Below are 67856 nucleotides of genomic sequence, written 5' to 3' on the forward strand. Positions count from 1 at the left end.
CTAACTACATTTCTTAGTCGGACCACACCTTTCACTGGTTTCTTCTCCACTGCTGTCTGTTGTGTCTCCTGATATCTTGCCTCGCTGACTTTATATGTTTTTCTAGCTGAGGCCTTTCTCTGAGTCATTTTCATCCCAGGAGGTTGTGGGTACTGAACGTGGGTCCCTGAGCATCTGAGACTACCCTTCTTTTCTCTCCTTCCCCAGTGATAGTTCTGTGTGGTTTAGAATCTTCAGCATTTCTGGAATTCCATTCCTTCATTTGGCCAAAGCCCTTTGTGGAGGAGGAGCCTGGGAAGGAGCTGTTGGTGACCAAATAGCAGGGTGGTTTGGGAAGGGCAGGAGAGGCCGGCCAGAGAGGCTGCCACGTGGCTGGGCACTGAGCGTGGGGAGCACAGAGCAGAGACCTCTGGGAGCTGCTGCTGGGGCAGGGCTGGCCACACCCTGACCTTAGTCACACCCAAGGTCCTGGGCTCAGGCCAGACTGGTGGGGAGGGAGGGGTGGCAGAAGGCGAGGCCGGAAAGCTCAGCCTAGGGGAGCCAGCAGAGGGTGCGGGCCCTGAGGGCCAAGTGCAAGGTGAGTCCTTGCCTGGGAGGGCGGGGGCAGGAAGTATGGGTCAGGGCCACTTGGAGGTGAGTGTAGTGGAGGGTTAGGGCTGGCTTGACCCAGAGGAGGGTGCTGAGGTGACGGAGTGTTGCAGCTGTAGGAGCGTGGCTGGTGCTGTGACGCCCCAGGTTGGGTCAGCCCAATGTCTGCCTGTGGACACTGCCCTCACGGCCACCCGCATCCCAGGGGGCACCAGGTTCTGAGTTTGTTTTCTTTCATCAAATGATAAGAAAGTTATTTGAGGAGGGGCAGGATCGGGAGGAGGGTGTCAATGGGGGAAAAGGAGAAACAGCTGTAACAAAAATAAATTAATTTAAAAAAAAGGATAAAAAAGTTAAATCTGGCCCTGGCCAGTTTGGCTCAGCGGTTAGAGTGTCAGCCTGCAGGCCAGAGAGTCCTGGGTTCGGTTTCCGCTAAGGGCACGTACCTTGGTTGCAGTTTTTCCCCGGCCCCGGTTGGGGTCCTGTGGGTGGCAACCAGTCGAGGTGCCCCTTTCACATCGATGTTTTTTTCTCTCTCTCTTCCTCCCTCCCTCTCTCTCTCCCTCCCTCCCGCTCTGTCTGAAGATAAATGCAAAAATGCCCTCAGGTGAGGATAAAAAAAAAGTTAGATTATGTATAACCTTGTAGTATAAATCGTTAGGACTGGATACCGATGATAGCCTGAAGGTGAAATTATAGCATGGCCTGCGTCCTGTTTGGATAAAAGTTGAAAGTGGACGTTCATGTCCAGGCTGTGAAGCTGGCCTTGGCATCTCCCGTATTTTTTCTGCTCTAGGTTTGGGGACGGTTTGCTTTTTTTTTTCCTCTCCTAATTTTTTATCCTCATCCGTGTATATGTTTTATTGATTTGAGAGAGAAACAAATGTTATTCGGTTGCCTCCTGTACACACCGCAACTGGGGATCAAACCCACAACCTTTTGGCCTGTGGGGCAGGGCAGTGTGCATTTCTCTGTTGGTCTCTTTGTCCAGGAACTCATGCTGCCTCTGCAGGTCTCAGGTTTTAGAGGGGACAGTTCTAGAGAACCAGGACCTTCGGGAAGTGCCGTGAAGGGGCTGCATGTCCCTGTGGAGCTGGGGGTCTCAGCACGCCTCTCCTGCAGGTGCCCTACGAAACACTGAACAAGCGTTTTCGAGCTGCCCAGAAAAACATCGACCGCGAGACAAGCCACGTCACCATGGTGGTAGCCGAGCTGGAGAAGACCCTGAGCAGCTGCCCTGCCGTGGACTCTGTGGTCAGCCTTCTGGATGGAGTGGTGGAGAAGCTTAGTGTCCTCAAGAGGAAGGTCTGTGCTGGTCCTGGGCCTGCCCACCCAGGTTGTCCTAAGAAGGGCATCTCCTGTGGGGCTGGGACGGGGCTGGGGCTGCGCTCTCCTGAGGGGCTGTGCCGCCAGGCGCCCCCTCGCACTGCCTGCATGCTGGAGCCTCCAGTCCCGTTTCTCTGCCTGTGGGCTGGCTGTCCTGGCTCCAGAGTGTCCCAAACCCACATGCCGCAGGCCAGGATGGGTAGCAGGTTGATATATTTAGAATTTCACCTCAAAACAGCATGTCGGGTTTTGTTTCTGGGAATGGTAGATAGGGCATTTGCACTAAGGTGCCCACTGAGAAGAACCCAAAATTGTGGTAGTTTATTTTTATTTATTTATTTATTTTTTTATCCTCACCCGAGGACATTTTTTTTTCCATTTTTTGTTCAGATAGAGCGGGAGGGAGAGAGAGGAAGAGAGAGAGAGAAACATCGATGTGAAGGGACACATCGAGTGGCTGCCACTCGCACGACCAACCAGGGCCGGGGACAAACTGCAACCGAGGTACATGCCCTCAGCGGGAACTGAACCCGGGTCTCTCTGTACCGCAGGCCGACGCTCCAACCGCTGAGCCAAACCGGCCAGGGCAAAATTGTGGTAGTTTAAAATGCCTAACTGAATGTGTCAAAGAACCCCCAAGAAGAAGGAATCACCAGGAGGGCAGAGGGCAGAGAGGAGCAGGGGAGTTGAGGGTGGGCCGGCCACTGCTCAGACACGGGAGCCCCTCCAGGGCCTGGCATGCCAGTAACCAGGGCACGATGCTGGGACTCTGCAGCACTGCACCTCGGGTGAGGGTGCTCAGGAGTGGACACCCCCAACAAAGCATTGCAGCCCTTCAACCTGGCAGAGTGATCCCGGCAAGGGATCCTCCTGGCGCCAGGTAGGCAGTGCAGTCCTGTGGTGTGGGGCCCATCATCTGTGTACTGTAATCAGGTGCACAGGACACTGACTAGACACAGGAAAACAATGCAACGAGGTCTGCACAGACTTCAGATACAGATGTTGTCAGAGACCATAGTTTACTGTGTTTAAGGAATAAATAACAGCTTGAAAGTATTTGCAGAAAACAAAATATAAAAAGTGACAGTTTAAAAAACCAAATAAAGCTTCAAGAAATGGAACACACAGCAACCGAAATGAAAAGCTCAAATGTTTGCTTATAGTAGACATTTTAACACTGATGCATCAAACCTGCAGTTTGGAATGAATGAGCTGGGAGGTAGGCCTGAGAAAGCCCCCGGAATGCAGCACGGGGATGCAACGGTGGGGGAGTGGGGGTCTAGAAGAGGGTGGAGCTGTGTAAGCAGAGACGGGTGTGGTGTTTCCTGTTTGCTAGATCCCAGGCGGGTGGGCAGAGGGGCAGGGAGCAGGGCTAGTTCATACCCTAAACAGTGAAATGCAAGGACAAACCTTAAAATCAGTGAAAGAAAAAGGCCACTTCTAGGGAAGCAGCAAACACCCTGACAGCCAGCTGGCTTTGTGGCAGCAGCTGGAAGCCAGAAGCAGCGGTGTGTGGGGGAGGGCGAGCCGGCAGAAACCTGGGCCTGCACTGGCCACGCTGCAGAAAGCGCCCGTGCAGGGCCCTGCGGAACCGCTGTGTCAGTTCTGAACAAAACTGACTCGTCGTAAAAGACAGAGGCCAGTTCATAGCAACGTTAAAAGTGCTTGTCTGTGGCGCCAGAGCTGCGGAACACCTGAGCCAGCAGCGCCGAGGGCAGGGGGCCGGCCGCAGGGCGGCGGCCTTGGGGAGCATCGGGTGGGCGGGCGGCGGCCTGGCCCTGGCCTGAGCGCCTCTGTGCCGCGCGGCAGGCGGTGGAGTCCATCCAGGCCGAGGACGAGAGCGCCAAGCTGTGCAAGCGCAGGATCGAGCACCTCAAGGAGCACAGCAGCGACCAGCCGGCGGCCGCCAGCCTGTGGAAGCGGAAGCGCATGGACCGCATGATGGTGGAGCACCTGCTGCGCTGCGGCTACTACAACACGGCGGTGAAGCTGGCGCGGCAGAGCGGCATCGAGGTGCGGGCGCGTCCCGGCAGGCCCAGCCCTGCGCACCCCGCCGCCCGGCTGTCTGACGCGGGCCGGTTCTGACGAGGAGGTTCAGGGCTCTCACGATGCCCGCCTGCCCCGTGCTCCCTGGTTTCACTGGGGCCGTTTCCTAGGGCAGGGTCTCCATTGGCCCGTTTCAGGGAGGAACAGGCACAGCAACAAGCTGCTCTTGCCTCCGGGGGGGGGGGGGGAGCCCTGCGCCCCACCATCCCGGTCTAGAGTCAGGGATGCCCATGGCCCACAGGAACTAAAATGACCGCAGTCTGACCTCTGCGCGGAGCGGCGTCTGGTGGGCACGTCCTGGGTGGGCCGCCGTGGCTGCTGCTCTCCCTGCAGGGACCCTCAGCCCAGCGCGGGGGCTCCCGTCTCTCCGCAGCGACACATTGCTCCCACCTGGCCCCTTCTGAAGCTTGAAGCCCACCCACACGTGGGGCTCCCGCCTGGGGTCGAGGGGGCTTCGGGTCCCCTGGGTGCTGAGCTCGTGCCCGAGCAGGGTGCGGGCAGGCGCTCGGAGCCCCCGGTTCCCCGCAGCGCAGGAGCCTGCCGTGTCGGGCGTCCCCCGTGTCCCCCGCGACCCCCGCGTCCATCCCGGGCGCAGGAGACCGACCTGCTGCGGTTTCCTTTCCTCCCCGCGGCTCCCTCTGGGAGCGTCTGCGCACAGGTCCTCTGACCCGTGCCGGGGCCTTCTCCGGGCCAGCTGTGCCGGCCTCTCGCCGGGACCTTGCCCTGCCGGGGCCTTGCCCTGCTGCCTCCCGCAGGGCTCAGCAGCCGCGGCCCCACCCACTCTGGCTACCCCTTTTCAGAAACCTAAAGGTTAAATAAATCCTCAGAGGAATAAAAGAAACAGAAAATGAGGGGCTGGGTTGCTGGGCTTTCCAGGTCTTCTGCGGAGGGTAGAAGGGGGCAGACCTCAGCTCCCTGCGCTGCGAGGTTCTGCTGGAGCTCGGCCTGGCCTGTGCAGACCCTGCGCACCGCGGGCTGTCCGGGTAGGGAGCGCGTGCGCGAGCGCGCAGGCCGGAGGGCGGCTGCAGGGCTTGGGAGGATTCCGAGGGTGTCTGGTGGGCTGGGGGTCCAAGGGTGTGGGGTCCAGTGCTCTGAGCGTGCACCGCTTCCTCCCCCCCAGGACTTAGTGAACATCGAGATGTTTCTGACGGCCAAGGAAGTGGAGGAGTCTCTGGAGAGGCGCGAGACAGCCACCTGCCTGGCCTGGTGCCACGACAACAAGTCCCGGCTGCGCAAGATGAAGGTGCACGCGGGTCCCGGAGGGCGGGGCTTCGGGAGGGGCGGGGCTGAGGCTGTGCCACCCGCGCCTGCTGGTTGAGAGCTCTTCGGTTCTGGTCATCTGCTGGGGTTGCTGGGTTTGGTGTGGGTTTGGGGTATTTCGGGTGGTGCACCCCCTTCCGAGTTAGGATATGGACCAATGTTCTAACATGAGCTTCTGAGGGAGCAGCGTGATAGCCGCTGCTGGGTTGGAGCTGGCCCGTCCTGCCCGCCTGCATCCTCACAGGATGGGGGAAGCCCTGCGGGGAGCCATTGTCCACCGGCAAGGGTGCGGAGTTCCAGGCCGGGGAACTCTTTGAACACAGCATTTTTTATTTATTTTTTGATACCCATAAGCAGCTTCAAAAACAGACACCTGAACGTAGTTTAAGTATGCTTACGGAAAGGTGTTTTCTCCATGGGCTTGCAGAGGTGTTTAACGTGTTAACCCTCCCACCTCCGTTAGAAAACTTATGTTTTCTGTTTTCTAAACTGAGCGTCTTTAACCCCTCCCTGGTTGAGTTTGTCGTGTGCGCATAGTGACCAGCCAAGGGTGACACTCTCTGCCACTCAGGGCCGCCAAAACGAGCATGACGCGAAGCCGGGACGGAAAAGTAGAGTGGCCAGTGGCTCCCCTAAAGAAAGTGAGGATCTTGGTATGGAAACCATAAAAGGAAAGCCAGAATTGGTACGTAACACCCGCCCTGCCCCCTGCCCCAGCCCCCACAGCCGTGCTGCTCGCAGAGCGGGACTGGGTCTGAAGGAAATGGGCTTCCCTGCTTGACAGCTGTCTGCAAGCCCGTTCCCTCCCAGACCCACGGCTGCTTGGCGAGGGCGCGCCCCCTGGGCGCTCTCAGACGGGGCCTCGCGGCCACTGTGGGCAAGCGGGTGAGGCTGAACCCACCGATGGCCGTTGAACTTGAAAGACCATAGTCACCTAAAAGTGTGCTTGGAAGACGCCCTAATGACGTAGCAACATGCTCATAAAATGTCGACTGAACCAATTAGGGTACCCAACCACTCCAGTGTGTGTGCGCGTGTGTGCACGTGTGGTCACACACTCGGTGGCACATGCAGCCTGGGGGGGCCACACCAGGGCCCGCGGGATCCGCAGATGCTCAGGAGACTAGAGGAGGAGCAGCTTTAGGTGCGAGTCTCACATAGTGAGAAGGGACTTCTGAAGTAGGTGCTGTGCTGAGGCAGTACCTAGTGGGGGCTGGGGTCTCCACACTGGAGACGTGTGCACAGCGACCTGTGACGCGCTGTGTGTCAGTGGAGGTCGCAGACAGTGCAAGGCGTGGTCAGCGCTCGGCGCATCGCCACCTAGCTGCTGTGCCTCCCCGTGAAGTCGCCCACGGGTGCCTGCAGTCCACCCTGGTGCGCGTGTCTGGGCCCTGACACACCAGGTCGGAGGCACCCTGGGAAGTCCTGTGGCTGCTCACTGACGTCGTCATGAAAAGGTGTGACTCAGGACCTGCTGGATTTGAAAGTGAGCCTCAGGGCCAGGAGCAATCCTGAGCAATCGCACCTGTCCCTGCGGGGCTGTGCCCGAGAGCACCTGCAGCTCCACTGCGCAGTGCCCTCCCGGGGGCTCCGGCTGCTGAGGCCCAGGAGGCAGGCCTCTCCCCACAGGTGGTCTGCATGGCCACACCTGCCCCGCCCAGTCATGAGTCAGGCATGGGAAAGGTTGCCCAGTGAGGAGATGGGGGGCACAGGGGAACCCGATTTGCTGTGAGCATCTGTGCACATGTGGGGCACCAGGTACGGGTCTCTCTGCCCTTGCCTGGCTGGCCCCTGAGTCTGGGCGGCACGTCCTGGCGCTCCACGCTTGTCCGTGGCACAGGGATGGGGCCTGAGGAGTCGCTGCTGAGCCGGGGAGCTGCACGCAGCCCGGAGGTCCGGGTGGAAGCGATGCGATGGGCCAACGTTGAGTTTGGGACGTCTGGGGTTGACTGACCTGACTTGCTGTGGGCAGTCTCCAGTCATGCCACCTGGAATCTGGGTGTCATGGAACTCAAAGGAAGAGGGAAGAACCCTAAGATTGTCTCTCATTCTGTAATCCACACAATCTTATTTCTGGTTGGAAATACTGAGCGTTACCTGAAACCACGTGGAAGATATTAGTTTAAATTACTCCTTTTGTAAAGCAACTCATCTTTTTGTCGTAGGTTACAGGAGTTACCTTTGCCTGCTTACCCTCCAGCCCCAGCCCCAGCCCCAGCCCCAGCGTTTTAGCCCAGATTGCCTCATATTGCTAAGATGTCAAAGTTGGTGTTGGTGTGTTAGTGCCCTCAAATCTCATGTACAAGCTTTTGGGCTGGCGCCTATCAGACACGCAGTGGACGCCGGCCAGTCCTGGGGCTCCTGACCCGCTCTCACCACCTGTCGGCTCTGCCTGGTCCTGGCCAGTCGCTCACCCCTGGGCCTATGAACTGGCTGTTCCCTCTGCTTAGACCATCCTCCCCAGGTGTCTGTGTGGCCCCCATCCACTGGTCTCTGCTCCTGCTCACAGCCCTGTTTGTGTAAGATGCCACCTGCCAGGTGTTGGGGCCTTGGCACAGGGAATGGCCTGCTTCCCCCCAGCAGCTCTGGTCTGACCGGCAGGTCAGGGTGGAAGTGACTTTGATTCTGTGACTCTGAGGCTGGTGGCCTAGGAAGGGCTCAGTAGGAGAAGGTTCCAGTGCAGAGAGGCTCCCCCGCAGCCATGTGCTCACTCGGGCCGTGTCCCTCACTCCAAACTGCTGGCGGCCCCTGCGGCCTTGCACCCTGGCTGTTTCTCCCCCTGGGTCATGCCTCTCAGGCCCGCCCAGCCATCTTCCAGGGCCTGGCCCCACAGTGGCAATGCTGCTCCTGCCACACTTAGCCAGGAGAGGCTGGGCCTGTGACCCGCAGACCCAGCAGCAAGTGGGCTTCGGCCTGCAGTTTGGGTGGGGCGTCAGACCTGTCCAGAGTGCTGTGTGCACGGTATCAGGCTGGTCTGTGGGGTCGGCTGGGCTGTGCGGCTCTGCAGTGCCGCCCTTTAAGCCTTTGTCTCGTCTTCACCCTCAGAGCTGCCTGGAGTTCAGCCTAAGGATTCAGGAGTTCATTGAACTCATCCGGCAGAACAAGAGACTGGATGCCGTGAGGTACGCAGCGAGATGGGCACATAGTTCTCTGTGGAGGGCGGAGGGCGGAGGGCGGAGGGCGGAGGGCGGAGGGCGGAGGGCGGAGGGCGGAGGGCGGAGGGCGGAGGGCGGAGGGCGGGCCCCGCCCTCCGCCCTCCGCCCTCCGCCCTCCAGATGCTGGGGAAGGTGGCATAGGCCTTCCTGATGGGCGGGCCCTTCCCCTTCCCAGCAGCAGCCTGCCTGTCACCTGTGTGTGCGGGGGTGGGGGGGCAGAAGGCTGTGGCCCTGTCTCTTCACTTGGGAAAGTGCTGTTAGCTCCTTAGCTCAGGAGCAACTGATGTGCCTGGTCGTCTGCCTGCTCCACTGTCGTTAGGCTGGGGTCACGTCATGGCCATTGCGGGGCGGGGGGGGGCATGCGGAGCTCTGGCAGGGCTCCCTGGGCGTCCTCGAGGCAGGCCTGTGGGTCCAGGCAGGGCGCTGCCGTTGCTCCTCTTAGCCTCCTTGGGTGCATGGTGTCCCCAACGAGAGCCTGAGGAAGGGGGTGCATCTGGCTCCCACCTGTCCATCCACAGGGCAGAGGCAGCCCCTGGAGTGCGGGTGTCCAGCTGCAGCTCTGCTCAGGTGCCCCCCCGACTTGGCCCTCAGAGCCAAGACGAGCACTGGGACTGGAGTGGGTGGGGGTCTCCCTGCAGGTGGCAGCCTCATGGTCACCAGGCTCGGTTTCTTTCTGGTGTGCTCGTCATTTCTGACCCACGGTGCTGACTCGGTCCCACTGCCCCATCCAGCCACCACTCGGCAGTGCTGGCCCAGACTGGGGCCCTCCAAGCGTGGAGGGTGGATGGAGGCATCTATGAGGGCAGGTTTCCCCTGAGGACAGGGGCCCTTTGGGAAGGAAGTGGGTGTGCGGGTGCAGGAGCAGTGTCCCCGAGCCCAGTGGCTCCTAGTTGCATGCCTGGGGTCTCTGGGGTCAGGGTGGGCAGTCGCTGCAGACCAGGAGGGTAAGGCTGTCTTGTCCCCCGGGGTCTGGTGCACTGTGTGCCCTTGGGGTTGGATCTGGGTAAACCAGGGTCATGGGAAGGGCTTGGGCAGGGTCCTGCATATCTGGGTCACACTCTCTGGGTCTTTCTGTGGGATTCTGAGTCAGTGCATCTCATGCTGCCCCTGCCCCTGCCCCTGGGGTGCTGGAATAAAGCCACTCTGAGTGTCCCCGGGTCGGGCCCTGGTGAGCTCCCGGCAGACCCAGGCCTAGGTCACTGAGTGGAGATTGACTTCAGATTCTTAAAGGTGAAAATACAAACTTAGAACCAAACTGTTGTCTTTTAGACATGCAAGGAAACACTTCAGTCAGGCCGAAGGCAGCCAGCTGGACGAGGTCCGCCAGGTCATGGGCATGCTGGCCTTCCCGCCAGACACGCACATTTCTCCCTACAAGGTAACCGGGCCTGTAGGCCGTGGGGCCGAGCGTCACCTGCATGCTGAGCACGGGCCCAGTGGGCCTGCTCCTGTTTTGTTCCACTTCATTGCTGAGAGTGGACCAGAAGGTTTCTCTGTGTTTGGGCCTGGCGAGCACAGTACCCCCAGCCCCTGGTGCCAGTGTCTCCCAAACAGTGGCTATCTCTGCGAAACCTGCCCTGCATCTGGGTGTCTTGGCACAGGTGTGCTCAGGCCCTCCCTGTGGGCGTCGTCTTCCATGAAGCTGAGGGCAGCCCCACTGGTCTCTGAATTGCCTCTGGGATCTTTCTCCACTTGTCCTGAGACACATCCCATCCCAACACCCAAGTTGACACCCTTCATTTCTTCCTGCTCGTCTCCTACCCTTGGCTCTCCTGCCGGGCGGGTCAGCAGAGTCCTGGTCACAGGCTGGTGTCCTCCTGGGGTTGCGGGCTGCACCCTCTGAGTTCTTTCCCAGACCCTGAAACTGCTTCCTGTCTGTGAACAGTCCGACCTTCGGGCATTTCTCACCTCACACTTGACCGTAAACACTTGAGAAGCAGCTGCACCTTCAGCGCAGAAGCTGCTTCCTCTAGGCGTCCTCTGGCGCAGTGCGGCCGGCTCTGCCTGTCACGGGCCGCTGTCCCTCCAGTCTCCAGTGACAGGCCCTCATTCTGACGCCGTCCGTCCACGTCTGCACCGCCATCTGAGGACCAATATCCTTCCCTCAAGTCCGCCCCGCCACGTGTGTGCATTTGTGCAGCAGCACCCACGCCTGCACATGACCAGCACATGTGGCTGGTCACGGAGCAGAAACATGTCCCTTACGTCCCGGAGGCTGGAAGTATGCAGTGGGTGCCGCACGTCAGGGAGGGACCAGGGAGCTCTGATCTGGTCTGGGGCTCCAGCCTCATGGCCTGAGTTCTTCCCAAAGGCCCAGCTGCTGCCACCACAGCTTGAGGTTAGGGTTCATTGCATGGGTTCTACGGGGACACGTGACCGCGGCACTTCTGTCACTGGTGCCCATGCCGGAGGACTGAAGTGAAATTCCCTCCTCGTCGACTGAACCAGCCTTGCTGTCTAAGCCTTGAGGCTGCTCTGTCCTGAGCTCCCCTGCAGCCCCACCCATCCCAGGGCTGGGCCACACCCGGGGTGCTGTGCAGCCCTTGGTGGGACCCACCCCCACCCTGCAGTGCTTGGCTGCAGGCCTTCTGCCCAGCATCTGGAACCCCGCCCCCCCCCCCCAGCTCATACAGCTCTGGTCACAGTCACGAGGTCACGATGCTCTTCAGTGGTGAGTCTCAGTTCAGGTCCTAACTGGCATCTTCCCTTCTCTGGAGAAGGCTCATGACAAACCTGACTGGCCACCTCGACCTCGGGAGTGAGAGGCCCAGGTGAGGGCAGTGTGCTGCCTGGGCCTCCTCCCTGAGGGGCCCGGCCAGGCACTTCCCAGGGAGTGGCTGCCTCCAGTGTCCAGCACTGGCTGCCAGTGCGAGCCTCCTGGAGTGAGCTCTCCTGGGCTCCCAGCAGGCAGCCGTGCCTCCCCCTTGCCAGACTCCAGGGTCAGGCACAGCCCACGAGCTCACGGAGAACCTCGCTCAGAGGAAACAGAGCTGAGACTGAAGTGTGTCCTGAGAGGGGGACGGGCCTGGGAGGATGAGCGAGGACCTGAGCAGGGGAGTGTGGCAGCTGCCTGTCCCCTGGGGGGAGGTCCTGGTGGTGTGAGTGGACTACATGAGGGGGACGGGGCCTGAAGCAGAGGGTTGGGCAGAGCTGTCCTTTCCAGAGCCGCCCGATTGGGGGCTTGACCCTGCGTGCTCAGAGAAGGACATTAGAGCATGGCTTGTCACTGTGACGTGTGACTTGCCATTGACTCTGAGGGGCTCAGGCAGGGTGGCTGGTCGTGCCCTCCTCCCTGGGCTGATGTCAGAGTGTGCTTTGGCGTCTGTGTGTCCCCCGCACACGGCTTTGAGTGTAATGTGGTGGTTTTGAGGACAGGCGTTGACCAGATTCAGCCTTTATTTTCTCGAATGAGGCCTTTCCACTCAGACCTTGGTGCTCCCAGCAGGAGGCTCCAGACTCGCTCAGCCCGGCTGTCCTGGCTCGTAGAGTCCTGCCCTGGTCACGAAGTCACAGGACCCCACCCGCAAGCACCAGTGGGCTGGAAGGGGCTTGTCCTGTGGCCCTGATCTGTGTGGCCGATGTCTTGTCCCAGCCTCTGCCTTCTCTTCCAGGACCTGCTGGACCCAGCCCGGTGGAGGATGCTGATCCAGCAGTTCCGCTACGACAACTACCGGCTGCACCAGCTGGGGAACAGCTCCGTGTTCACCCTCACCCTGCAGGCCGGCCTCTCGGCCATAAAGACCCCGTATCCTTCCCGCTCGCCTGCAGACTGGGCCTCGCTTGGCCCTTGTCACACTGTGCGGTCCCCGTGCTGGCCCCTGGGTGGCGCTGCTGGTCGTAGACCCTGCCCCAGTGCTGCCAGCACACGGCGGGTCCGCGGAGAGCAGACATTTGTGTGTCCTCTGGCAGCTGGGACTTGAACCACTTGGAATAGTTTTCCTGTGGATCCCAAGAGTCCTGCAGAGCCTGCTGGTTGGGCCCTTGCTGTCCCACTGGTGGTCATGTCTCCACAGAGCAGCAGCCTCCCCGTGGCCAGAGAGCGAACAATGACCCAGTGTCTGTGGGTCCCTCTTGAGGGTACCACATGGTCCCCTCCAGGGCCCCATCAGGGCTGTTGGCCTCTTGCTTGCCATCTGGGGCTGGCACGTTGGGCAGGCCCTGCCCGGGTGGAGCACTCGAGGGAGAGCTGGTTCGCGGCTTGCTGCCCTCCTGATGTCCAGCTGTGGTGAGGGCCGTGCAGGGTGGGTGAGCGTGCGGGGCCCTGCTCTCCTGTGGTGGGAAGGGCCTGGCCGGGGGCTCTGACCTCTGGTTTCACTCAGGCCTCAGGCTGTTTTCCTGCTGAACATAGTGTTTTCTTAGCCTTGGAAGAGAATTCTGCTTGTTTTCTGCCTGGGCGCACAGGACAGTGAGTGGTCTCCACACACCTGGTCTCCCTGGGAGCCTGCCGCCCACGACCCTTCCTTAACCCGAAGCACAGACAGTGCTACAAGGAGGACGGTAGCTCCAAGAGCCCTGACTGCCCCGTGTGCAGCCGCTCCCTGAACAAGCTGGCGCAGCCCCTGCCCATGGCCCACTGTGCCAACTCCCGCCTGGTCTGCAAGATCTCAGGCGACGTGATGAACGAGAACAACCCGCCCATGATGCTGCCCAACGGCTACGTCTACGGCTACAACGTGAGGGCCGGGAAACCACGGGTGGGGAGCATGGGGTTTCCCTAACAGGTGCATCTTCCCTCAGGAAGTAACTGTAAAACAGGGTGATTTCTTTCCTGATGGCTCATTGTGTGGTTGGTCCTGATGCGTCCGGTCTTGTTTTGCAGTCTCTGCTCTCTATTCGTCAAGACGATAAGGTTGTTTGCCCGAGAACCAAAGAGGTCTTCCACTTCTCACAAGCCGAGAAGGTGTACATCATGTAGGCTGTGCCCGCACCCTGCCCGGCGGTGCTTCTGCTTCTTGCGACCAAAGATCCATGAGCAACGACAGACACTCAGGAGCAGAGGCAGGAAGAGTGAACAGTTGTCCTTGAAAACCACGTTCAGCCGCAGGACTGCAGTCGGCCAGCCAGTGCTGCTGGGGGGACTGCCGCCTTTCAGACACGAGGCCACTGGACACCAGGGGACTCCAGAAAACGGCAGTTTCCTCCCTGTTGCTGATGACGAGCCCTGGGACCCGTGTGTCCTGTGTGTTGGCCTGGAGCAGTGGTGACCATGCCCGTCTCCTGCTGCGACGGAAGCACCGGGGACATGGACTCTGCAGAGCCGCTGCCACAGGCCATCCCTTGGGCGGACCGGCTCCAGCCTCCCCGCCTGCACAGCCTGTGCACCCCGTGGGACCCGCTGGGCCGAGTCTGCAAGGCCTCACGGTGGTCCGTCACAACTGTAAACGCTGTTGGTCACAGAAATGAGCAGTCCGGCTTGGGGTCAGGTGAGCTGTGGAGTGGACACCGCCGTCCGCAGAGGTTTGTGCTACTTAGTGCTAATTTTTGCATGTGGATGTTGCTTAGCTAATAAACTGTAAATGTAAACCATGTTAATAAAAGGGTTTTCTATTTCTCATTTCGTGTGAGGCGGAAGCTGCTGTGCATTTTTGACACTGGCTGTCTGCTGGCCCCCCCCCCCCTTCCCCGGTCAGTAGCGCACGGGGAGCCCCACCAGCTGCACGGCCCTCCAGGTGGCACCTGCTGACGGGGTCCCACTGGGTCCTCGGGGGCCCCTGAAGAGGGTTCCCCCACTGAGCGTGCACCTGTCCGGGTGCCAGGCCACCAGCAGGGTCCTTCCCGTGCTTAGAGGCACCTGCTGGACTTGGAAGCAGGGCGGCAGCCTCACCCCTTCCCCATGGCAGGTGCAGCCTCATTGGAGCTGTGCTTCTCTTGAGAAGTTGCCGGGCAGGGACTGGGCACTGGGTCACTCACCATCCGGCCTGCCCAGGTGGCACACAGGGAACCGGGGGGGCACAGGGGTGGGCTGTACAGAGGCTCAGGTAGGACTCCTTTTGTGAAGGGCCCTCGCTGTCTGCATCAGCCCCCAGGAGCTACCAGCTTCCTTTGGCAAGTGCCTCTGAATTTGTGTGGCTTCTGTTGCTGTGGCCAAAGTGGGGCTCAGACACAGCTGGAGATCATGTGCCCTGGGGCCCGACCCCGACACATCTGCGCTGTTCACTTCTGTCCCCATTGCTCCTTCACATGTTCTTGCTAAAGCCACAGATGGCTCCATAGCCCCCACCAGCCCTGCCCGGGGCCTGCTCGTCCCCGGGGCCTGCACTTCTCTGGCCCGCACCCCTGGGTCCTGGCAGCTGTGGCTTTGTGTGGGTGCCAGCTGTCCTCTGCTCCCGACCTGTGCCTGCGGCCATGTCCCAGCGAGCACAGCCTGTGGTCTGTCAGTGTGCTCTGCTTCGGGGGAACAGTGTGGCTGCACCAGCCAGTGACACTGGGCGAAGGTGGACTCAGCATGGTCACTGGCAGCGGGCCCATGTGGCAGCCGCACCGGCTGCCCTGTGTGCCCTGCCTACCCTGGGGCTGCTGAGTTGGGCTGGGGCGGTGGGGCAGCTGTGAGCAGGCTTCTAGGATTGCCCGTCTCACCTCTCCAGCCTGTTCTTTGCTTCTTCCCTTCTCATCAAAGTCAACAATAGGCCCCCGTCACCCAGATCGTCCAGCCTTTAGGGGCCCAGGCCTTTCCCAGTCAGCATCCCCGAAGGGATGGGTCATTGTCCGAATGGCTCAGCCAGTTCTCCAACCTCACACGGGCAATGGTAGTGCAGCTCCTGACGGGGGGCCAGGGAAGCCGGACCCCTCCTCTCCACGGCTGGTCGTGCCCACTGGACCAGGGCACAGCGCTTTTCCTGTCTGCAGGGGACACTGGACACAGCTGGCTAGAGCAGGTGCTGGCCCATGCCCATGTGGGAGGCCGCCTGCGGCTCAGTTCGCACAGCCTGTTGGTCGTCAGCTCATGGGATTTAATTTCGGTCAAGACTTCATACACTGAAATATACAGACCTCACACAGGTCGATGAGTTTTGATAAATGTGGACCTCCAAGCCTGGCTGCAGCATTCCCAGACCCCAGGAGGCGTTACTATGTGTCTACCCCAGACCAGCCATACCCCACCCCAGCTGCCCAGGGTCAGTTGGAGTCACTGCCAGACAAACTCCGCCCTCCTGGGCGTCTGCGCTTCGCTCGGCAAGTCCTGAGTCCGTCAGTGCTGTGTGTCTGGTCCTGTGTCGCTGAGGAGTGACTGCCCCACAGTGAACCACACGTGGTTCATCCAGTCTCTGTGATGGACATTCAGCGTGTTTCCAAGCTTTGCCTGTGCTGGACACTGGTGCTCGTCTTGTGGATGGCGTGTCCATTTCTCGGCAGTACCGGGAAGCGGAACGACGGGGCCGTGGCGTTGCCGTACGCTTAGCTGCACAAGGCCGAGTGTTTCCAGTGACAGCCGCACGGGAGGGTTCCTGCTGCCGCACACTTGAGTGGGTGAGTGTCCAGGCGGGTGCACTGGGCCACATGGGGGCGGGGACTGCGTTTCTCACCCACTGAGAACACCAGAGCTCCTTCCTAGGTGCTGATTGGTTACTCAGGGGTCTCTCCCAAGTCTTCTGTCCTTTTGTATCTACTTTTTCTTGATTTATAAGAATCACCGGATATTCTGGGTGCGGATCTGTTGTAAGCTGTCTTTACACTTTACTGACAGTTCATTTATGGGCAGAGGTTTTCATTTTAGTCAAGTTTATCAATGTTTTTCTTTATGGTTAATGCCTTTTTGTGTTCTGAGGAATACTGGCCCACAGTTTCAGTGATAATCTTACATCTCCCAGATGTTTTAGTTTTGTTTTTGTTTTTTAATCCTCACTCGAGGACATTTTTCCATTTTTTGCACAGATAGAGTGGGAGGGAGAGAGAGAGAGGGAAACATCGACATGAAAGGGACACATCGAGTGGCTGCCACCCACACGACCAGCCAGGGCCGGGGACAAACTGCAACCGAGGTACATGTCCCTAGCGGGAACCGAACCTGGGTCTCTCTGGACCGCAGTCGGATGCTCTAACCGCTGAGCCAATCCGGCCAGGGCCCAGATGTTTTAGTTTTAATGTTTAGGTCTATGACCCATCACAGGTTCACTCGTGTGCGTAGAGGGAGAGAAATCACTCTCATTTGTTGAACACTGCCCCCACTACTGAATAATAAGGCCTCTGTTTAAAAAACGAAACCCCCAACTACCTCCTTGGTCAGTTTCTGGGTGTTCTGTTCTATGTAACCACCGTAAGGCTGTCCCCAACGACACCCCAGGACTCCGGCCACTGTAGCGCCAAAGTCAGTCTCACGGGGGAGTATGAGTCCCTCTTGTAATACTTTCTACTTCTTCAACGTTGTTTTGGCTTTTCTAGTTCCCTTGCAATTCCACATAAGTTTTAGAATCAGCCTATAAAAGCCTTTTTAAAGTCTGTTGGGACTGCCCGGCTGCTGTGGCTCAGTGGTTGAGCGTTTCCCCAGGGACTGAGAGGTCCTGGTTCAGTTCCCAGTCAGGGCACATGCCCAGGTTGCTGGCTTGATCCCCAGTAGGGGGATGCAGGATCAATGTTTCTCCCCCTTCCCCTCTCTCTAAAAAGTCAATGAAAATATACCTAAAAGTCTGCTGGGATTTTAACGGGGATTACACTGGACGTAGAGATCAGTGTGGGGCCTCAGTCAGGTAACCATCACAATAGAAAGATATTTCCCCAGAAGTCCAAGGTCGTCAAGGTGCTGGTGGCTGATTCCACATGAGGCCTCAGTTTCTTCTAAATACAGTCACCTGGGGGAGGGAACACAATTGAGTCCCTAACAAGGACTTAAAAATCTTGGTGACACTGAGTCTGATCTGTGACCATGGGATGTCTCCCCATGGGAGACCCTTCAACGTTGTCATCTACACTTTCTAGTTTTCAGTACACATATTTGCACATATTTGTTAACCCTGAGAATGTCCTGATTTTTAATGCTACTGCAAATGTAATGTTCACTTCTACAATTTGTTCCCAAACAGTAACGTACAGACACACAACTGATTTTGTATATCCGTCTTGTGTCCTCTGACCTTACTAAACTCACTTGTTATGCATAGTAGCTTCTTGGTAAGTTTTAAAGCATTTTGGTTGTACAGATGTATTACCCAGAGTCCTTGCTCCTGGCTATGCCCTCTTCCTTCCCACCACAGCAGCTGCGCCCAGCACGCCCTGGCGAGTGGAGGGTGACAGCGGAGGCCGTGTGGCGTGCAGTCTTCGGTGAGTGACATTCTGGCAGGCTTTCAGAGCTGTCCTCCATCGGGGTGAGGGTGTTCGCATCTCATTTCCTTAGTTATGGATGCCGAGTTTTGTCAAATGTGCTTTTCTTCCCCTCCAGAACCGACCATGTTTTCCTCCTTTACTCTGTTGGAGAATTACCTTGAAGGCTTGCATAGTTAGTCCTTGCATTCCCAGAGACCCGGGCAGGTGCGTGGCATTCTGTTTCCGGAAGTTCTGGAGCCCATCGGTGAGCCTCCTGTGACGTCGTGATGCCACCCTGACACAGGCCTTGGCTTCTTTTTGTCTTGATCAGTCCAGCTAGAGGCTCATCCATTTTATAGTTCATTGCAGAGAACCTCCTTCAGGGGTCAGGAACTTCCGGTATGCAGTGGGAAGTGTTTTTTCGCTAAGGTGGGAGCCAGTGCAGGGTGAAGGGGTCACTTGATCTGACCTTCAGCTTTAAGGGACTCTCTGGGGCTGCAGGGCAAATGGACGGGGGGTATGGCAGCAGAAGCGGGGTCCTGCTGAGGGGACGTTGGCTGGGACCTGGTGGTGGCAGTGGGGTGGTGGGAGGAGCGCATATTCTGAGTGCTTTCTGAAAGTGGGGCCATCTGGTCTCTGAGTGGACTGGACATGGGGCGAGAGGAAGAGGCCCAGGGAGTGGAGGGATGTCTGCTCAGCAGCTGAGAGAGGGTGGAGGGCAGGTGCTCAGGCAGTGTGCACAGGAAACAGAGTCACACAAACGTCATGGGCAATGGGACAGACGCAGGTGCAGTGGAGAAAGACCACGAGACACAGGCAAATAAACAGCTTTCTAGGAATTTTGGTGCAAAAGAGCCAGAGGCAACAGGCTGGGGGGAAAAGATGGATAGAAGAGTTCTGTCAGGATGGAAGAGCGAAGCTGCACTGGAGCAACGGCAGGCCTGGGACAGGCACACCAGCAGGCTGGCACACACGAACCAGGAGGCTGCATGCACACACGAACCTGCTCTCCCGTTCAATAATCACCTACTGAGGTGTAACCCACACACCATAAAAGCCTTTCAAAATGGACAACTCAGCCCTGGCCGGTTTGGCTCAGCGGTTAGAGCGTCGGCCTGCGGTCCTGAGAGACCCGGGTTCGGTTCCCGCTAAGGGCATGTACCTCGGTTGCAGTTTGTCCCCGGCCCTGGTCGGTCGTGCGGGCGGCAGCCACTCGATGTGTCCCTTCACGTCGATGTTTCTCTCTCTCTCTCTGTTCCTCTCTCTCCCTCCACTCTACCTGAACCAAAAAATGGAAAAATGTCCTCGGGTGAGGATAAAAAAAAAAAAAGGACAACTCAGTATTTTGGTATCGTAACTAGGTTGTACAGCTGCTACCTCCAACACCAGGTCACATTTGTCACCCCCACAAAGGACCCTGTGCCCATCAGCAGTCACACCCCCACCCCCACCCCCAGGAGCCCGAGCCTGCTTCTTCGTCTTTTTGGACATTTCATACAAGTGCAGCCACAATCTCTGGCCTCTTATCTGGCTTATTTACAGTGCTGGGTTAAGGCTGAAGGAAACGTTTCTGGTTTATCACCTGTTGATGGATGTTGGGGTATTCCCTCCTTTGGCCACTCAGAACAGTGCTGCTGGCATGTCCACGCTTTTGTGTGGGCCTGTGTCCTCAGCACTTTTATCCCATTCTGCCGTCACCCCAGGTCCTAGGAAACACCCACTCTGCTGCTCCAGCACGGTTGGGCTTGTGCCATGCTGAAGATCCCGGAGAGCGCACAGCACCTGGGGCCAGGCAGGCCTTCCAGAGGGAAGGCAGAGGCAAAACCGGGAGGGTGCGGCTGAGGCAGGTGAGGCCTGGGCCCGTGGGCAAAGGCAGGGCACACAGTGTGAGCAAAGGCTGAGGCCCCGTACACAGCTTGAGGGGAGGGCAGAGTAGGGGCTGGAGGTGAGGCCACACCCCTTGTGCCGAGGGGGCCCTTAGGGGCCTGGCTGTGGACGGTGAGTGAGCCCCTCTGGACAGCAGGCCTGGAGCCCTAGAGAGCAGGTGGTGTCCAGGTTGGGGTGCCTGGGGAACACGTGGGTGCCATGTCCAATGCAGCTGGACCACAGGTCTGGGCCTGGGCTATCATTTGGGCATCCAGTTCCCAGGCTGCACCCAGAGCAACGCAAACCCAGGGGTGTCCACACCCCTCAGCCTCCCGGGACGCGGTGGGCGGCCGTCGGGCATGGGCGAGGGGCGCCTGGGCCAAAGAGCCAGGAGTGGTTGACCTGCATGGGGGGCTCCAAAGGTGACCTGTGCCCGCAGCGTGGCCGGGCGGGGTGCTCACGCCCTCCCGGGAGGGGCGGGCTGCAGACCCTCCTCCCCAGGCCGCCCCCAACGGCCCCTTTCAACCTCGTGTCAGGTCTGGGGGGTCGTCCCCGTCCCTCCCAGGGGCAGCCCAGCCCCATCCCGGATCCTCCGGGCAACGCGGGACGGCGGCTCTGGCACCCCGGGAGGAACGCGCACCACCTCCACCCGGCCTGGCCCCGCAGGCCCGTCGCAAGGGCTGAGCGGGGGTACCGAGAACCTCCTGGTGGCCGCGGCGTGCAAGCCGAGCCCGCACCCCCTGGCGGGACCCAGCGCGCTCCCCGCCCGCGCCCACGGCCCCTTTAAGGACTTGCTGCGCCCTCCCGCCTCCTTTTCTCGCGCGTCGGCCTCTCGGGACGCCCCATCCCACGTCGCGCCTTTCGGGAGCGCGCCTGCGTCACCGCGCAGCCCTCTGCCCCGCCCCTGCCTCCAGACTCAGGGCGAACCATTGGCTGCAAGCTCGGGGGGCACGTGATAGGAGGCGGGCCCTTCTCCGGGATGGGCGGGGCTAAGGAGAGAGCGACTACGTCCAGCGGTGGATGCGGTCTCGCCTCCTGACCGTCTCCGCGCGCCGCCCGGGCCAGGGCGAGCCAATGACAGTAGCGATCTGGGGCACGTGACAGGGGGCGGGACCTTCGCCGGAAGGGGCGGGGCGAGGCGAGCGACCCGGTGAGGCGGTAGGTGCTGTGGTGGCCGCATCGCCGGGCGGGGCTGCGAGTTCCGCCTTGGGGGCGGCGCGGCGGACTCGTCCCCGAGACGCCGCCTCCTCCCGCGACGTCCCTCCCTGCTCCCCGGGACGCCGCCCCTCCTTGCCCGGGACGCCGCTCTCCTCCCCGGGCGCCGGCCGAGTCCGGGCTCGGGCGCGTCGGCGGCGGGGCGCTGGGTGTGTCCGAGCCGCCTCCCGGGCCGAGCCCGGGGTTTCCAGCGAGGAGCCCTGGCCGGGGAAGCGGTGCCGCATTCTCGGGGGACAGCTCGGTAAACGTCCCGACCTGTGCTCTTCTCCCGCCGTGGTCGTCGCCTCCCGTCCAACGCGCTCTCGGTGCACTTTTCCTGATCGCCTCCCAAAGCGCCCGCTGGCCCGGCCGGGAGCGGCGCCTTGAATGGTTGCGTTTCAGCTTCGACGAGGTCCTCCCACCGGCCAGGGCCGAGGACGCCGCCTCCCTCCCACCCACCCGCGGCGTGCGCTGCAGCCCAGAAGACCACGGTTGCTGGCTGGCGGATAGTAGAACCGGGAGCTAGTGAAGCCCCGCTTCCTGAGCGTCTCTGCCTCGCTGTCTGTAGCCATGGATCAAAGACTCTCGGAGTTGGTAGAAGACCTCACAACTTCCGGAGAACCCCAGCTGAATACTGAGAAAATGAAGGAGCTGAAGAAAATTTGCAAGTATGTCTTAAGGTTCAGTGTTTCGTGGTGACTGGCCGGCCCAGCAGGTCCGTGACACCCCTGGGAGGCAGTGACACTTGAGGCTTTCCCGGGGCCAGGCCTGTATCTCCCCTGCACACAGTTGAGCCCTGCACGGGTGCCTGTGCTGAGAAAGAACCCGCAAAGGAACACGCCCAGGTTGTTACCCCAGGGCCCTGCAGTATTCTGGGGCACTGGTCCCAGGGTGGGGTGTGGGGTGTGGGAAGAACCTGTTAGGACTGGTGGAGTCTCTGTTCACTCCCATGTGTGGGTGATGGAGTAGGTCCTGTGAGTTCATAAGTGTGTTTAGAGATGAGTATACATCTACTGTTTAAGTTGTTGGCACATGCGATGGAGGAAGGTGAGAGGTCCCAGGTGGGCAGGTGGCCCCTTGGTGCGGCAGGACCTGTGTGTCCATCCCGCCCTTCTGCTGCGGACAGGTGAGCTGGGATCTGCTGAGAGCTGCTCAGACTCTGGGAACATAAGCTGTGTCCTGATCGTCTCTATCTTGTGTTTACAAAACAGGAGAGAACTTAAAGGATTGCTTATTAAGTGATGAAGAACTTACATTTCAACTAAAAATGTCCAGCCTCGATCAGGTTTCACTGTATGTGTCCTGACGGGGCATCAGACCCACACCCTTTGGTGTACGGAACAATGCTCCAACTAACAGCCACTGGCCAGGGCTTGGCTTTTGGGTTTTACAGAAGCAGGAAGGGACCGGGTTTGGTCTCTTGGAGGGGAGAATGAGACTGGGAGAGGGCACCTGTCCCTGCCACTTGGGAATACTGTCCCCAAGCGTCAGGCGCTTGGTAAGGACAGCTGGCATCCCCAGGTCATCGGAGGAACAGCTGAGCCATGCCTACCACCTGCTGATGGCCCAGCTGAGCCAGGAGCACGCCGAGATCCGCCTCTCCGCCTTCCAGGTTGTGGATGCGCTCTTCGCCCGCTCTCACCTGTTCAGGGTGCTGGTGGTGTCCAGCCTCCAGGAGTTCTTGGAGCTCACTCTGGGCACTGACCACCGGCGGCCCCTGCCGCCCCCCAGAGAGGTGGCCCAGAAGCTGAGGCAGGCTGTCACCCAGGCCATCCAGGGATGGAATGAGAAGTTTGGCATGGCCTATAAGAAGCTCGCCTTGGGCTACCACTTCTTGAAACACAGCCAACAGGTGGGTGGGTCTTGGCAGTGCCATCTTGGTGAATAGACTTGCCTGGATCTTTGGTTGCTGGGCCAGGGATGTGGACTGAACAGGCCTGAGAGTAACCAGCAGGTGGGAATCGGACTCCAGATACGGGAGGAGCAGCTTTGGGAGGAGGCTGGGAGGCTCATACGCAGGAGTGGGTGGAGCTGAGCCTGTGGACCTGGTTCCCAGGGGGTGCAGGTGGAAGAGTGGACAGTGAGATCCAGCTGCTCAGACACAGCCCTTCTCTGTGACGATCTCCCGCCCTTTGGGACCCATCCCACTCTTTGTGTTCACCTGGGTCCCTCTCCCACCTGTCCCTGCTCTCCTCGCCTTTGGGTGCCACCTCTCCTGCCGCATGTCTGGGGTCCATGCTCGGGTGGTGGTCTCAGGCCCCTGGGTCCAGCCTGCAGCGACCCTTCCCTGCTGATCAGAGCAAGTGCCCCCATCCCCAGCATGCTTGGCCAGGGTCTCCTGTCACTTTGTTGGGAGGTGCCGCTGGCCGTGCTCTCCCAGAGACTGGGCGCACAGTCCGGTGCAGGCTGCGTGTTTTGCACATGGAGCTGGGGACCCGCTGAGGCTGTTCGTGTGCCAGCGCCAGTGCTGCTGCTTTGTGGCCTGTTTTGACTTTTATTTCCTTTGTGTTCTGTTTAGTTGAGTCTGACCTTTGTCTCAATTTCTCAGGTGGATTTTCAGGATGTGAATGCTAGGACTCTGGCAGAGAGAAAGCGAGAAGAGGAGAAGCAGAGGCGTTTAGACAGAATCTATCGGGAAAGGTCTGAGCAGGCCGTGCAGGAGATGGAGGGTGAGTCTCCAGGAGGACAGACCAGCTGGGTAGGGACCCACACCCTGTCCCAGGAACCTCTCTGTGGGCCATGAATGTCGCACCCTTTGGTGGTCCTGCTGGCAGGGACCCCTCTCTGCATGGTCCTGGCAGGAGGTGAGCTGTGTGTCCTGCAGTGACCTGGCCTCACTCGCTCCTGCCAGCCCTTCCCCCGAGCCCCAGCATTTGCTTTCTGGCAGCCAGGGGTGAGGAAAGGGGAGGTGGCCTTGCCTCAGGCACCTCCCCGGGGGAGGGCCCAAGGAGGGAGAGGTGCAGCGGGAGTGGGTGCAGGTGCGCTGGGGCTGGAGGGCTGGGACGAGGCGAGTGTCCTCATGGCCCTTGGCTGGCCACCCCCTCCCGCAAGTTCTGCCTGTGGCAGTGTATCCCCGAGGAACTCACAGATGTGCCAAGGAGTGGCGGTCACAGTCTAAGGTGAGACCTGCGGGGTCGCCAAGACGTGGCAGCCTTGCAGCTACAGCTGCTGAGCTGTTTCCAGCACCTAAAAGCTTCCACTGACACATGCAGCCAAGGCACTGGGCTGGGGGGGGGGGGGCGGGCTGTGGGCAGCCCACCTGCTGCTGGACAGGTCTCCCTTGGACAGTGGGCCCTGCCCTTGGGCGAGCGGCGCTGTCCTGTGACGTGACCACCAAGCAGCATCTTGGTCTTTGCAGAGATGTCAGAGGAAATCCGGGGCTGCCTCACGGAGGTGCACAGCTGCTTCCGACTGCTGGTGCCCTTTGACTTGGGGCTGAGCCCGGGGGCCGGCTCACTGGCCGTGGCCTCTGGTGCATCTGAGGAGGGCGCTCCTTGCCTGGCCAGCATCCCTGACCTTGGGGACGAGGAGCAACCATGCTGCAGCAAGACCCTGCCTGCCTGTGCACGCCGTCCAGTAGCCATTGGCGGGGAGGGGCCACCCCGGGTTACTACAGGGGCCACTTCGGAGGATGAGGAGGAAGACGACAGCGACTCGGAGGAGTTTGTGCGGCACCATGGGCTGGGCTCCCACAAGTACACGCTGGATGTGGAGCTGTCCTCAGGTGACTCGGCTCCTGCCACTGCTCAGGGCTCTCCCTCATCGCCGCCAGCCCAGGCTGCTGCCCGAACAAGGTCTCCTTGGCCACGGGCCCTCGGGACACTACCAACAGCTCAGACTTTTTGGCAGGGACCCCCCCAGGTTGGGGTTAGGCTGTGAGTCCCAAAGCCCTGCCTTGCAGCCTTCATTGTGCCATGCAGGCCAGGGTGCCCTGGGAACCCCTGCGGTGGCCACGGGCTGCTGCCCAGTCCATTGGGGTCAAAGGGTGGCCGCCAAGGCTTGGGAGAAAATGAGGTGGAGAAAAGGCTTCTCTCCCTGTTTGCAGAGATAAGGGGTCACTCCCAGCCCCACATGGCTCTGGTGACCGAGTCTCGAGGTGCACCTTGAACGCGGCCTCCGGGCCCAGCTTCTGCACAGGCACCCTGACATCAGTGTGGGTGGGGTGGGGCCCCTCAGGTATGTTTTCAGGAGGGCATCAGCCTGGCCCGAAGCTGCAGGAAGTCCTGGACGCCCCCCACCAGCACCCAGAGCCTTTCAAGCCCCAAGGAACTGCCTGCCTGTGGTTGGGGGCCAGGGAGCTGGCTGCTTACGGGAGGTGGGGGTGCCAGGCCGGGGTGGCAGTGACAGGGAGGACAGGGCCAGTATTTTGAGAGTAGTGGAGGCAGGAGTGTAAGTGGGCCCAGCTTGTCTGTCCCCGAGAGTCACAGGGGTTTCGGGCCTGATGTGGAAGGAGCACTGGGGTCAGGCTGAAATGGTTTAGCCGAAATCATGAAGCAGCAAATCTTGGGCGTCATGTTTGGGGTCCCAGGTGACTCGGGGCAGGGTGAAGGCGGTAAGAAGTGCAGGTAGCCTGTCTAGGGCCCCTGGTCCCTCTGGTGACCCTACACCCCTTTGCAGAGAACCTGAGGATACAGGAGGATGAGGACAATTGCGCTGTCATCCAGTCGGCCCGGGACATGCTCAAGCTCATCAGGAACAAGTTCCTGCCAGCTGTGTGCACCTGGGTCCAGGTGAGGCACCAGGGAGCACTGGGCAGGAGGAGTGGGGTTGCCGAGGGATGGGCGGGACATGCAGGGGAGGGCCCAGCCTGCAGGTGACGAGCCCCTTGCTGGCAGCTGTTCACCCGCGCAGGTGCACACGGCAGGCACTTGGAGGCTGCCATCGACCTGAAGGCGGAATTGGAAACTGCTCTGAGGAGATCCCAGGAGCTGGACATTGAGCCCAAGGGGCTGAGCAGGAGGGAGGTGAGTGTGGTGGTAGCTGGGGTGGGGGCAGCCAGGGTCGCCCTGGAGGCTGAGTTCAGCCCTCTAGGCAGAAGTGCTGGGCTCTGGAGCATTCCCTTTCCTTACTAGGCCCTGGACTTGAGAACGAGGCCTGGCCCAGGCCATCCCCAGAGATGGAGGGGCTGAGATGGGAGTCCTGGGTCCCTGGGGTGGGAGGGGGCTTGTGAGCGGGGGTGAGTTTGAGCCCTTGGGCCCCACCTTCTGTCCTTGATTTTATGGGGTGTGCAGCCCCTAGGGACCAGCAGAGGGCGATCTTGTCTTTCTCCTTGGAAAAACGGCCAGCCAGGGAAATTCACAGCAGGCTGGGCACAGGGTGGGCCTGTGTGTCTGCGGCTCGTTAATTCCTTACGGAGGGCCCCCATCAGCACCTTAACCAGCTCATGTGTGACCCGGAGCTCTCACTGGCAGAACCCTTGGTGCTGCGCCCCAGGCATCTGCAGGATGATGTGTAGGATGGGGGGCATGGAGCTGCCAGGCCTGGTCATCCAGCGGGGACAGCACAGGCTGCTTGAGGCAGGAGTGGGCTTGGGGAGTGGGAAGCCATTGGTCAAGGAGACACTACTGTCTATTCCGAAGGCTGGAGGTCTGGCCAGGCGAGGGGCTCACTCGGGGATGACAGGGTGAACTGAGGCAGGCGCCATGCATGCGAGGCCACGGGTCTGACTGAGCAGGCAGGAGGGCACATCTCCACCTCGGCTCTGCCTATCAGTGAAGGAGCAGGGGGGCAGGTGACAGGAGTGCTGCTCCGGAGCCCTGGGAGATGGTGCTCATTCCCCGGCGTAGATGGAGTGATTGGGCCTGGCTGAGTGGCAGCGCTCTGCTCAGGTGAGCCGTTCCCAGAATAGACGCTGCGGTATCTGTCCATCTGCTCCTGTTCTGCAGCGGGCAGCCGCCAGCAGGCTGGGAATTAGCAGTGAGTTTCGCCTTCTTCTTGCCTGGTTTCCATGTGAAGCGCCTGGGGTTGTCCCTGGCTGGTGCCTCCCCACTGAGCCTGGTCCTGGTTGCACAGAGAGCAGGCTGGGCAGGGTACTGGTTCAGTAGTGACATAGATATTTGAGAACTCGTCACAAACGTGTGAGAGGGGCTCTTGGTTCCTGTGACCAAGGCCCAGACGCTGGAGGGGGCGGGGGCCTGTCCCTAGAAGGTCCAGGTGCTGCACGGGGACTTTTCTCCAGCAGCCTCATTGGTGGCCGGTGCCTTTTCCTTCTGATCTCCCATTTGTCTGGTGCCCTGGCTTCTACATACTGTTTTCCTCTTTTTATGTCACCCGAGGACATTTTTCCATTTTTTGTTCAGATAGAGTGGAAGGGAGAGAGAGAGAGAGAAACATCGACTTGAAAGGGACACATTGAGTGGCTGCCTCCCGCACGACCCAACCAGGGCCAGGGACAAACTGCAACTGAGGTACATGCCCTTAGCGGGAACTGAACCCAGGTCTCTCTGGACTGCAGGCCGATGCTCTAACCGCTGAGTCAAACCGGCCAGGGCCATATTGTTTTTCTTTTGATGTGGATGTTCTGTCTTTAAAAAATGTTTAAGCCAGTTTAAGTAGTTTTAACTGTTTGCTTTATAGAGTGTCTCGCCTGCGTTGGTTGGGAAGCTGGCCGGGATAAATCTCACCCAGATCAATAGGAAGCATCACTGGGGAGATTTAGTTGCCAGCCTGGCTGTTCCAGGGCAGGGGTGATAATCCGCGGCGGCTGCATTCGTTACACTGATAAACATCCTTTGGAAACTTTTAAATTGCATGATGTTTAATTGTAGCTAAGATCACCGATTATTTTGTTCCGGGTAATTAACAAATAGTAATTTCCTACTAACCAATAAGTCAGAAAAATAATTTTAAGCATCAGTATATTTGTACCATTGGCTCACCCATCACCTGTCTGGTATGGCAGCCACATGGTGTTAGTGGCAACACCTCCGATCATCTGCTGGACTCCACATGCGCGTCATTGTTGGCCACTGTGGGGCAAGGCCACGGCCACTCTGGGCCAGGCCTGTGAACCTGGCTTCCTGTCGGGGAGAAGGACAGAGCAGGAAACGCAGGGAATGAAATGTTGGCTGCATCAGCCTCCCAGGGAGGCAGGAAACTAAATCAGCGACATGGGGACCTTGTACTCGGCAGGGCCAGTAAACAACCTTCCTGGTGACGTGGCCCCTCCATCATGCTGAAGGCCAAACCGCTGCGTCGAGGGGCTGAGAGAAGGGAGGGGTCTGCATGCTGATATTGGAGGGCGAGGGAGCACCCCATCTCCTCTCCTGCCCCAGCCCCCAACTTCCCCGCTGTGTGAACACCTGCATCACCTCACCTCCCCAGCAGTCCTGAGCTCCAGATACCTCACCTGTGGTCCCTCTTAGTTCCAAAAGCAGCTCCACCAGGGGGTCATGTCATGACCCCATTTTACAGGTGGGAAGACTGAATTGGGGCAGTCGTGTGGGCCTTGCCTTCCGCCCAAGGCTGAGCCGCCCAGGGAGGGTGCCAGCCACAGCGTCACAGGGCTGGAGCTCTGCCTCATCAGGGGAGCGTGTGACTTCCTCTCCGTGCTGGGTGCTCGTCAGCCAGGGAGCTGTCGTGTTCCACCAGGGCAGCAGCCCAGGCGAGAACATGTGCACAACTCTGACGGGCTGTGGACTCCGGTGCACGCCCCAGAGTGGTTGCCTGCAGAGGGCTGTCCATCTGGACTGCAGCACAGACTAGGGCCCCCGGCCTGTCTCCTGGGTTGCCATCCCAGCTCAGATTCACGGCCCTGCCCTTACCTGTCTGCCCACTGCCTGCCCAGACCCAGCGGAGCTCTGGGCCCCCAGCCTCACCCTGGAGATGGACCTGCGGTGGTGGCGGCCTCCCAGCCCAGCAACCAGACCGGGCACTGGAGCCGCTCCCACAGCAGGGCCTCTGTGAAGCGCGCTCCTGCTGCGATTCAGTCAGACCCGGAAGGGAAGGGACTGCCCTTCTAGGGCGAGGTGGCTCCTGTTCCCAGCCTCTCAGATTCTGTTCGCCCCTGGGAGGGGCTGTGCTCCAGGCTGGTCCAAGCAGGCTATCGGGTCCGTGTGCCTGCCACGGTCAGCCTGCCGGCCTCCTCTGCCCTCTGAAGGTGCTGGCAGCCGAGATGTTCATGAGATAGCGGCCTGGCTGGGCAATTTGCACGGCCTTCTGGGAGGGCATTAGCATATAAATAGCCGCTGGATGACGGCCATCACAGCTGAGCACGTTTAATTTTTAGTTTATAAGATAGAATGGGGTTTTAAATGCACAGCCATCAAGCTCTGAGAGACAAATGCAGGTGGGAGCTCACTTGTCTGACGAGGCCTTACATCATTTTTTTTTTAAAAGGGAAACACACATAAACTGAACAAAAGTGATTTCCTGGGTGAAAAGTAATTGCGATTGCGCAGCAAGTTAATTAGATCGCACAGAATTTATTTAATGTCCCAGCTGTATCGGGCGCGCTGGCGGGCCGGCCGCTCCGACGCGAGGCGTTCTCTCCATCCCTCCTCGAATAATTAGTGACCTCGCTGCCCGACTTCTGTAAACTGATTGCATTGTATATTTTAGCCATTTTATTGCTTGTTTAATTAGGATTGCAGAGGCTCATTTTTCTAAATCCTTTTAACTATGGGTGAGAATCGGTTTGTATGAAACCAGCCCAGCCGCAGCCACGTCTGTGAGGGTTTCGTGCAGGGGCCTGTCCAGCTCCTAGAGCCTCGCAAAGCTCAGATGGCGCTGTCCACCTGCCTAGGCGCCCCCTGTCGGGAGGTGAGCACATGGCCTGGCATGACCTGGTGTCCCCCAGACGGGGCCGGTTCTGGTTTCATCGAGACCGGAAGCTGCTCCCAGGGAAACCTCTGGGGAAGGCCAGGGTGGGAGCCCACCCCTTCTGAAGGACTTGCCTTCAGCTGGTGCCTCCTCAGGTTGTGATCTACCCAGGGTCCTAGGGTGTCCTTGCCCCCTGCCCCCCCCCCCCCAGCATCTCCCCACCTCGGGCTCAGTGCAGGCTTCTGCCCCTGTCTGTGACCTTTGGCCTAGGACCTTTTTACTGACCCCCACTAGCTCAGGTGTGGGCCTCAGTTGTCCCAGCTGTGCTGTTTCTGAGGTCTTGGGAAGACTGCCACTTGGGCTGGGGGGAACAGGTGCTTGGTGGGTGGCCCGGGAGAGGTCACAGAGGTGTCTCTGCAGCAGTGACTTCCTGAGAAGCGAGGTTTCTTCACCCAGGGAGGTCAGCTGTCACCATTCTGCCCATCGGGCTCCCCTGGGACCTCACGCTGGACAGTGGGAGCTCTCGTACCGAGGGCGCTGTTGGCTGGGAGAGCTGTGGCCGGCCGCCTGCGGTGCAGCCCCAGCTGGCAGCACGGGAGCCTGGCAGGGCCCGCAGGGCTCCGCTGGGACCTGGGGCGGGGACCTCGAGGAGGGCGGTTCTTTCAGCCCAGCCCCGCCCTGTGTTCTCGGACTTGGTGCCACCCCGGCCTCCTGGGCTGACTCAGGAACAAAGGCTCAGGGCTCTGAGGACGCTTAGGGAGAAAGTGGGATTCTTGAGAGTTAGCTAAGCAGCTGAGTACTTTTTAGGAAATGAAAATTTAATACAAGTCCACGATGAATTCGATGGTGGGAGCAATAAGCATAATATTTTATGAAAATGACCCCATATTTAAAACCTGGCATCCGTGTTATGCATTGTAGCACCCGGTCGGTCCACATCTACCTTTTAGAAAATTAAAACACATAAATTCTGTTTAGTGTTTGATACGCACTGCACAGGCCGAGAGCTGTAATGCCCTAAAACCTTGGGCTGCTTTCCACCTTTCATAAATTCCTGGGGAGATTCTATACAAAAATAATTTTCAGGTCCGCAGCTCATTGTTATTCAAACGTGATTGATTGTCGTCATTTGCTCAGCTCGGAGTTAAGTGCCCCTGTCGTTTCCAAAGAGTATAATTGGGACGTTTCACAGGTCAGCGGAGGAGACAGGCTTCCCTTTTGATCAGTGTTAGACTGATAACAAAAATCACAGTTTCCAGTGATTGATGTCTCTGCACCTCCGGACGCAGGCTGCAGGCCGAACCCAAACAAAGTGCATTAGCATCTGATTATGCCTCTGGGGCTGCCCAGGGTCCCAGAGGGTCCTGCAGGTACACCATATGCGGGTCTGCCCTGGGGCGGGCAGTGGGGGTGCCCTCGCCTGGCCACCCAGCTGGGCTGCTGTGAGGCCAGCGCGTGGCACCTCCCTGTGGTCTGTTGCTGTCGGAGTGATTTCAGAGGTGAGGACCTGTGTGGGGCCATGTTTCCTGAGTTTGCCTCTCATGGCCTCACCAGGCTCCGTCGCTGGTGCTCCTGGACGGGCCTCCCCAGGCCTTTCCTTCAGGCGGCTGCGGTGGCAGTGGCCGTGAGGTGGGCATTGTGGTTCTGGGGTCGCACCCGTTCCCTGGGGCAGGGTTGCCATGCCGTTGTCCCAGGCCCAGGCCGGCGAGCTGCCATGCTCCACGGGGTGTGCAGAGGCCGCCCCGTCCCCGAGGGGTTGCTCCCGTGGGGTGAGGGGATGTGGAGGAGGAGACTGAGGGGTCCAGGAGGCTTTTCTGAGCAGGCTGGTCATGGGCGCCTGATTCCCAATGTTTGTGGCCCTGGCACGTTGGCATGTGTGCGTGGCCATCGGTCACCCCATGTGGAAGCTCCCCTTCTTTATGGGAACTGTTGACCTGCTCAAGGGGTCTTGTTGCTCACTGAGCTGGGTGCTGCCCAGGAAGAGTGCGGAGGCGGGTCCGGGTCCTTCCCTGTGCAGCTCAGAGGTCTCCAGTGTGCATCGGAGACCTCACCACACTGACCCAGGCAGGGGAGGTGACCGCCACCAAGGAAACTTGCTTCAGTGGCTTTTAAAAATTTTTTTTCCCTTTATTGACTTTAGAGAGAGAGGAAGTGAAAGGGAGAGAGAGAAACACTGAAGAGAAAGAACATCGATCGGCCGCCTCCCGCACGCCCCCCACTGGGGATCGGGCCCACAACCTGGGCATGTGCCCTGGCCGGGAATTGAACCAGCAGCCTCTTGGTGCAGGGTCAATGCTCAGCCACTGAGCCACACCGGTCGGACTTCAGTGGCTTTTGGACATCATTGTTACGGACAGAATATTCCACAAGTGCTGTGGTCACATCAACACCCAAGGCCCGAGTTGGGAGGTGGCCCAAGGACAGGGCGTGGTGCTTCGGCCCAGCTAAGCTGAAGAGGCCTGTGGCCAGGCCTGGAAGGAGGGGCTGTCACCCTGCCTCAGGGGACCCTGCCTTGTTCAAGGAGACCTGTTCTGTGAGACTGAAGCGGCTCCTGTTCCAGTTGGGGTGCGGGCGGCTGGGCAGGCTCGTGTTCGCGTGAACTCGGTGCTGAGGGCAGGTACATGGGGCCGGCGGTTCGGGAACAAGGCGGCTTGGAGACAGCTCAGTGTCTGCCCGGCCACGCGGGCACCCAGCTGGAAGGACAGCCTCACAGGGCCCAGGGACCTCTGGCCTCTGCCTGCTGTTCCCACACACGGGTTTGGGGGGTGTTTCCACAGGTGGTGGCCCTGGGGGACGAGGATGAGGACGAGGATGACTTTGTGGAGGTCCCGGAGAAGGAGGGGTACGAGGCCTGCGTCCCTGACCACTTGAGGGCTGAGGCTGGTAAGTGGCAAGGACAGGGCACTGGGAGGAGGGTCCCGCTCAGACAGTGCCCGTCAGGTATGGGACTTGTGGCCCACTGGTCAGGGAGCTTGCTGTGGTCTGGGCCAGGAGGTCCTGAGGTTCCCTGTGGCCGCTGGAGACACTGGGGCTGCTTTCACTGAGCTGGTGACTCTGTTCTGCCCCCCCCCCAGGCCACCCAGTGGGTCTCTGTGCTCTGCCCCCCCCCAGGCCACCCAGTGGGTCTCTGTGCTCTGCCCCCCCCCCCCCAGGCTGCCCAGTGGGTCTCTGTGCTCTGCCCCCACCCCGAGGCCGCCCAGTGGGTCTCTGTTGCCAGTTCCTGGGATGTAGCTACCTGTCCACACAGAGCAGAGCCTCAGAGGCCTTGTGCTAACCTCCCTGCTCAGGAGCTAAAGGTCTCTCCCTGGGTGAGTGCAGGGGTAGGGCGGCTGTCCCTGGGCGGAACGAGGTCCTGCCCTCGGTGGGGTTGGCCGGTCTGCTGTGTGGGCTGCCTCTTGTGGGCAAGGGGGCAACCACCCCATGTTCTCTAGGCTCCCTTGCTCCCCAGTCGCCATTTCTTGGGGGTGTCACAAGCAAGGTGGATCTGTCCTTACTGTTCAAGGAGTCAGACCAGTCTCTGGCCCAAGGTGTCTGTTTACTCCATTACGCAGAGCAGCATGGGCCCTGGGAAGCGCAAACCAACCTGTCCTGTCTGAAAGATTCTTCTTTTTCAAAAACCCTCTGCAGCCACGTCCGCATCCAGGACTGGTTCTCTAGGGAGGGGCGGGCCCACGTCAGGTGGCCACGCGCGTGGCAGCGGCTCATGTCCAGAGGAGATAAAAGCCAGGCAGTGGCTTTGGTGGGAGTGACAGGTCGACCGGAGTGGAGTGGGGTGGCCATGTGCAGGGAGCTCACACAGTTGGACACAAGTGTGCCCACATGATCCCTGTGCGTCACCAGGTCACTGCAGCCAGACTCACAGCCCTCCACACACCTAGTTCCTGCCCGTACTGTGTGACCCTCCCCAGGCGGGTCCTGCCCTCCTGGGTCCCGGCCAGCATAGCAATGAGCAGGTCTCCCTCTGACCACTGGGTGACACCTGCTCATCCGAACCTGACCTTGGGTCACAGGCCTCGCCCCACACCCACAAGGCACCTCGGAGAGTCTCACGCCATACCCTAGGTGCAGTGGCTGCCTGCCTGTGCCCAGGGTGTGCCCAGCAGGCCAGCCATACCTGAGGCCGCCCTTGCCCAGGTGGGTGTAGTGGGCAGAGGACAGGACTGCAGGGAACAGCCTGGTTGGCCCCCAGCCACTGCTCCAAGTTTCTGGAGCCCGGAGCCTGGCAGCCAGCAGCAGCCTTCATGCTTCGGCTCAGGCGGTCTTGTCTGCCCAGGCCTCTGGCCTCTGGCCCCTCCCTCTACCCTGTCAGGCGTCCTGCAGAGGTCAGGAGGTCCCTCCATGCTCCTGGCGCTCGGCTCTGGCTGTGCCACGGCCTGTCGCCTGCACCCGAGGCTACTGGCCTGTAGGGCTGCGTCCACAGTGCCCACGGGATGCCTGGCTGCGACAGGCACCTCACGAGGGAGGCAGAGACCCTGTGGCTTTTGCAGCCGTCATCCGCCCTCCTCTCCGGATGGCTCACTGTTCCACGTGTGACCTTGAAGGTGCCGCTGACATGTGGGTGCCAGGTGTGGCTGTTGACGTTCTCGAACGGGAGCAAACAGGTGGGCATAGCAGTGTGCTGCCCGCACAGGGTCTGGGGGTCCCAGGCCCCTGTGGCAGATGGGGTGGGGTTCCTGTTCCCAGGGTCACACCACCTGGTGACCCCGTGCCCCTCCCCCATGGATCTCTCAGGCCCTAGATGGAAGAGGGCGGCTGACCCGTGTGCCCTCCAGCCGGGTGCTCGAGCCCTGGTGCATGGGCACGCCCCAGCAGCTCACAGCTCGGTCTGTCGGCGCTGCTCCCCTCGGAGGGCTGTCTGGGCCCTGCAGTCTGAGCCCACAGCCCAGGCAGCTCTCATTCTCTGAGTTTCACGGAGGGTTTCATCTCCTCCTTAATCCTGCGTCTGTCAGGACGTAATCTCTCTCTCAAATTTACATTTTAATTACAAGGCCAGCTGAACTAGGCAAAATCGATAGTGTCAGGTGGGAGGCTGACTTTGTGGAAGCCCCGGCCTCTCCATTTCCTGCGATTGATCCATCCCCCACCCCGGCGCCTTAATGCTCCAGGCAAATTGGTCAATTTAAACAAAAAAGGAGATTTGGGCATTTGTATGTTCTTTCTAAAAGCAATCTTGGGAGTAAGTCTGCACCCAGACCTGTACTTGAGCCAGAAGCCTGTGGGTGGCGCTGTGGTGATGGCTCCTGTTCGCAGCCCCTTCCCGCAGGCCGAGCTCCTCTGCCGGCCGGGTTCCACTGAAAGTATGTCAGCGAGATCGATTTTCCACCGCGGGGTGAAGTGCTGGGTTTTAGTGCCCCGAGTATTTACCCTGCTCTAACACGCTTACCCATCTTTTTAATGGTTTAAAACAACAAATCAATGGAAAATATATTTCATTCTTGTAACTCAGGAATTCTCCTATTGATCTTTGGCTGTGACTGTATCCATCCGCGCAGTGTCCACCTACCATCCTCTGCCTCCTGTGTGGGTGGCGTGTGCGCTTGTGTGGCCCCGGGTGTTCCTGACGTGCAGTCAGAAGCCCAAGTGGGCGTGCGGACGTCTGTGTTGGTGGGGCCTGAGATGCCGTGTGGGTGACAGAGCCAGCTTGGGGCTTGCCTCCTTCCACGTGTGCACAGCTCATGCACTCAGGTGGCCAGCGGTGGACCCAGTCACCTCTAAGTGGTTTTGTCCTGTGTCCTCCACTATTAGCAGGGACCCCAGGAATAGGGGTGGACCCCATGCTCACACAGCAGAGTACAGAGCTTGAAGGGTGCCTGGGGCAGGCTGGGTGGAATCTTGAAGGGTGGGCAGGTGAACCCGTTGAGCCACGTGCAGCCTCCGCTCACCACTGCTCACCTCGACTCACCTCTGCTCACCTCCACTCACCTCTACTCACCTCTGCTCACCTCCACTCACTTCTGCTCACCTCTGCTCACCACTGCTCACCTCCGCTCACTTCTACTCACCTCTGCTTACCTCTACTCACCACTACTCACCTCTACTCACCACTACTCACCTCTGCTCACCACTGCTCACCTCTGCTCACCTCTACTCACCACTGCTCACCTCCACTCACTTCTACTCACCTCTGCTCACCTCTACTCACCACTACTCACCTCTGCTCACCACTACTCACCTCTACTCACCTCTACTCACCCCTGCTCACCTCTACTCACCTCTACTCACCTCTACTCACCACTGCTCACCTCTACTCACCTCTACTCACCACTGCTCACCTCTACTCACCACTGCTCACCACTACTCACCTCTACTCACCTCTACTCACCACTGCTCACCTCTACTCACCTCTACTCACCACTGCTCACCACTACTCACCTCTGCTCACCACTACTCACCTCTGCTCACCTCTTCCACCCTCTGCGAAAGCCGCACAAACAGCATGGGCAGATGAGTTTGGCACAGAATCAGGTAGAGCAGATTGATCCCTGTTCCCAACCCTGTCTGGGACCCTGCCAGGCAGTGATGAGCAGGTGGGCACACTGACCTGCAGAGGCCATGCCTGGGCAGAGACAGCCATTTGTTTGGTGGCTGCCCTTCCTGGTCGCACCCCTCCATCCCACCCTTTTTTCCCCAGGAAGCTCTGTCCTGTGTCCAGTACTCATGCTGGTTAGCCCCCATTCAGTCTGACCCGCGCGCCTGTGCAGGTGGATGGGTGGACAGAGGTCCGTAGTCAGTGGACTGTACAGCCCGTCTGCTTTCGGGGGTGGTGGTGGAACGTGTGCGCCTGTAAGTCCTCCTGTCTGGGGTCACCTTTGTCATGCTCCCTCTGAGTGCCTGTGGCTGGCGGGTGCCATCTGGGTGACACGGGGTCTTTGAAGGGCGGTGGTCTCCTCACCTGGGCACCCGTCCACCTACATGTGCTTGAAAGGGTTTCTCAGACATGAAGCCTCAGCCTGTTCTGAACCCGGATCCTGCTCATTCTGCCCGGGCCACACTCTGAGGGTCCACGGCCCACAACATCCTGCAGAGCCCTGCGTTTATTCTGACCACACCGCCCCGCCTTTTTTTCTTCCTTTGAAAATCCTCACCCGAGGGTATTTTCTATTCATTTTTTTTCGGACAGAGTGAGAGAGAGAGAGAGAGAAATATCAGTGTGAGAGACAAATCTACCAGCTGCCTCCCGCATGACCCTGACCCGGGCGGGACTGAACTGCAACCAAGGTACGTGCCCTTGACCGGAATCGAACCCACCACTCTGGTCCATGGCTGGACACTAACCACTGAGCCAAACTGGCCAGGGCCCACACCTCCTTTTTTTAAATCTTCAACCGAGGGTATTTTTCTATGTATCTTCAGATAGAGTGGGAGGAAGGGAGGGAAAGCGAGAGAGAAACATTGACATGAGAGGGACACATTGACTGGTTGTCTCTCACATGACCCTGACCAGAGCCAGGGACGAACTGCAACTGAGGTACGTGCCCTTGACCAGAATTGAACTTGTGACTCATTGGTCCACGGGCTGACGCTTCATCTGCTGAGCCAAACTGGCAAGGGCTCACCCTTCCTTTTTTAAAGTTTTTTTTTTTTTCTTTATTGATTAGAGAGAGAGAGATGGAAACATCAATGAGAAAGAAACATCAATGGCCGCCTCCTGCACACCCCCTACTGGAGATCAAGCCCACATCCTGGGCATGTGCCCTGACCGGGAATCGAACCACGACCTCTTGGTGCAGAGTTGACGCTCAACCACAGAGCCACACCACCAGGCTCACCCCTCCTGTTTTAATGTTGGCTACACTCTCAGCATTTCTTTGGGTCCTGTTGGCATAGTAACCGTCTCCCATCCCTTCACCTTCAACCTCTTGTTAACCATCTGCTTGAAGAGGGTCCCTCACACAGACAGCAAATGTTAACACCTTGGGCTGATCAACCCTCCTTTTCATTGGCTTCCGTCCTTCAGATGACCGTCGCCGTATTTCACTGGTCAGTGGCTGTCACTTGATTTCTACACTTCTCTTGATTTGCTGTTTAATTTTTTCCTTTTTTCTGCCTTTTATTTGCTAGATTAACTTTTTTCTGTGGCTTAAAAAGTATCCATCCAGTGGAATAAAAGCATCTACTCTTTTTCGAGGCCAGGTGGCTCGGTTGGTTGGAGCATCGTCTCGCACACCAGAAGGATTGTGGGCTTGATCCCTGGTTGGGGAGCGTAAGGGAGGCAACCGATTGATGCTTCTCTCACATCGATGCTTCTTTCCCCACCCTCTTCCCTCTTTCTAAAATCAATGAACATATCCTCAGGTGAGGATTTAAAGAAACCTTTATTCTTCTGACGGTCATCCCTAGTTCCCAAAGATTCATTTTCATGTTTGTCATCCACTGTTATCCGTGTCTGCACGTCCCCTGCATGAGATGGTGACCTGGCTCCTGGGGCTGGGCTGGCGCCCATGTGGGCATTGGTGTGGCGCAGGCTGGCCAGCAGGTGTAGAGGGCAGAGATGCTGCTCTGTCTCCTGGGGACACGGGGCACTGCCTGCAGGGAGCAGAGGCGTGTCGGCTCGTCTGTGGCCGTGTCCTGTGGGGGTACCGGTGAGATGCCAGCCTCGTGGCTTCGGCTGGCTGGGGGCAGGGCTGGCGCTCCGTGGACTGCCGCCGTGGGCTGCTGGAGAGCTCGACCGCTAACGTGTGGGCAGCCTCTCGACCACTTGACCACCTCCGGGTGACCAGTAAACACATGTGTTTCAGGGCTGGGGAAAGACCTGGCTGCGCAGGGCCTGCAGGTGAGGAAGAGGACGAGGAGAGAGGAGGAGGCGAGCGACCCCACCTCTGCTGCTGCCCAGCTCCACCGGCTCCGGGGCCACCTGCCCCCAGCCCCATGCCCGAGCCCCAGGTGACTCCCGGTCACCCCGCCTCTGCCTAGAGCAGGCGTGCATCCCCAGGCTCCCAAGGCCACTTGGGCTCCTTGGGGGCAGCCCTAGGTGTGCATCCTGGCCAGGCCAGCACCTGGGCCTAGGGGAGGGGCCTGAGGCTCTGGGTGTGAGGGTAGACATGGGGCACCCAGGCCCAGGGTGAGGACCACAGGTCCCAGGTCAGCTCCTAGAGCCCCGCTCGAGGTTAGAGGTCATTGGTCATGTGCTGGCCCTGGGTCTGAGCTCGGAGAGGAGAGGCGGTGGCTGTGCTGACCCAGGTGCACAGTCGGTGTTCTCTGCTCACGTGGCCCCTGCAGGGCACCGTTGGGGCCAGAGGAGGCTGAGAAGTTGGCAGCAGAGCGGGCCCGGGCGCCTGTCGTGCCCTTTGGGGTGGACCTGTGCAACTGGGGCCAGGAGCAACCGGCGGTTGGGAAGGTCCTCAAGTGAGTACAGGCATGTCTGGTTCCTGCGGGCCACTGCCTGCTCCCCACCTCTACCCGGGGGACCCGCAGCTGGGCGCTGGCCTGGCTCTGTCTCCTGGCTGTGCCCTGTCCTAGCCCGAGCCAGTACCTCGGGCTTTTCCTGGACCTGTCTGCTCCCTGGGAGAGTCCTGTGCTGTCCTTTGGGACGGTTGGGCACCAGGACCCAGGGCGCGTTCTCACCCTTCCAGCTCCTCCGGTCCTGTCTGCACTGCCCTGGCCCCCTGACTCCCTAGACTCCTGCCCAGTGGGCTGAGCTGGGCTCTGCAAGGATGCCCCGGAAGCCACCCCCTGGCTCTGCAGCCCGTGGGGCGGGTGGGGGGGGTCCGTGTGCTCTGAAGCCCTGGGTGGCCCCGCAGCGGCTGACGGCTGCCCCTGCAGGGCGGAGTCTCAGCACCGCTTCTGGAAGCCCCGTGAGGTGGACGAGGAGGTGGGCAGCGCTGAGGTCTCGGAATTGCTGCGGAGCCGCCACATCACCTTCGCAGGGAGGTTCGAGCCCGTGCAGCACCGGTGCCGCGCCCCCAGGCCCGACGGCCGACTCTGTGAGCGCCAGGACCGGCTGAAGGTGAGGCTGCAGCAGGGGGAGGGCTGCTGGCACCTGGGCCGGGACCTGGTGGCTGGAGGCAGGCCGGGCTCCGGTAGCCTGCGGGGCTGGGCCAGCGCCTGGGCTGGTCTTGTTCTAGCTGCAGTGATGGCTCGGCCACTGACTTCCGGCCTGAGGGCAATATCTGGGCCCTGCCTGCTCTGTGCTGGGCCTGGGCTGGAAGGGAGGTCTGACTCGGGCACCCCTTCACCCAGGTCCCTGAGGGCAGCACCCAGGCCCTCTGAGGGTGGTGGAGGGTGGGGGGCAGCGACACGGAAGCTGACGACCACTCTGCTTTGCCGCAGTGCCCGTTCCACGGCAAGATCATCCCCAGAGACGACATGGGGCGGCCCCTCCGCCCGGAGGACAGGGCCCGGGAGCAGAGCCAGCAGCTGCAGAGGCAGGCCAGGTGCCCAGGTGGGTCAGGCACCGTGTCGGGACAGTCAGGCCCGCAGCCGCCAGGGCAGGTGTGTGAGCCCTGCTGCTCCAGCTGGGTCATCTAGGGCCCACGCTGCCTGGGGTCTCACGGGCCCTCCTGATGGGAGGCTGTGGGCACCAGGCACCACCTGTCACCACTGGTTCGGTGGGGTTCTGGGTTCTGAGTCCTGTTTTTTAAGCAGATGAAGGAATCGAGGCAAGAAAAGCTAATTGGCTGAGCCCATGCTACGTAGAGGAAACCAGCTCATTTCTTCCTTGATCCCTGCAGTCTGGCGTTGGCCAAGCCCCGCCCCCTCCATGGAGTCTGTGTGTTGTGTGTATATGGCACGTGCGTGGTGTGTGCACGCGTGCATCTGTGTGCCGCGCGTGTGATGCATGTGGTGTGTGTGTCTGGCAGGAAGCGGGGATGCTGCGAGCCGCTGGGCCGCCGGCACTGGGCCTGGTCTCCAGAGCGCTCCTGGGCCCTGTCGGGGCTCTTTCCTGCACTGGCCAGTTTCAGATCAGATGGCCAGTGAGCTGCAGCTACCTGGACGTCATCCTTGGTACAGTTTCGGGAGCTTCTCACAGGACGTGTGCGTGGGCTGGCAGTCCCTTGGCCCCACGTGGGGCCTGAACGCAGGGCCGGTTGGTGGCACGTGGAAGTGGCCGTCACCAGAAGGGTGGCACGTGAGAGCACTCAGCTGACTGGAGTCTGGAGGCCTTGGGCATCCTGGTGCCCTCCTCCCAGACCCCTGAGAAAGGCAGAGGTGGCCAGCATGGAGGGTCCCAGCCGGGCGGTTTGTTGTCATTAGTGGGGTGTTACCCTTTGTGGTAAGAGACAAAGATTAGATTTCAGCCTGATACCCGGTCCCAGGCCCTGGCCGGGCCGGAGGGTCCTGACCCGCTGACCCGCAGGCCGAGGCCTCCCGGTGGCACGCTCAGGGCTGGGCTGGAGGGTCCTGACCCGCAGGCCGAGGCCTCCCGGTGGCACGCTCAGGAGCAAATTAAGCGCCTATTTTTTGTGTCAGCCCTGAAGAGTGTCTGGTTCTCCAGCCCGCGGTGACTTGTTAACAACAGGTATGGGCCGCGGCCGCGGGCCGGCGCTGGCCAGTCAGATGTGAAATAGCATCTCCTCACTAACTACCTATCGATCCCGCCTCCCTGCACGCGGGCAATTTTCTTTCCCCGGCGCTCACCTCGGGGACAATGCAGCGAGCTCCAGGGCCGTCAGCGCAGGAAGGCTGCGCGCCCCAGCATCTATTGATTTTCTTCAAAGGCTTTTAAATTGCTCCTTCATTTTACTGAGATGCTCATTCCATCTCGAGCGGGCGCTGCGTTTTCCCGTTGTGTTTAAACAATTGCTCCATTCACTGGGTTCCTAAACTGTGACGCCTTCTTATTACTGGGAGATAAACTGTTTAGACAGTTTTCCTTAATCTTGGATTAATCGTCTCTGTATCTGAGCTGTGCAGCCCGTGTTCCTTCACTTCAAAAAATCAACTTGGGGAGGCCTCGCCGTCTGTCTGTCCGAGGCGCGGCTTCTCCCTGCGCCGGGCGCGTCCTGCTCTCAGCCACTGTAGGTCCTGTGTGCGTGGAGGGCCTGTCGGTGTGGGCGTCCACACCCTCCTCTGAGCCGGGCTCTCTGCCTGCGGCTCGGCGCGTGGGGGGCGCTGTGCTCTCAGTGCCGAGCGACGTGGCCCTGAGCCGGCTGCACTCGCGGGCCCACGTGGCCTTGCAGAGCGGACAGCCTTCGCTGGGGACGAGGAAGCCGGACCGAGGCAGGAAGTGGCACTGAACCAGGCACTGGTGGCCTCGGACCCTGACGCCTGCCCTGCCTCGGAGCCCCTTGGAGCTCTCGGCAGCCCTGCTCAGGGGCCCAGGGGCCTAGCCTGTGTGGCCTGCAGCCGAGGGCGCTGTTACCCCTGGGCCCCTCCTGCTGCCTGCAGGGCTGGCTGCGAGGGACGTGTGCAGGCTGTCGGGCGAGCTGACGCCCTCGCTGCTGAGGCCTGCAGCCAAGTTGGTGACCTTTGGACCAATACAAAGAGCACAGCCCGCCCTGACCCTTCAGCTGTGGCCGCCCCTGCTATGCCCGCTCTTGGCCAGCAGGCGGGTCCAGAGGCCGAGATGGGGAGCCTGGTGGGGCTCCCTCCAGCCTGGAGGCCAGAAGCTGTCTGTGGGTGGCACTCCTGCAGCCCAGCTCTCCTGGCCTGTGTGAGCGCAGCATCCTGGGGTGCAGGTGGTGGGGAGCCCTGTCTTCAACCCTGGGGACTGCCAACAGGCCTCCCTGTCCCATCACGGTGGGCGACCCAAGTGGCCGTGTCAGGGATGGATCAGGTTTGGGCGAGAGGCTCTGGGGTTGGTGCCGGGTGTTTCCTGAAGTCTCGGGTCTGTTTGCAGACTGGCAGGATCCTGAGTTTATGAGAGACGTGGAGGCGGCCACGGGTGTGGATCTAGGCTCGTCCAGGGCTGGCAGGAGAGGCCGAGGCAAGAGGAGGCGGCACCCCGGCCTCACTGACCTGAAGCGGCAGACGGACACGGCCCGCACACGCATCGCCAAGAAGGTCTTCGCCAAGTGAGAGCCCTTGCCCCGCCTGGGTCTGGGTGCTGGTGGGGGCAGGGCGACCAAGCTCCCAGCCGCTTCCAAGGCCTCCCTGGCACCCCCTCTGCTGCGATTGCTTCCCGAGCCCTGGCCCCAGGCGGGCGGTGCTCCCAGCCGCCAGCAGCGAGAAGGCTCAGTAGGCCGTCAGGAGTGGAGCTCAGAGTGGTCGCCGGTGGTGACGGATGCGCATCTTCCCGAGGGGGGCGGCTGTGCAGAGCCAGCCTGCGTCTCCCTTGCCCTGGCGACCTTGAAAGGCTGGGTACTGGCTGGCAGACCCTCATGGCCAGTGCCCAGGGGTGTCCACATGGAGACTTCAGGGAGGCCAGTTACCCCCAAGTCTGGCTGGACAGGGGTCATCACACGGGCCTCAGCCCCAGCAGAGCTTGGCCAGTGCCAACAGGATGGCGGGCGCTCCGGGTGCTGCTCTCACAGCGAGCTTGCGGGGCGGGGGGCTGAGCATCTCCTGGCCCAGCTGGACCAGCGTGGCTGGTGGGACCTGGGCAGGACCCCAGTAGAAAGGCTGCCTGCCCAGCAGCCCATCACCCGTCCCGCGCTCCGGCCAGCGGGGACCACCGCGTCCACGTGTCTCCAGAAGCACTGGGCTCTCGTTCAGGGAGCAGCTAGGCTGTGGCCCCCCTCTCCGGGCTCGTGCCAAGACCTCTCACTCGGCCCTGGAAGGCACGCGGCTCCGCGTGCTGGGCAGAAGAGGCCCTCCTGCCCTCCTGGCCGGCATTGCTGCCCACCCAGTCCAAGTGGGGCTGGACAGGAGGGCAGCTCCCTGGGTGCCTACATGGAGCCTCCAGAGGAGGGCTTGGTCCCCGGGCTCTGGGCATGAGGCTGGTTCTCATGGGTCAGCCTGGGGTAAAGGGCAACTCAGGTGCTGACCCGGAGAAGTGTCCTCCCCACGGCCTCCCTGGGCCCAGAGCTGGCTGCTCTCGTAGCCATGTGGCCTGGAGCCCCTGCAGGAGGCCGTGGGGGACTGAGCCCTGGCAGGGTGGCAGCACCCAGCAGGCACTGCTTTGTGGCCTCGGTAGTTTCCGCCTGGGCACAGGCCTGCTGAGTGCCGACACCCAGCGTCACAGTCGGCTCCCGCGGTCTCCGCCCCGTCTGCGCTGCACGTTCCTGCGCATTCCCCCTGACTCTGGACGTGGCGCTCTGGCTGGGCAGCAGCGGGGCCTGCACATCGCTGCCCTACCCGTTGCTGGCGGGCTGTGTCCATCTGGAGTGCAGTCCGCCACTGGCAGGGCCACCTTTGGGATTGGGCTGGCGCTGTGGTCTCCAGCACCAGGCCCTCTCCCGGCTGGGCGGTGAGGAGGAGCCCAGAGCCCTGGGCCTCCCTGGTCACGACTCGCTTTGCTCTCCCCACAGGGCTGCTGTGCAGAGGGTGGTCACAGCCATGAACCAGATGGACCAGAAGAAGCATGAGAAGTTTGCGAACCAGTTTAACTATGCGCTGAATTAGGGGCTAGGCCAGCTGTGCTGGGGCCTGTTTGTCAGCTCCCCAACCTCTGCCAGAGGGGGCGGTGGACACGGTCCTAGCAGCAGCCACCATCTCCATTATTGTTTGTTAAATGTGAGGAAATGGTATATATTCTGATTAAAATGCCTGAGGGTACAGGTGCTCCTTGGCCATGGGGGGCCACCGCCATCTGGGTTATGGGTCTGGCCTGCCTGAGAGGTCCTTGGAGCAGGGGGTGACCTCGGGCAGCCGTGTCCCTGGGCACCTTGCAGAACCGGGGCGTTTCGCGATGGGTTCAGTCGACGGAAGGCACACAGTCGGCATCCAGAGAGTGCGTGGCTCCCAGCCCCACCCCCAGCCTTCTGCCGGGGCTGGCTGCAGGGGCTCCTGGGAAGTCCACGCTTTGTGTAGTGCTGCTTCAGTATAGACGCAAGGGATGTGAGCATCTACCTGTCACGTTTCCAACTCACGCCGCCTTGGCGGTGGTCCCGGCAGAGGGCAGAGGGCTACCTCACTGTATTTACAGCAACAGCTTCATTGTGCCGTACAGTCACTCTTCCCACAGGACGGCTCGGTGCATCCAGCACAGTCCTGTGTACGTGCAGAAGTTGTCATCACCCTGAAGGGCAGCCCGTCCCCACTGGTGGCCTCTCCACCCACCTCCAGCCTCAGGCACCCTCTGAGCTACTGTCTGTTTCTGGATGTCCCTGCTCTGGACGCTGCGTTGAATGGAGCCATGACGGCCTCCGTTGGGCTTCATGACCAGTGGTCGCGAGTTCTCCGGTCACAGCGTGTGTCACCTCACATTCCTGCCCACAGCGTCCGTCACAGGGAGGCGCCGCTCCATCGGCCACCCCTGTCTGTTGGCACGTCCTGGCTGCTAGCGATGCTCCGGGAGCGTTTTCGTGCCAGTTTCTGTGTGGTTGTGTTTCCACTTCTCGGGCATGTGGCTAGGAGTGGAATAGCTGGGACACGTGTGGCTCTGTTCGACCGTCAGAGGGCCCTGACTTGCTTTCCACAGCAGCCGCCGCTCGTACGACTCCCCAGCTGTGCAGGGTCCTGGTGCCTCACGTTCTCCTTGACGCTTGTCATTGTCCATCTTGCTGGGTGTGAGGTGAGAGGGCATTGTGGTTTCGATTTGCATTTTCCTAATGAATGGTACTAAGCATCTTTTCACGTGCTTACTGGCCGTTTGTGCATCTTTGGAGAAACATCTGTTCAGATCCTTTGCTCATTTTCAGTTGCCTTGAGTCGTAGGAGTTCATTCTGTGTTCTGTGTAGTAGACCCTACTGGTCTGCGCGTCTCCCCCGCTCTCTTTCCACTGTCCTGACAGCGCCTGAGCCACAGCGGCTCACTGCCATGACATTGAGACCTCTGTGCTTCTGCCACCTGTGCTTTGGTGTCGTGGCTAAGCAGCCGCCGCCTCACCCGAGGTCAGGGAGGCGCACCCCTGTTTTCTCTAAGAGTCTTAAGGTCCGGTCTTTGATTCATTTTGAACTAATCCCCACATGGTGTGAGATGGGATTCCAGTGCCGTTGTTTTGAGTATGGACGTCAGTTTGTGAGCACCATTCACTGAAAACGTTGTTCTCCCGCCCAGCCGTGTGGCTCAGCGGTTGAGCGTCGATTCGGCTCCCAGTTCGATTCCTGGTCAGGGCACATGTCCAGGTTGTGGGCCAAATGCCCAGTGGGGAGCATGCAGGAGGCAGCCAGCCGATGTTCTCTCTCATCGATGTTTGTATCTCTCTCTCCTTCTTTCTTCCTTTCTCTCTCAAAAAAAATCAATAAAAGGAAAAAAAAATTGTTCTTTACTCTGTTGAATGATCTTGGCAACTCTGTCGGTCATCAGTGGACCATAAACAGGAGTTGTTTCTGCATTTGGTTCACTAGTATTTGCTGTTCCATCGGTCTCGTTTGCAAGTATTTTCTTGAAGGTTTTTGCATCTATATTCATGGAAGATTTTAGTGTATGGTTTTCTCCTGGTGATGTCTGTGTCTGGCTTTGGTATCAGACTGGCCTCGTAGATGAGTTGGGACGTCTTCTGCTTCTGTTTTTGGAAGAGTTTATGAAGGATTGGTGTTAATTCTTTAAACACTTGGTGAATTCAGCAGTGAAGCTATCTGGTCCTGGGCTTTTTTCTGTGGGAAGTTTTCGTTTGTGTTTGTTGTTACTAATTCATTGTTTTGTAGGTCTGTTTAGGGTTTCTGTTCCTTTCTGAGTCGGTTTCAGAAGTTTGTATTTCTAGGAGTTTGTTTCATTGAGGTTGTTATAATTTGTTGACATATAGTAGTCCGTAGTATTTGTTTATAATCCTTTTATTTCTGTAAGTTTGGAAGAAATTATTTTGGAGATTCGCGTTTTCTCATTTTTTATTTTGTTGGTCTGATTAAAGGTTTATCAACTTTACTGATCTGTTCAAAGACCAACATTTCATTTTGTTGCTGTTCTCTATTTTTCCATCCTTATTTCTTTAATTTTCACTCGGATCTTTGTTTCCTGGAGGTGCTCTGGGCTCAGTGCTCTTTCTCTGGCTTCTGAGGTGGGAGGTCAGCTGACTGAGCTCTGCTTCCTCGGGCCCCCCGAGCCTGCAGCTGCGCATGGTGCTTCGTCTCTGTCGTCTCCGGATTTTCTAACTTCTCTGGTGACTTCTTTTACTCACTGGTCATTTCGGGGTTTGTTGCTTAAATTCCACATAGTTGGGGATTTCCCAAATTTTTCTGTCGTTTGATTTCAGATTCACCCCATGAGCCAAAGGACACGTTCTGGATGCCTTCAGCCCTTCGAAACACGAGACTTCTTTGTGGCCTAACGGACGTTTGTCCTGGAGACCGCACTTGAGCGAGGTGTCTGCGGGCCAGGTGGTCAGCAGGGGGAGGTCTCCTCTGTCTTCATGCTCTTCAGCTCCGTTGTCATATCCATGATGGAAAGTGGGGTGTTGACATCTCAGCTGTATTGTTACTGTTGTTAACCCTCCCCTGAGGATGTTTGTCATTGATTCTAGAGAGAAGGGAAGGAGAGGGAGAGAGAAAAATTGGTGGGATTGAACGTGCAGCCTGGGTATGTGCCCTGCCGGGAGTTGATCCCATGACCCTTCCATGCACGAACAATGCTCTAACCACTGGGCACACCAGCCGGGCCCCCAGCTCCTATTTCAAGTTGTCTGTTTCTCCCTTCGTTTCTGTTAGGCTTTGCTTCCTATATCCTGGGCTTTGCTGTTGGTGTGTGCAGACACGCTTCCGCACCGCCGCAGCTTAGTCCAGACCACCACAGTGAAGCAAGTTATCTTTTTTTTTTTTTTTATCCTCACCCGAGGATATTTTTCCATTTTTTGTACAGATAGAGTGGGAGGGAGAAAGAGGAAGGGAGAGAGAGAGAAACCTTGACGTGAAGGGACACATCGAGTGGCTGCCACCCGCACGACCAACCAGGGCTGGGGACAAACTGCAACCGAAGTACGTGCCCCTAGCGGGAACCGAACCCGGGTCTCTCCGGACCGCAGGCCAACGCTCTAACCGCTGAGCCAAACTGGCCAGGGCGCGAGGTGTCATCTTTTTATTGGGGGAGGGTCTTGCCTTCAGTTTGCAAAGTACACGTCTGTGAAGTGTGATAAAACAAGGTCTGCCTGTGTACAGTTTTTTGTTTGTTGTTAATTCTCACCCGAGGATTTTTTTTCATTAATTTTTAGAGAGAGTGGAAGGGAGGGAAAGAGAGAGCGAGAAACATCAGTGTGAGAGAGACACATCGATTGATTGCCTCCCGCATGACCTGACCGGGCCCAGGGACCGAACCTGCAACCCAGGTACGTGCCCTTGACCGAAAATCGAACCCGAGACTCTTGAGTGTGCAGGCCAGTGCTCTAACCATGGAGCCACACTGGCCAGGGCTGCCTGTCTGTTCACACTTATCATCTCTTCCTGGTGGCCGCCTCCTAACGTGGCCTCTTGTCTCCCAACAGCTTTTGTCTTCAAGTGTCTTCTGTCTGATGTCAGTATAGTCTTAGTTGTTTGCATGGTGCACCCTTTTCCATCCTTTTGCTTCTCATTTCATCTCTGAATCTAAGGAGTTTCTTGTAGGCAGCATATAGTTGATCATGTTTTTAATCTGTTCTGCCAATCTCTGCTGCTTGAGTGGTGTGTTTAATCCACTTACCCTTAATGTACTGATAAGGTAAGATTTATGTCTGCCATTTTTCTATTTGTTTTCTACATGTCTTGTTTTTCTCTTTCTCCCTCTGTTACTTTTTTCTTCTGTGTTAAGTAGATATTTGTAATACAATCTGGTTTGAATTAATACCAAGTGCATTTCAGTAATGCACCAACTTGGTTCCGAGGTAGCTCTGTTCCCTCCCAGATCCTCGGTGGTGTTTCGTATAAAACACGTCTTTGTAGATTGTGAGCCATCGGCATCGTTTTGTAATTATTGCTTTATGCAGTTGTCTTTTAAATCAGAGAGGGAAAGAAAAGATTTACAAACAGAAATACATGTATACTATTTTTTATCTGACTATGTGGTTGCCTTTATCAGTGCTCTTTATTTCTTTGTGGGACCTGACTGTAGTATCTTCTACTTTGGCCTGAGAGATGCTCTTTCTATTTCTTGTAGGGAAGGTCTGCTAGCAGAGAATTCTCTCCATTTTTGTTTGTCTGGGACTGTCTTCATTTGTCCTTCATTTTTAAAGAACAGTTTTGCTGGATATAGAATTCTTATTAAGTCTTTTTTCCAAGACCTGCCGGTCGTTTGATGGTTTCACTGGGAGGCATCCAGGGGTCTGTTTGTGTGACTGCTTGTCAGTCAGTGAGCTTCTTGGATGTGGACTCTGGAGGGTTTTTGGCCCTTATTTCTTGAAGGAGGCTTCCTGCCCGTCTCCTTCCCTTGGACTGCCATTGTGTGTGCGTCGGTTTGGTCAGTGGTGTCCACTCGTCTCTGAGACCCTATTCATTTTTCTTCATCCTTCCTTCTGCTCCTCAGACTGGACCTAATGACCTGTCTTCAAGGCCCAGACTCTTCCTTTTGCTGACTCAGGTCTGATGGGCCTCTAGGGACTCTTCCTCTCAGGCCTTGTACTTCTCAGCTCCAGAATGTCCACTTGGATATCTTCTGTAATTTCTTCTCGTTACTGACACTCTGTATTTGGTGAGACATTGTTCTCATATTCTAATTCTTTACATGTGGTTCTCTTTAGTTCTTTGAACATACTTAGAGTAGGTCAGTTAAAGTCTTTGTCTAGTAAGTTCAACAGCCAGGCCTAGTCAGGGGCAGTTTCTGTTGACTCCTTGTTTGCCTGTGTGTGGAACATACTTTCCTGTTTCTTCATGTGTCTCATGATTTTCTTGAGATTGAAAATTGGACATTTTAAATAATATGATGTAGCAACTCAGGAAATCAGACCTACCTCTTCCTAGAATTTGTTGTTGCTGTTTGTTTGTTCATTGTCTGATGGACTCTGTAAAATCTGTGTTCTTGGCCATGCTTGGCCACTGAAGTCTCTGCTGGGTTAGCTTGGTGACCAGCGAATGATGAACAAAGATTTCCTTACATGCTTTGACCCCACAAGCTGTGTTTTTGGGGATGGGGGTGCACCTTCAACACTCAGCCATGCAGTTCCAATTTGGCCTTAGCTCCCCTTCCTGCTTGTGTAGAGCTTCAAGGTCAGCCAGAGGTAAGAGCTTAGGGTCTTCTCAGGGCTTTTGAGATTGTGGCCAGCCTCTGTTTGCCCCAGCTGGTGCCACCAGGCAGCTGCGTCCTCCAACACCGTGCTGACCATCTCCGACATACCACCCTGAGCCACTCACATCGAGCCAGACAGGGACAAGCTCGTGAGAGTTCTCCAGGCAGCAGCTAGACAAGTCCTACAGCAACAGCTGTCAGGGTGAGGCTTTGGGAGAGCCCAGACCTGGTCTCCCTTCCAGTGGCAGTGAGGCTGTTGGCTGTCGAGCTCCCAAAGGAGCTGGTGGAGGGAGTGGGGATGGTGCACATGGGAGCCCCAGAGCCCACTTCCTGAGACTCGCTGTTTTTCTTGGGTAAGCATTCCTTGGATTGTTATGAGTCTTGGGTTAATTCCGAGTTTTGGCAAAGTTGACATCGTCAAGTTTTTCTTGCTGTTACAGGAGAGTGGGTTTCTGAGGTCTTCCTCTGCCCTCTGGAGGAGCTTTGTGGCTGCAGAGCGGGGTCGGTGCTGGGCAGGAGGCTCTGCCTCCTGTTTCCACGGTCCTGCAGCAGGTGTGCATGCGTCTCCCCCCCTGCAGGTTTCCCTGGGCTCGGTTCCTGGCAGGGGAGTTGCTGAGTCAGGGGTCTGCGCAGCGCAGGCAGGGCGGAAGCTGTGGAGCTGCTGCTTGGAGCGGGCAGTCACTTTTCCACAGCAGCGGGCAGCGCTGACCCCACCCCGTCCACGGCCTTCCATCGCCGCCACGCCAAGTGGAAAAGCGCATCTCCTGGTTTAATTGGTATCCCCTTCTGTAAATTGTACGTTCCGATCCTTTGCTCATTTTCTATTGGCTTATTCATTTATTTCTTATTAAATTGTAGGAGCTCTTGATCATTAAGAAAACTAGCTCTGCCCTGGCCAGTTTGGCTCAGCGGTTAGAGCATCGGCCCACAGACCAGAGAGGCCCAGGTTCGGTTCCCGCTAAGGGCATGTACCTCGGTTGCAGTTTGTCCCGCCCTGGTTGGGGTCGTATAGGTGGCAGCCACTCGATGTTTCTCTCTCACATCAATCTTTCTCTTTCTTTCCCCCTTTCTCCTTTCCGCTCTATCTGAAGATAAATGCAAAAATGTCCTCGAGTGAGGATAAAAAAAAATTTTTTTTTAAAAGAAGGAAAACTAGCTCCATGTGGCACATTGCAAATATTTCCCGTTTGTCTTCTGATTTTGCATGTGTTGTTTTTCTGCTTTGGATTTTATATGTAGTTGAATTTAATCCATCTTTCATGACTTCTGAGGTTTGTGCTTCTTCCCCACTCAAGATTATATAAAAATTATTCCATGGTTTCTTTTGTATTTTTATGGGTTCATCTTTACATTTAAATTGCTGTGTACATCTCATTTATGTTAACATAAAATATGACCTAGGAAATACAATTTTAAATTTCAGTGGGCTTGCTCCCTATTGATGAGTGAGCTCACGCCGTGCAGGTCTGAGACGCACCTTGAATGTGTGTTGAGGCCCGTATGGTGGTCCTGGCTCTGGACTCCTGTGCCACGGCCTGTTTGCTGTCCACGTGACCACACTGCCAGTTCCTGGGGTGCGACATGTTCCTGTGCTGCAGACCTCTGTCCGTCTAGAGGTGCAGTCAGAGCACTAGTGAGATGGAGGAGATTTTCTATAAAATTCAGTTCAGGACTAATTTGTTACTGTTGCCCTTTTATTGAGTCTCCGTGCGTATTTATTGAAAGACAAACCTGTGAGTCCGTGTGTTTCTGGCTGGCGGGTCCGGGTGGGTCCCACCATGCTGAGACCAGGGTGTCCAGTGGGTGCTGGGCCACAGGGGAAGTGGAGAAGGCTGCACCCCTTCCCTCGGTGCCCTCAGGGCCCCTCCCTCCCATCTGTACTTGACACAGTGTGGTCTGGGTCCCCATGAGTCAGGGAGGGACAGGGGGACTTGGGACAGCCTGACCAGTAGGTGAGTTTGGTGCAAGAGGCATGAGCCCACCTATGGGAGACGCCCCCTTACCTGGAGAGGCTGGCAGCACCTAGGCGAGCGCTGGCAGCTGGAGGGCGCCCTGTCCCCAGCTGCTCCTCCCTGCCCACCCACCTGGCTCAGCCCGGCTGTCCCAGCGCCTGCCCTGAGCGAGGATGGTGAGCACAGTGCTTCCAGGGCCAGCACGCAGGGCTGGGGCGGGTGGGGCAGCCCCTGTGGACCTGGGTGTCCTCTTGTGACCCCGCATCCCTGAGAATGGCCTGCCTGCCCACTCCCCCAGCCCCTCGCTCCTGCCCCAGGGGCCCTCCCTGAGCACCACCTTCTCAGGAGCCTCTCCCATTATACTCCCTGGGGGCACGTGAACCTCAGTGATTCAGGATGGAGACCTGGGGACCCTGCACTGGGCTGGGCAGAGGGGTCTAGGACCCTGGTTTCCCAAGGTATGGAGGAGGAGGAGGGAGCCAGTACAGACAGCTCTGTGGGTGACTGGGGGGCTGAGCAGGGGCCTGGAGCAGGTTTGGGGGCTGACAGCTCAGCAGGGGGATGGGCATGGAGGGTGTGTGGGGGCAGAGGGGGTCATAGAGAGGGGTAGGGGAGCAGGCTGCTGGCCAAGTGAGAGTTCCCACCTGAGGGTGTGCCTGCCCCTAAGGTGCCCTGGCAGTAAGGGGGCTTCTGACGGGCGGGCAGGGCGGTGGGCAGGGCTGCTGGCAGCCCCCGTGCACGCTCCCCTTCCCACCAGGAGTGACGCTTCACCCGCTGAAAGGCTGCACCTTCCAGGCTCAACAGGCTAGTGGCCCCGCGCTGGCCAGGAGAGGTGAGCAGCTGTGTCACCTGGAGAGCTAGCTCCCTGAGAGGGAACGGCCGGCCCTTCTCCCCTCCTGTGTGCTGGCGGGGATGGGCATGTGACGGCCGGAGTCTCGTCTTCCATGTGGGTGCGTGGGGATGAGGGCCCAGCCAGGGATTCTATAGCTGGACACACCTGGGCCCGGGGACTCTGAAGGTGTGTCCCAGTCGTCCAGGGCCACCAATGACCAGAATTACCTCTCGAGAGAAAATAACCTCCTTTCAACTCTGCTCATTTCCATCTTCTCCTTCCAGCAGCCACAGCTCCTAACAGCACCGGCCACAGGGGCCTGGCAGTGGGCTGTGGGCAGGGACCCCAGGGGCCCTGTCTGGGCCCTGCCTGCTTACTGACGGGCTCCTTCCATGCTGGTGCTGCAGTTTGGGGATGGGGTGGAGGCTGTCTGGGCCAGGACACTCAGATCCTGAGCTGTGACAGCCCCTCCAGACAGCCACCAACATGTGGGGAGGGGAACAGGGATAAGGGCCAGCAAGGTCCCCTCTCACCTCTGCCTCCAGCTCTGGCCCTGGGAACTGGGCAGGCAGAGGGGCCCAAGCCTAGTGGGAGCAAGAGGGGGGCCAGCCGGGGTCCCAGGGGAGCAGCCAGAGGCCTGCTCCACCATGCTCCCCAGGCTCACGCAGATTCCAGGAACCAATGCGGGAGAGAGCTGGACAGCTGGGCTGGAGCCAGGCCTCACCTGGGCTCCTCCAGGAAGGAGTGGGCACTCAGGTGGGGCCAGGGTGGGGGTCGCTGCCAGCAGCCCCATAAACTCCCATGCCTCAGTATCCTCCCCCGTAATGGGTAGGTAACCACAGCTCAGGACCCATGGGGTTGCCGGGAGACTTCAACGTGCTGGTACAGGTCTGTCACTGCAAGAACCTGGCACACACCAGGTGCGCACCAAAGAGACTGCAGGGCCCCAACTCCTGCAGCAGGACCTGCACAGGGCCTAGTGTGGCACCATCTCAGTCAGGGCTGAGTCAGAGAGCCTGGAGGTGGAGTCGAGGGCAGGGGTAGGCATTGTGTTCCTGGCTTCATGGCCTCCAAGCCTCCCTGCACCCGTTCCACAGCTGGGGTTGAGGGCGCAGTGTCCACAGGTGTGGCTGCTGTATTTCGGGTGACCCTGAAGATCAGCAGGCCTTGATGGGTGAAGGGCAGAGGGAGAAGACCAGAGCTGGGGTGCCTCCCCCCCCCTCGACTTCTCTGGTGGAGGACGTTGACGGACCAGGCTGGTGGGAGTGGGTTCAAGTGCAGCAGGCAGACGTGGGCAGTGCTGGTCGGCTGAGATCTGAGCACCACCCAGATGCGGGGGCTGGGATCCCCTTCTGTCTGCCCGTCTGAGCTCAGCATGGGAGGGAGAGGATCCTTGGGAAACAGACCGGCTCCTTCCAGGTCCCAGTGGGTGCACCTTTTCTGGCCTCTCCGTCCAGCTTCCAGAAGTAGAAGTAGTGGCTTCTGCTCTGCACCCCTTGCACCCCACTCAGGCTAAGGACACAGTAAGGCTTGTGTATGAGACCAAGATCCTCTGGGACTCCTCCGTCCGCTGTCTGTACCCCGGAGGCCCAGGTCTCAGTGTGAGGCCAGGGATGTGCTGACCTGCACCCTCTCCTGTAACCCAGTCTGGTGCTGAGCTCCAGGGCGCAGGAGGTCGGCCTAGGAACTCCGGACCTTTCTGTCCGCCGGCGCAGGCGCCAGGTGGGGGTGGGGGCTGAAGGCTGAGGGCGGCCAGTGGCGGTGGGTGGGAGTAACAGCACCGTGCAGGGTAGTCCCAGTTGCCTCTGCCACCGGATGATGGGCCAGGGCTGCCTCTCATCTGCCCTTTGCCCACTGGCGACAGGAAGGCCAAGGAGCGGGGCTCTCTTCCACCGGCCACCACACCCCACAGGGCACTCTCGCTAGGCAACCACCGCCCGCACCCTGCAGCAGCGGTGCACCAGGCTGACTAGCGCAGGGACACCTGGAGGACACTCTCCGCTGGTGCAGGCTTCAGGCCACACGACGGCGGAGGCACACACCCCACCCCGCTGAGTCCCTCCGAGTCCGGGCAGTGCTGCCGTGGGGACCTCTCCTCACCGAGCAGCGGTGCCCAAGTCCAGAAGCCACCTGGCCCAGGGCTGAAGGATCTGCATGGGCACCTCCCTGCACTGGTGGCCGCACCGGAGCCCTGGACTCCTACCGGTAGACCTGAAGTCCGGCTGGGAGGGGGGGCTCTTGGGCAGGTGGCTTCCCCCCCAGCGAGCCCTAGCTTTCCTTTGCTAGGAGCTCCCCTGCGGGCCAGCAGGCCGCCGCGCCCAGACGCCCCGCTCTGGCCTGGTCCTCAGAGTGAAGCAGCGAAGGGGAGAGCGCTGAGGTCCTGCGCTGGTTCTGTCCCCCTGGGCACCCCCTCTCACTCCCAAGAGTTCCCTGAGGCTACGGGAGGCCGAAAGGGGACACCCCCTGGGCTGCGGAGGGTCGGGGCGGATGGAGGGGGTCTTGGACAGGAGCTCCAGCTCCCACAGCGGGGGAACCTCTGCGCCCAACCCAAGCGCACGGCGTGGGACTGGGCGGGTTTGGTGTGGGACGCCGGGCCGCGGGGAATCTGGGGCACGAGCCCCGAGCCCGAGAGCACGCCCCGCGGGCATAGAAGAGCATCGAGGAGGACCGTGCGCGGCGGCGCGGGAGTCTGAGGGACGCGGGCGCGGCCTCCTTAGGTTTATTGATTGAATAAAGTTCGGCAAAGTGCTTCCAAGTGGCCGAGCCCGGCCCCAACGCAGACAGTCATTTATAAATTTAAAACTCTTCCGTAGCAACCGGCTATACAGAGTCAGCGACTGCGCCTTACAAATGGGCCTCCCGGCCCCGCTCAGAGGTGAGGCGCGTAGAAGGCGGGCGCGCCGTAGGTCTGCGAGCCCAGCACGAAGGGCGACAGCACGGCCGGGCTCGACAGGAAGGGCAGCTGCGCGGCGCACACCAGGCCGCCGGGGCCGTGCGCCGGGTACCCCGCCGCGCCGTGCATGGCGAGTGGCGCGCCCATGGGTGGCGACGGGCTGAGCGGGCTGAGGCCGCCGGGCAGCCCCGCGCCCGGCCCTGCGCCTGGCCCCGGTCCCCCACCGCCGCCGGTCGGGGCGCTCGTGTCGGCGCCCGGGTTCTGCTTCTTCCACTTGGTGCGGCGATTCTGGAACCAGATCTTCACCTGCGTCTCGGTGAGGCTCAGCGACAGCGCCAGGTTGAGGCGCTCGCACACCGACAGGTAGCGCGTCGCCTTGAACTTGTTTTCCAACGCCACGAGCTGCTCGTAGGTGAAGGCGGTGCGCGCGCGCCGCGGCTTCCCGGACTTGGAGTCGGAGCCGGTGCGCTTGCGCTTGGGCTTGGTGGCCACCGCCGCGCCCTGCGGGGCCGTCCCGGCGCCCCCCGGAGCCGCCGCCGCCGCCGAGGTCCCCGGCGGGCCCGGGGCTCCGGGCGAGTTCCCGTGGGGGCCGGGCGCCGCAGCCTCGTCGACCGTGCCGGGTGCCGCCTCGGCCTCAGCCATGCCCGGGCAGCCCGACCCGCGGGCCGCGAGGCCGCCGCCGCTGCCTCCTCGCGCCTCCTCCGCGCCGTGCGCCGCCCCCGCCTCGGGCGCCTCTTCCTCGTCGTCGTCGTCGTCGTCGGGTGCCTCGTCCCCGCTGTCCGCGCTTGGGCTGCGGCCACCGCCGCTGCTGTAGCCGTTGGCCTCGGCCTCGTCCGCCTGGTAGGGGTCGCCGGTGTCTGCGGGCGGAGACGGGCCGGGCCGGGGAAGGAGAACAGAACAGTTAGGACTCCCGCCTTCCTCCCCTGTTCGCCCGTCCCTCCGGCCATCCCAGCTGTCCCCCCGATGACTCCCCATTCCCATTTCGTTGCTTCTCTTCGTTTATTCGCCTCCTCTTTTTTTCTTAGCCTTGCGCTTCTTCTCACCCCGCCAGCGCTCCTCGCGCCTTCCCGGGGCCCTGCGCCTTTGCCCGAGCGGGACCGCGGAGTTTCCGCGGGAGTGGAAGATCAGATCGATCCGTGGGACAGATACAAACTTCATTAAACTCATTTTGTGTAATGTACAAACTAGTTAAGGGCCATTTAATTTATTTTGGCGTATATTATCCTTCAATTACGCAAGGCGCGGGGCCAGCCAATTTCCCGGCATTTAAAAGCTTCGGGGGCAGCGGCCTGGGGTGGGTTGGAACAGGCCACAGGGAGGGGACTTCTGGAGACCAAAACTGGCTGCCCAGGCCCCATCTCTACCTCAAGCCTCCCGCCCTGGAACTTGGCCCCCTCGGCTCCTCCGCTGGAATCCTGGCCTGGGCGGTGGGGGTCCCAGCAGGGTGGGACTCACCAGAGGCCCAGTCTGAGCCGCAGCGGGGATCCTCCAAGCAGAGTCCCCGCAGTGGCTGCAGTTTGAGTCTCAGAAATTTCAAGAAAGTATTCCCTGGGTGGGGGGCGGTCTCTGTAGCTCCCACCCCCACAAGAGGTCCTACTACCATGAGAGAAGCCGGGGCAGGTGCCCTACACAATGCCACTCAGTTCTGCACCGAGGTCCTGCTGTGGCATTGGGTTGGCACCAAGAAACTGGGGAATAAACCACAAATTCAGCCCTGGCAGATTCCTTCGGGTAACTGCAGAGCCAGCGGAGCAGATGCCCTGGCCCACCACCCACACCCTTTAGCAGCAGGAGGGGACCCTGAAACACCTTGCCATCCAGCCCTTGCCCTGTCCAGGGGTAGGCTGAGAAGGAAGGGGGCCTGACCCAGTTCCCTCCCTGAACCAGAAAGAGACTGGGCCTTTCCTGCGATGTGGAGGCTCTGCGTGGAGACCCCAGAACCCCAGCCAGACAGAAAGCAAGCAGGGTCCCCTCCAGCCAGCCTAAGCCGCTCCTCCATCCCAGCCCCACCTGGAGGAAGCCCAGTGCAGGTGCCCCAGGACCCCTTGCCCCAAGACAACCACCCCAGTCCTGCCCTCCCTAGGCTCCCGTCCCTGTGAGCAGAGGGGCCGGGAAGTTGGAAGGAGGAAGGGCCTGGGGAGGGGCACCAAAAGCAATCAGGAGCCGGTCGAATGCAATTCTCGATCAATAGCGGCCCCTAATAAGTGTAATAGGTTTTAATCGAGTAATTATCCGAATTTTGACCCTATAATTTAGATGTTTGGGGGGGCGTTTGCAAGGTGCTTGAAAGAGATATGCATGCTGCCGTAATGGGATATCGACCGGCTGGGGCCCGGGCCGCCCCATTACCGGCCGCTTTCCGCGCTAAGCACATTTCCCCTTAACTGTAATCGAAGGGATTTAATTGTTTTTCCAGAGATAACCAGCGTTTTGTCACAATTAGTCTGATTTGTCACCAAAAAAAAAAAAAAAAGGAAAAAAAAAAAAGGGAAGAAGGCCTTGGGCGGCCGCGGTGAGGATGGGGAGGTCACGGGCCAGCCGCGGCGCACGTCCTCTCCTCCGGCACCAACGACCCTCCAATGCTGGAGACGCGCGGTGGCCAAACCCGGGCCGCCTTGCAGCCCCGGAGCTCTGGGCCTGGCCCAGCAGAGCCATCCGGAGGCGCGGTTCGGTGCGGGCCCCGGAGTCCGGGTCGGACGGAGGCCGAAGGAGGGCTAGTGCGGGCCCCGCGCGCTGCGAACTTTCCACCGGGCCTTGGCTCCCGGCCCGCCAGGCTCGCCGCGGGTGTCTCTGGAGCTTAATCGCTTAGCACTGCCCGTCCCCCTGCCCCCGCGACCCGGCGCCGTTGGTGTCCTACTCACGCGGCGGCTCAGCTCCGGTGGCGGCTGCAGCTCCTCCGGCGGCGGCGAGGGCGCGGCGCTCCTGCTCCTCTGCGCGCGGCGGGCGCCCCGGGGCGGCGGGGACAGGGGCGCACGGGGCTGGAGCGCACGCGGCAGGCGCCACGGGGCCCAGCAGGACACAGCGGCGTCTTCTGCTGTTGAACTTGTTGGGGTCCAGGATGTCCAGCACCGAGAAGGAAGTGGGGCGAGGCGGTGGCCCAGGGCGGGCTGCCCCAGCCCCCTCGGGCGCCACGGGCACCGTGTCGCTGGCAGCTAGCGGCGGGGCTCCGGCCCGGGGGAAAGCAGGGAGCTCGGCGCGCCCGTCCATGGCGTCCCGGGCGGCGGCGGCGGGCGCAGGCGGTGCGGACCCTGGGCCGGGGCCGGGGCCGGGAGGCGGCGGCGGCAGCGCGGGGCCGTCCCCGGGAGCCGCCGGGCCGCTCGCGCTCATGCCGGCCTCCCGCCAATCCGGCCGCTCGGGACACGCCGGCTACTGGGCTCCCATCTCCGGCGGCCCGTGCCCGCCGCACGATCTCGCGCAGGCGGCCGCAGCTCAGCTCGCTGTCCGCGCCGCGCCCCGCGCTCGGCCGGTGCTGCCTGGCGCTGGCGCTGCCGCCGCCGCCGCCGCCTCAGGCGCCCGCCGCGCCCGGCCCGCGCATTTATGGCGGCCCCACCGGCGGCGCCCACGCGCCCACACGCCGCACACACGTGCGCCCGCAGGCGGCCGTGGGGCTCCACCGCCCTCGTTAGCGCGCGCGCCTAATTGGCTGCGAACGGTCTGGGGCAGAGGAGGCGGGCCTCGCGCGGGACACACGGACCGAGTCCCGGCCCGACCGACAGACGCGCAGCTTGGAGCAGGAGTGCAGTCCGCGAGCGGCTGTCGCGGTCAGCAGCGTGTCGCTGCGCCTCCGCTCGTCCGGAAACGGCGCACCCGCCTCCTGGGCTTTGGGGGAGGAGACAGCCGCCTTTTAAATAATTGCGGGATCAATCGGCGGCGCAGGAGCTGGGAGGCCCTGGGGCGCGGTTGGGCGAGCGCTCGGAGTTGCCTGGGATATCCCAGCGCGGGGCGCGCGGGGCCAGGGCGCTCTGTGGGCTCCGGAGGGTCTGGCGCCCCTCAGCGGCTGGGGCAGGGAGTGGGGTCCTCGCGGGCCTACTCTCACCGTCTTCGCCGCATCTTCAGCCCCCTCCCAGAGATCCATAAGAGCTCGGTCTCCCCTCTCTTGGTCGCTCCGCTCGGGTCTCCTCTTGCGTCTCGGGGTCTCCCTTGCCCAGGGTCTTCGCCCCTCTGTCTCCTCCCGCGCCCGCCCCCTTAGCTCTGCCTGGTATCTCCGCAAGGGGCGGGGCCGGCGGCCCCCGGGGTCGCTCTTTGGAAGCGGAATCGAAAATGAGGAGGGCTGGATAGCCCTTCCACCCCCGCCCCACCCCCAAAATCAGGACCGAAGAATAGTACCCAGGGCAGACGACCTGCACAAAAATCCGTGCCCTTCAAGTAAGGGGAAACATTACGGCAAACTCCCTGCCCCAGGCCCGGAGAAACTGGACGCCCTCGGTCCGGGTCTGTATTTGTGCACATTTATCTACAGCGGCCTGGGTCGCACCAAAGGCCCCTCGCCCTCCGGGGACCGCGGCTCCTCTGCCGGCCCCTCCTCCCTTCATCCCTGCTCAGGTCCACGAGCGCACCGGCCACCGGTGGGACCCAGGTGGGAGTCTCGTACGAGTGTCTAGAGCGTGTGTGACGGGTGTGCATGTGCGCGGGCCTGTGCACAAGCGGTGTGCGCGCCGCCTCACATTGCGGTCCCCGGAGCCTGCTCTGTGCACAAGGACGGGTCCTTTGCAATTACCGCGGGCAATGATCCTTTGGAAGCAGAAATTAAAAGTTGGGAGAAATAATGGGGGACCGATCAGCTGTAATTTGGGTGAAGCTCGGACATGCTGGGCCTCAGGGAGGCTGGGACTGGGGAAGGCCAGGCCTCCCCTCCCCCAGCCCGTCCCCGCCCCCGCGTGCTGGTCCATCCCGAGATTCTAATCAGACCCACAACACTGTGTCCTTCCTTGCCAGGACTTGATTATTCTTTATCTTTAAATTATAAATCACCTCTGGGGGAAGGAGGGTGGATAATCTCTCATCTCAGGGAGGTAATTATCTTCTTTCCGCCCCCACCTTCCTGGAGGGACTCTGAGGCTCTCTCCACCCCTCCCCCAGCCGAGTTGAATATAGATGTGCACACCCCCTTCACACACACTCACACACACACTCATTCACCTGCCTGCACCACACGCGAGCGCAAATTCATTCATGATCACCCAGGCACGCCACCTGGGGCACATGACCCACAGGCACTCACAGCCCTACAGCCAGCCTGCCCCTCTGCCCCACAGCTTCACACTGGCCTGTGCACCCTTCTCTGTCCCTGAATCACCACTCTGCTCCCGGACCGGACCCCACCGTGCAGAGCTGCTGGACACCCTGGGAGGCAGGTCCCAGTGCAGACCTCTGACCTGGCTCTGGGTGGTCTGTGTGACACAGCATCACAAGCCCTCAGGTGCTTCCTCAAACTCCAGCCACAACGTGTCCACCCCTGTGGACCTCGGTAGCCACGGTGCACAGGGTGGTCACAGCCCCACACCCTGGTAGGCTGGCTCCGTCTGCAGTCCCTCCCATGACGCATATCAGACACTTGCAGGCGAGGAGGAGAAATCAGCCCTCTTGGTACAATTTTCATTCGACACGATCACAAACACACATTAAATGACGTTTCAGGTAGTGCGGATGTAGTGTCATGGGTGGTGAGGATCCCTAAAACCTAGTGAATAGAATACAGCATATTAAATATGGTATGTAATAAACATAATGAAATAGTACATTCTAAAATATGACCACACGGTGTTCTCCCCAAACACACGCTCCTCAGGCAGATCGCTCTTCCCCAGAGGGGGCTGCTGCTCAGGGCTCAGGGCTACTTGGGTGAAGTGCTGATGTCCTGGACTTCAGAGGTGCTGAGATATCCCTTTCTGGTCCTCCCCTCCCCTCTCCTCCCTGCCCTTCAGCATGGTAAGGGGAGGTGCAGCAGGCAGGGGAGTGGAGTGTGAGGGGGGAGCCTCCAGAGCTACACAGGGCGTCTCCAGGCACTTTCCCATGGTTAGGGGGATGCTGTGTGTGGTCAGGGCTCAGAGAGATCATGGCATCTTCTCCTACCCTACCCTGACCCCACCCCGCTCTTTAAGGAACAACCCAAGTCAGATGCACAGCACCCCTCCTCTCCCAGATACTCCCCCCAACATCAACCACAGTGTCTGGGGCTATAAAGATGTCTTTCACTCCTAATCACAATTGATTGTCAATTAGACCCTCATTTGTGCAGTCTTTGCCCATCTGCCATATCGGGTTATCGCGAAGCTACCAGCTCCACGTGTGGGGCCCCAGGTGGGCACTGACAGGTGAAATCAGGCCTTGAGATGGGATGCCTCTGCTACCCAGTGCACAGAAGACATCACTTCATTGCTAAGCCCCCGCCCACAGCACATCAGCCAAGACCAGATGGGGTCGTTGGCGGGCTGGGAGAGGGGTGTCAGGGCTGGAACCAACGTGGGGCAAGCACAGACATCTGAGGAAGAGTGGGTGAGCGCCGAGATTGTGCAGAAGAAGGGGTGTCTGAGGAAGAGGGATGGGGAGACCTGAGCATCCACTCCTCTCAGTCCATGACCTCTAATCCTCTCCCTGGCACCAGGGCTTTGGGAATTTGGGGAGACAAGAGCAGGAGAGGCACCCACCACCCTTGCCACTGAACTCATCATGTGTTTCTGAACTCCCACCTCAACTTTTCATCAGTCAGTTGTGGGAGTTGGACTCCATGTGACCTCTAAGGTCCCTGTAACCTCCCCTTGAGGGTCAAATGATGGTAAGCTCACAGCCTTCGTCGTACATGGTGGTGGACCAGTCTCCCTTCTTCTCTTGCATCTGGAGAGCTTTACTGGACAAGTTGGAAGAGCAGTAGTGTTCAGGGGTCTCCAGGGGCACATGGATAAATAATTCCCACTTGTATAATGTTTGCTTTATGCAAGCCACAGCCCACCCCAGACCGCCAGCAAACAAACAGCACTGGGAAAAGGCAGGGACCACCACTCCACCAGAAGGTAGTGCTCCAGCTCCTGGAGTCGGATGGGTGACGCTGCTGAACCAGGCTGTCTTCCCGTGCACCTGTGGGCAGAGATGGACAATGGGAACAGGGGCTCCCTCTTCTCACCCTCCACCCCCTCTGCGCCATGATGAACACTTCCGCTCACCCAGGGATTGGAAAATGACCTTTTCTGCTTATCGAGTCTTCATTCATCTCCTTGCACTCTCCTGATTACTCGAGAAAGGGTGCCCCACACTTGGAACGCCCGAGAAGAGAGGAAATACGGGCACCGCAGCTCTGGGAACACAAGGGCCCCAGCCCCGGGCGGCCATATCAGGGGCACATTCAGGATCAGGGACTGAGCCAACGGTGCCACGCGCGCCGCTCCGCCCGGCCCCTGCGGAGCGCTTCGCGCCCGTTTTCAGCACCGCGGACAGCGGCACAAGTCCCAGGAGCCTCTGCTCTCCGCCATCCACCCGTCCTCTCTGCGCCCCGGTCTTTCGCCCTCTTCCCCGAACTCTGGGTCACCCTGGCCCAGGAGGAGGGCGAAGGGCCGTGAGGGTGGCGCGGCCCCGGCACGGGATACACTACACCCCAGCTCAGAAGCAGCCCATTCACCACGGCCAAGCCAGGACGGGATTTTGATAAGGTTTTCGCTGCCTGGGCTTGAATTTTATTCGCAAAGCGCACGAGTTCAGAGATGAAAACTACATAGCGCGGGGCCCGGCTCATGGCAAGGGGTCAATCAGATGCCCAGGGGAGGTTTAAACTCTTTAAGCTTAAAAGTGAAACAAAGAACAACCGCGGGGACACCGAGGGCCAAGGGTGCTGTAGGTGCTGGGTACCCGACTCCCTCGGGGTTGCAGGCTTCAGAGGACACCCCGGCTCCAAAGGTTTTTCTGACCAGAGGGCAGGGGAGAGTGGGATTCACTACCTTGCAAATGAGTAAACTGAGGCTGGAGAGGATGGGTAATGTACTCAAGGTCATCTAGCCAGAATATGGGGGAGCTTAGATGACCCATCACTGCCCACCACCCCGAAGTCACAGGTGTCGGTTTTTGTTTTTCTGGGCATCCATACAGACTCAGGTAGCGTGTGTGGTCTCCCACCCCCATCCCAGGAGGGGCGCACCCCTTCATTCGCCATTCGTTCAGCGACTGTCCATGGCACACCTCTGACAGGGTGGGCACTGGGGGGAGGGGGCTTGGGGGCAGGAATGAGCAAGATGGGCAGGTATGCTCTCAAGGGGGCCAGTTCCGTGGTTACCAGGGGGAGCGGGAGGTAGGTAACCTGACCCAGGTTGAGGTGGGGACGGGGTAGCTGATGTGGAGGTTTGGGGACGGTTAGGGATGTGACAGAGAGCTGCGTGGCTCAGGCACGGAGTGGGGGTGGGGAGTATGAGGGCTGAGAGACGGTGGAACCCCCCAGGGGGCAGGGAGGGGGCCCAGAGCAAGTACACAGTGGTGCTCAATAAGGAAGTTACCCCGCTCAGCACGCACACGCCACACTCGTGAGCGCGCCTGCGGGGCCCGCTGGGGGTCGGGAGGGCACGTGGGGGGTCATGCCGCGTAATAAGCTTAATTGAGGTTAATGCCTCTTGCGCAGCTCCCTGATTATTAAATTATTATTATCACACGCATGAATCATAATTAGGAGGTTGAGTAAAGCTCCCGGGGAACCTCGGAGGAGCGATTCTGGTGCGCGCCGCTGCTCCGCCCCGCCCCGCCCCGCCGCCTCCTGCAGGGGGTTGGAGGGGAGACCGGTGCCCGAGGGGGGCCTGTGCTGGGGGCACGGAGAGCGTGCACACTGGGTGGGGCGGATGGGGGCGTGTCCGCGGGGGGGCGTTGCCCGCGGGCGCCTATGGGCTGCTGCGCGCTCACGTGGGTGTGCGGGCCATGGGGACCGCGATGGAGGGCGACCGGGCAGAGGGGCTCATGATAGTACATGACCTCTTCTCAGGTTGGAACTGAACATCCCCGTCCCTCACTCCCCACCTTACCAAGGTTCCCTCCTGGGGGTAGATTCATCGTGCCCCACACACACACATCCAGGAGACCCTCAGCGAATGCTCCTGTGTGTGTGTGAGTGCGTCTGGGTGTCCGTGCATCTGTGTGACTGAGCATGGCTGTGTGGCTATTGTGTGTCTCTGCGTGTGTGTGACTGCATGGGTGTGTGGCCAGCGTGTGCCGCTGTGTGTATGAGTGTGTCTGGGTGTGCCGTGTGCGGCTGTGTGCCCAGCCTGGTCTGACCCTCCATGTCTGCAGCCCGAGCGCTGAATGCCTGCCGGCGGATTTCGGGAGTCGTAGGGGTGCAGTCTGGGTGTGTCTGGTCTGCGTGATGCTAAGCCCCTGGGCCCTGTCCTTCGGCCCCTCCCCCTGCTCAGCTCTGCCAGGAAGTTCCTGGGAAAGAGCGGGGGAAGGTGGGGGCCAGCCCAGGGTCCCCCGTAAGAGACCAATCAGTCACGCGCTCCCTGGCCCCGAGAGCCCGGCTGTCCCCTCCACTTCTCTATTTACTCCCCTCTCTGCGGCTGAGACGCACTGGAGGGAGAGAAAAGGAAACATTGAGAGCCACCGTGCGCCGCGCGGAGGTTTAACGATTTCAAATGAGCCCCGGCTCGGGTGAGGACCTGACAGCCCCCCGTCAGGATGGCAGATGACGGCTAAAATTACCCGGAATCAATATTCTCACCGGGTGTCCTGGGCTGATAAGCGCCGCCAAGACAATGTTGACTATTAAAGTCGACAGCTTGAGATATTACACTATTAGTTATGCTATTTTTAATAATCTATAATATTTGGGCTATAATTAATTAATTATACGGGTCAGATAATATCTCGGGCTGGAATGAGGTCTGAAGGACCTATTACGGTGGTAATGAGAAAGGAGAAATCTAATCTGGGGACAGGTGCTGTGAGGGCCTGGCGCACAGGCCGGGGACACGGCTGTCTGCCTGCCTGGCCTCCGCGCCTGGGCCCCACCACCCAGCTGCTGGGACCAGGGACCTGTGGGGTCCCTCCCAGGGCTGCTGTGCAGCTTGGGGAGGGGCAAATCTGCCCGTCCTGTTGGGTCCAGGTGTCCAGTTCCTGCCACCCCTACCTGCTTTCCCACCTTTTTCTGAAGTGAGGGGGTCCCCCCTTTGCAGTGCTCAGGGGATGCATCCCAGTGTCTTCCCAACACAGAATAAAACCCAAACCAGCTGCTTTGGTCTGAGAGGCTCTGGGGGCCCAGCTCAGCGTGTCCTTGCCTCTCCCTGAGCTGGCTGCACCTCTTCCTGCCTCTGGAGGATGCGGGAGCTCACGCCTGCCCCAGGGCCCTTGCACTGGCTGTTCTCGTGTTCCGGGCTGCCCCCCATCCTCTCTGATGCTCACATCTCTGCTCCAACAGCACCTCCCTGAGGTCCTGTCTCAGATTGCCCCCCATGACTGTCCCCAGAGGCATGATTTACTCATCTGCTGGTGACATGAAGGACGACAGGTACTGGGCTCTGCTGCTCCTGAGCGGAGTGACCTTTGGTGAACACAGAGGTGCTGTGTGTGAAACCAGGACACACATGTGGCCTGGGGCAAGGGCTTCTGGGTGAGGCGTGGGTTGTCGTCCATGGTAGCTGCCCCTCCCCACCAGTCCTGCTGCAGGAGGTGCATTCTGGGAAATGCAGACCCTTTCCTCACAGGCCCTTCACTAAAACCAGAGGTTGAGCTGGTACTTGGGAGTGGCCCCCAGCGGACAGAGGACCTGGGAAGGGGGGGCATAGCACTCAGGAGCATCCTGGAGGCGGCAGGTTGTGGCTGGGCTACACCCACCTGCCCAGTGGCCTTGGGGCTCTAGGCATGTGGGTCCTTGACCCTCTGTGAACCTCTCTGTGACCGTCTCTCCAGGGCGAGGGACCTCTGCAGACTTGGTGCCTCCACCCCCCACCCCCCGCCAGGCAGCCATAGGCCTTACCAGATGACCCTGCTCCTGCCCTCATGTCCCCATGACCTGACCGTCCCCTGCCCTGGAAGAAAATGAGCACTAATAAAACCAGCCAGCAGGCTGTCCACTCCCCTCTGTCATGAGTCTGTGATCCTAGCGACGTCAGTGACAAATATCCCTACCTAGGAAGGTCTGTGGGCAGGTCCATGACCCACCCAGTGGCTATAGTTTCTGCGGTTTATAGAAATGCACAGAAACGTCCAGTCCCACGCCTGCGGACGTCTCCTGTGCAAGCACATGCTACTCGTGAAGCTGACTCACACCTGGGTTGGGGGCAGGCTGACTGTCCCGGGAGGGAGCCACCGTTGGTCCCTGTCCCTGGTGTGAGTGATACAACCCAGATAAACACAGCAGGACGCAGGGACCTCACCTCTGTCCTGGCCACAGTCCACCCACAGCTCGCAGGGCAGACGCAGGGCCCTGTCCTCCTGGGCCTCTTCCCAGGGAAAACGCATTCATGCCCAACGCGGTGGGGTGTCCGGGTCCCGGAACAGAGAAAGGACATTGTCTGAAGAACCTGGTGAGACCGAGGCGAGTTTTACCGAATCGTTTACTTCCTGGTGTGTCGCCCGTGCTGGGGGCTGGGCTGTGGAGCCTGCGCCCCGTGTGACGCAGCGGGCTATCGGGGTGGGGAGCACAGGCGGGAGCTCCATGGATCTAAAATGTTTCAGGATAAAAAATGTGTTAAAATACATTCATATGAAAATGTACCAACCCATTGTCTTTTGCCCTCTTTGCAGTGTGGCATTTAATTAATTATTTTTGTGCCGATGATAGAAAATGTCAATGGAAGAACATTTGCACTTCTGGTGGTTTCGTTCCATGATGATCCGGGGGGATCCTGGGGGCCACCCGTGCAGCTGCCCCTCAATGGCCCCGGAGTCCTCCGCCCTCCTCCAGGTGCCCCTGGGGGCAGCACAGCAGGCCCTTTGGGGGAGCCCTGTGTCACGAGGAGGAGACCTGGGCTCTTGCCCACCCAGCCAAACCCCACCATGGCCCACGGGAAGGCGCCCCACCAGGGTGTTCTTAGACAGGCCCCATCTTTTCTGATGCTCACGAACAGTGCACAGAGGGGAAGGCAGGCCCCAGAGTCCCGCCACACCACAGTGCCCGGCACCGTCCTGCCTGTCCCCCTTACCTTGCTGCTGCCTCTCCACAACACACCTGCGGGCTCTGCTTCTCCGCCCCATGTCACGTCGGAAGCTGTCCTGCGACATAAAAGACGGGACGCACGCTGTCGCTGTAGCTCATGTCGCCAGGCCGGTGAAGGGCCACGCAGCTCCCCGTGACTCCGAACGCGTTCCTGCGTGGACCCTCGTTTCGGCTCAGGGGGGGAGATGTAAGTTCCTGGAGTGAAGGGAAGTTGCAGGATGAATGTGTCCCAAAGGCGGCACCGTGCAGGACGCTACCGCTCTCCAGGGGGCAGTCACGGCCGCTGAAAGGTGCCCTTCTGCAGATTCTGTGCGGATGAAAACGTCCCTTCATGGGTACTGGCCACGTGTGGTCTTCGTTTCTTTGTGACCCACCTTGGTCCCTGTTTCATTGGTTCAGCTATTGGGGTCGTTTTGTTGTTACAGATCAAAAAAACCCTTTATCATAACCTCCTTCAGACATAACACGAAATCACAGAGAAGGGGAAGGTCAGCTGCCTGGTCCCTGTCACCCAGATTCTGC

At 59.6% G+C, this 67856-nt stretch overlaps 3 protein-coding genes across 8 annotated transcripts in view; 2 read left to right on the forward strand and 1 right to left on the reverse strand.

Annotated features, from left to right (window-relative positions):
* Positions 1-13893, forward strand: part of MAEA (macrophage erythroblast attacher, E3 ubiquitin ligase) — a 24658-nt gene extending 10765 nt beyond the window's left edge. Inside the window, exons 2-10 of one of the 5 annotated variants that reach the window (XM_036273810.1) lie at positions 1711-1893; positions 3724-3927; positions 5081-5203; positions 5792-5905; positions 8266-8342; positions 9645-9753; positions 11987-12120; positions 12853-13048; positions 13195-13893. In XM_036273810.1, the coding sequence (XP_036129703.1) occupies positions 1711-1893; positions 3724-3927; positions 5081-5203; positions 5792-5905; positions 8266-8342; positions 9645-9753; positions 11987-12120; positions 12853-13048; positions 13195-13290 (1236 nt within the window). In that variant the 3' untranslated portion in view covers positions 13291-13893. The remainder of the gene's footprint in view (positions 1-1710; positions 1894-3723; positions 3928-5080; positions 5204-5791; positions 5906-8265; positions 8343-9644; positions 9754-11986; positions 12121-12852; positions 13049-13194) is intronic. The other 4 variants (XM_036273811.1, XM_036273812.1, XM_036273813.1 and 1 more) reach the window with 4 other exon arrangements.
* A 7294-nt stretch (positions 13894-21187) lies between these two features.
* Positions 21188-45543, forward strand: UVSSA (UV stimulated scaffold protein A). Of its 2 annotated transcripts, none has more exons than XM_036280355.1 (13): positions 21188-21340; positions 22194-22524; positions 23221-23341; positions 24031-24396; positions 25290-25402; positions 25508-25636; positions 32210-32372; positions 38171-38315; positions 38652-38777; positions 39195-39378; positions 39702-39813; positions 42211-42385; positions 43781-45543. In XM_036280355.1, exons 1-13 carry the CDS (start codon positions 21243-21245, stop codon positions 43872-43874), a joined length of 2157 nt encoding a protein of 718 aa, XP_036136248.1. In that variant the 5' UTR covers positions 21188-21242; the 3' UTR covers positions 43875-45543. The 2 variants fall into 2 exon arrangements, with proteins under 2 accessions (XP_036136248.1, XP_036136241.1); XM_036280348.1 differs by having other exon boundaries at positions 32210-32315.
* A 9649-nt stretch (positions 45544-55192) lies between these two features.
* Positions 55193-58543, reverse strand: NKX1-1 (NK1 homeobox 1). The gene is made up of 2 exons (XM_036247710.1): positions 58078-58543; positions 55193-56073 (listed from the first exon to the last, which is right to left on the reverse strand). Exons 1-2 carry the CDS (start codon positions 58541-58543, stop codon positions 55193-55195), a joined length of 1347 nt encoding a protein of 448 aa, XP_036103603.1.
* Positions 58544-67856: the final 9313 nt, after the last annotated feature.

The sequence above is a fragment of the Molossus molossus genome, unplaced genomic scaffold (assembly GCF_014108415.1).
Source record: "Molossus molossus isolate mMolMol1 unplaced genomic scaffold, mMolMol1.p scaffold_m16_p_1, whole genome shotgun sequence".
NCBI classification, from domain to species: domain Eukaryota; kingdom Metazoa; phylum Chordata; class Mammalia; order Chiroptera; family Molossidae; genus Molossus; species Molossus molossus.

Bases quoted from the DNA above. Each gene is read 5' to 3' on its own strand.
- UVSSA (XM_036280355.1), top strand. From the start codon at position 21,243: ATGGATCAAAGACTCTCGGAGTTGGTAGAAGACCTCACAACTTCCGGA. The intron at 23,342-24,030 runs GTGAGTCTCCAG...TGGTCTTTGCAG, and splicing joins GGCCGTGCAGGAGATGGAGG to AGATGTCAGAGGAAATCCGG. The intron at 39,814-42,210 runs GTGGGTCAGGCA...GTCTGTTTGCAG, and splicing joins GAGGCAGGCCAGGTGCCCAG to ACTGGCAGGATCCTGAGTTT.
- NKX1-1 (XM_036247710.1), bottom strand. From the start codon at position 58,543: ATGAGCGCGAGCGGCCCGGCGGCTCCCGGGGACGGCCCCGCGCTGCCG. The intron at 56,074-58,077 runs GTGAGTAGGACA...CTCCGCCCGCAG, and splicing joins CACCGGAGCTGAGCCGCCGC to ACACCGGCGACCCCTACCAG.